The sequence below is a fragment of the Emys orbicularis genome, chromosome 18 (genome assembly GCF_028017835.1).
Source record: "Emys orbicularis isolate rEmyOrb1 chromosome 18, rEmyOrb1.hap1, whole genome shotgun sequence".
Classification (NCBI taxonomy): domain Eukaryota; kingdom Metazoa; phylum Chordata; order Testudines; family Emydidae; genus Emys; species Emys orbicularis.
This window is the reverse complement of record NC_088700.1, coordinates 7,786,050-7,858,138: the sequence shown is the minus strand read 5'-3', so window position 1 is coordinate 7,858,138 and position 72,089 is coordinate 7,786,050. Positions and strand designations below refer to the sequence as shown.

General features: G+C 44.1%; 1 protein-coding gene across 3 annotated transcripts; it reads left to right on the top strand.

The window, feature by feature from the left end:
• The first annotated feature begins 11,768 nt into the window (after positions 1–11,768).
• On the top strand, positions 11,769–60,754 carry OLFM1 (olfactomedin 1). Of its 3 annotated transcripts, none has more exons than XM_065418810.1 (6): positions 11,769–11,864; positions 31,910–32,059; positions 37,698–37,853; positions 40,884–41,103; positions 53,614–53,720; positions 60,080–60,754. In XM_065418810.1, the coding sequence occupies exons 1-6, from the start codon at positions 11,769–11,771 to the stop codon at positions 60,752–60,754; spliced, it is 1,404 nt and encodes a 467-aa protein (XP_065274882.1). The 3 variants fall into 3 exon arrangements, with proteins under 3 accessions (XP_065274882.1, XP_065274881.1, XP_065274879.1); XM_065418809.1 differs by lacking the exon at positions 11,769–11,864 and adding an exon at positions 28,457–28,606; XM_065418807.1 differs by lacking the exon at positions 11,769–11,864 and adding an exon at positions 28,457–28,612.
• Positions 60,755–72,089: the final 11,335 nt, after the last annotated feature.

Here is a 72,089-nt window from a genome sequence, read left to right as displayed (position 1 = left end):
CACAGAATCGGCTGCTATGGGTTTTTTAATGCACTAATTAAATGGCCCCATTGTACGTTCGCTCTATCTGTTACCCTTATTGTTTGCAAGTCCTGTCCTCGTTTTCCGTGTTCCAGATTTGAAAGACGGGAACAACAGGAAAACAAAAGTTGTTTTTGCAGAATATTCTGCAGGAACTATTTGTACCTTGAGTCCAACTATGAATGCTGCTGAAACATGTCAAAATGCATTAGCTGACAAGTTGTTAATCCAGGCAGCCACAGACCAAAGCAAAGACAGGGGGGGCAGGTGTCCGGAATTTCTGAAGATCAGAATTAAGGCATTTCTCATGTAAAGCGGCTGGCTCAAAGAATCAGTCCAGTTTCTCTGGTGTGTGTCTATCATGTAGATACAAAATAGTTTGTATCTACATGACACACACACACACACACACACACACACACACACACACACACACACACACTTGTTTTTCAAGGAAAAAGAGCCCATAAATGATTGCAACCCTGGAGCAGCACTAACATATACACTGGCAACGTATGTGGGTTTTATTGCTCCATGCCAATTTACTTTACTATTCATGAAAAAAAAAATGTTGGTGCTGTTACCTTAGCAACTGCCGCATCCTATTTTGGTGATGTTCTGCCCGAGGTACAGGAAGTCTTTTCTTAAAAAAAGCATGCACTTATTTATTGATTTCTTTTTCCTTTTTCCTTGACAATGTGCTAAAAGTTGATAATGTCTCATCAGTGGCACATGTACACATTCTGGTAATGAAACAGCAGGAAATGCAATTATTAATTATTCATGTTTATTATTTGTATTACCATAGCCCCAGGAGCTCTAGTCAAGAATCTGGACCCTGTGGTGCTAGGCGCTGTACAAAGACAGAACAACAAGATGGTCATTACACCGAAGAGCTTACAATCTAAGTGTAAGATAAATGATAACAGGTGGAAACAGAGAGCTAGGGGAGTGCCAGGAAACACAGACAATATTGGTCAGCGTGATAGGTGGTGGGCTCACTGCTAAGCTGCTGGGAATAATAGCCCATGAATAGTGCTGGGTGATACTCCTGGAATCACCACGTTTTGCTTGCTTTCAGGTCATTACCATACCAATACACAAACGAAAAGAACAAACCCCGAGGTGTGGTGTTCTGTGGATTACAATGAAGATCATAAACCACCTTAGTTTCACTCCAGACTTGGCCCAGTGTCATAACAGGTCTGTACGTCCTGGCAGAGAAGATGCTCTGAGTTTTGGGTTTGTCGTGGAATCTGGAGGTTTATGCACTCTGCTCTATTGCCCTCGTGCCTATCACCCTTACTGAAAAGTACTACATTAACGTTCCAAAAAACACTCCCGCTTACAATAGCGATAGGGCAGTGCCCTTGGCTGTTGCTGAAAGATACTATAGTTGTTTCTATATGAGAGGCCTTGACATGAGAACAGTTCTATACCTTTGCAACTGACGGAGCAGCATAATGAATTACTGTTGCAGGAAGACTGTATTGTGGAAACCTTAAACACCTCCACATGTAATGATGGAACGTAGGGAGACTAGGAATCTAAATAGCCCAGAATGAACTCCCTCTGAACTAAAGAAGGGACACAAAAGTCACCAGTGAGAATGATCTTTTTGACCTCAAGAAGATTTCTCCGCTCCTTCAGTGACCTGTGGCCATTGCCCTTATGTCCTCTTGTCTTGTCCCCCTTGCATTGGACGAATGCTTATGAAATACTGGACCAAACCAGAGATCTCTTTTCCTCCCCGCCCAAAGTAGAATGGGTCCTTGCCACTGCTACCTCCACTAGGGATCGATCACCAGGAGTTTCCAAGGTCATGATCTTTGAGCGGGTTGGAGCCTTCATCTTAAAATGACAGCTGGATTGGCAGCAGAGATTGTCATGTTGAATTTAGACTGAACGCTCTTCAGAGCAGGATTCCTTTCTCTACTTGCTGTGGTGCCTTGCCCATTTTGGGGGTATCATGGCCAGTTTTACGCCTTCAACTGTAATTTTAGTTTTTCCCACGTGAGAAGGTTTTTCTAAAGAATAGCTTTGCTTTGGTGTTAATGCTAGTTCTAGTTGTAAGTGACTTGCCAAAGGCCATACAATGAACCAGTGGCAGAGTCGGGAAGAGAGCCTAGGAGATCATTCCACAAACTTCAACAAAATAAGAGTCCTGGACAATCCTTGCTGCTGCCACTGGGAAACTGGGGCTTTACATCTACAGCTATGTCGGACACAATGCTACTACACAGCATCTCAGCTGAAACTGCACATCCAAATAGCCAAGAAATTTGGATCAGGAACTAACTCCAAACTTGACAGCTGTCTGCTATCTCTGTCAATGTCCCATATTCAAACACCACCTTCCACCACCCTTTGGAGAAGTTCAGATCCAAAATTTGTGACTCGAGACCATCTGTAACCCAAAAGAAAAAGAGTGTCTCACTGCACAGGAAATGCAATTAGCATCTACCCCCCAACAGGAAGGGAATCTGCTTTCTCTGTCCTGTCTGTACATAATGGAATACTCAGAGATCTCCTATATGAGTCTACTCCAGGTTAGATCCTCTGCAGTTCTATGAATGTCATCACACACAGAGTGGTATCAAGTCCTACGTTTCCATGGGAGTGCTCAATTATCCTGTCACGGAGCATGAGGAACCCATGACAGCGCTGCTCTTGCCAGGCATCTTTCTCCTGTCTCTTGACACTTTTCAGATAGGAGATCAATAATATGGGTCAGCTTGGAAAGTCAATCGCTCTCTGGACAACCCTTAGCAGACAGCCTAAGAAATGTCAGCATAAATAATAAACCTCCAGAGGGGCTAGTAAGTATCTGGGGTTGCTTAATATATGAGGGTTGTGAGCCGGGGATGAGATGAGTAGGGTTTTTAACTACTATTCTGAGGTGGGTCCAATAATCAATCTCCTTGGCTTTTTGTTCATCAGTGCCCCTGTGGTGCAACCAGCAATATCTTACAGTGTAGTTCAGATGTATTCCCATACCAGTCAGAAATATTTTTCAGCATACAAGATGGTTCTTGCTGTTTTATGAATAGGACAGAACTTCTTTTGGGGGGGGGTGGAGGTGGACGGCTTAGGGAAATAACAAGTGACTATATAGAACCTTTTATCTTTTGGTTGCTTGTTTGAATCCAACCCAAGCCCAGAGAGAGTGAAAGTTGGTGTCATCCAAGGAATGGTGTCCCTAGCCTCTGTTTGTCAGAGGGTGGAGATGGATGGCAGGAGAGAGATCACTTGATCATTACCTGTTAGGTTCACTCCCTCTGGGGCACCTGGCATTGGTCTCTGTCGGAAGACAGGATACTGGGCTGGATGGACCTTTGGTCTGACCCAGTATGGCTGTTCTTATGTGCATCTCATGGATGTTTTGCAAATTGCTTTGTTAGCCTCTATTTCATCCAACTCACAAGTCAAAGAGTTGTGATTGGTCAGATGGTATTTTTCTTGTTTCCCTGATCTTACAATTGGGTGGATCTTGGTGCAAATCCTTGTGGGAGGTGAATTTAAAATTTGCTCTGTGCGAGTGTTCCAATGTGCGAGCTTAAAATTTGGCCTCCCTGGACATTCATGAGGGTAAAACGTGACTGCATGATCTTTGGGGAAAAGTGAACACAAAAGGGGTGGGAACACAGCAGAAGTGAATTTGCATAAAAACATATACAAATGGCCACGGAAAGGTTTTTGCATTTTTTGTTCAGCTCTGTAGGTAGCAAAGCCTTGGAGAGGTGGTTATCACCATGCCTGGAATATTCTTACTCTCAATGGGAGAAGAGAACCAAAATATGCTAGTTAGCAGCAGCCACTTGGCTGCGTGGAGAGGCTGTTGGAGAGGCATAATAGGTAGCTACAGGAGACTGCAGGACCAGCTTTGAGGGAACCAGTCAGTCTGTTCCTTGAGAGGAAAATGGAGGGTTTTATTTGTTTTGTCTAAAACACAAGTAGCAAAGGGGAAAACTAGGCCACATGAATTAACAGCAGCCATGTGACCAACTGGAGAAATACCCATACCAGTAGATGTCACTACTGTCACTCCTTTAAGAGGAGCAAGATTGTTTCATATATGCTGCAGCTTACATTCAATATGCAGGAGTACTGAATGGGTCAGGCACTGGTAATGCGGTAGAGAGCTTTTTACCTATTAGATGCTATTTGGAATCCAGCCCAGCATGGGCCCTCACTTGAAAGAAATAAAATTAGAGGGGCCCTGGGGCTGCTCTTACTTATGCCACAGAACTGCCAGGTCAGGACTGAAAGATGTTTCCCTCTTGCGGCTGTTTGGTGGCCGATGTGAAATGAATTGGGTGCTCTAGTTCCCAGCGGAAGGGGGTAGCACCATCATAATTGATACTAATTGATGACTGATCAGAGATGCTAAGGAATTATTGAAACCTGAGCTACCCCCTTGTTCATCAAGACACTCAAGTAAAAGGTGAGGAAGCTGCCACCACTGTCAGCTTTGTAGGTGAATAAAAGATCTTTGTGTCTAGGGTTGGGCAGTTGATCCAGGACCTTTCATGAGCACTAATCCAACAAAGCAAAGTCCTCAATGGCCAGTAGGCCTAGCCTGCCAATGCTGTGAATTCCTGAATAATAAAGCGGCACATGCCCAGAGCCAATGGGCCACTTCATTTCCAAAGGATGCTTAAAAATGGTTCATGGCCAACCTTTTAAAAAATGGAATAGGTAACGAGTAAAAAAATATGTGAACATTGATGTACTTGCTGAAACGTCTTCTGATTCCAGCAAGACCGTTTGCATGCTGGCCTACAGACACCACCATTGGCACCTATGTTAGTTAAGTCTCTACAGATTGCCGAAGTATATAGACACTAAATTACCATCCCACTCCTTCAGGTGGTTCCTCCTAAACATGATTCATTCCTATGAGAAGGGTTTGGCAAGGGGATGCTGTGGGAAGGCAGCAATGCCTCTGTCCCGGTTGTACTTTTTCAGTGAAGCCATCAGTGCCCGGACCTGTCCGTCTGGCACCCTTCACCAGCAATACAATTGCTTTAAAGAGGCGGCGTGGTCTAGTGGATAGGGCATCAGATTGATTCATAGATTTGGAAACCGGAAGGGACCAGTATGATCATCTAGTCTGACCTCCTGCATAGCACAGACCTGAGAATTTAACCAACGGCATCAAACCCAGCATTTCCGGGTGAACTAGAGCATAGCTTTCAAAAAGACATCCAGTTGTGATTGAACAACTTCAAATGGTGGAGAATCCACCACCTCCCTGGCTAAGTTATTCCAATGGTTAATTATCCTCCCTGTTAAAAAAGGGTGCTTTATTCCTAGTCTGAATTTGTCTCCCAGCCACTGGATGCCTTGATGCCTTTGCTTGCTAGACTAAACAGCCTTTTGCTATTAGACATCATCTCCCCATGACGGTACTTACGTCTGTGATCAAGCAACTTCTTAACTTTCCCTTTTGTTAAACTAAATAGATGGAGCTTCTTTAGTCTCTCACTCTAAGACAGGTTCTCCAGACCGTCAGTCGCTCTTGCAGCAGTTTTCTAAACCCTTTCCAATGTGTCAACATTCTTTTTAAAGTGTGGACACCACAGCGTGGGAGTTGGTAGACCAAAGTGCTATTCCCAGCTGTGTCACGGATCTACTGTGTCACTTCCCCTCTCTGCACCTCTTTCCCTTTCCCCACTTCATCTGTTTTGTATATTTAGCTCGTGAACTCTTGGGGGGCAGGGACTGTTTCTTACTTTGGGTGCGTATTGGACCTGGGACAATGGAACCTGGAGCTCAGTTAGGGATTCCAACTGCTACTGTTTTACAAATAATAATAATAATAATAACAATAATAGAAAAAAGCAAACCAGATTATGGACCAGATTCTCCTCTCACTTATCCCAGTGTAAATCCGGAGTAATTCCACTGAGGTCAGTGGAGTTACACAGATATAAAATGTTAAAAAAGAATCAGCTCCATACGTGCCCCATCACTAACTTTTAAAATGTGTCTTTGCTTTGTGCATGACCCAAAGTCTCCTTTGTTGTTTGTGCAAATACAAACGTACCCAGCACAGAACATTGTGCTCATCTGCTGTTCTGAGATGCCAAAATTGGGGCCACACAGCATGGCTCCCAGCAATGTGAAGGGCAGGGTGACACTGCTGTCCTCATGTTGTGCCGCCTACATGTGGCAGGCTCACTTATTGCTTTGCTGATGCTTGCTTTAGGGTTGTGTGTTTTCCAGCTGTGAAGTGAGAATTTGACTTGCTACCCAAAACTCGTAAGTCGCAGCAGCTGTGCTGCAGCTCTCTGTAGAAGGGTCAATAGGAATTAGACAGTTTCTGAAAGAGCTTTAGACGGTGCATATTGGTGCAGTTCCGGTGACAATACTGCAGCTACATGAATAGCTGCTGAGGATCAGGCGCTGTGTGTTGAGGGTGGATGGTCTAGCCGTTAGGGCCCTAGATTCGGCATTAGGAAACCTCAGTTCAAATCCCTGCGGCACCACAAACTTCCAGTGTGACTTTGGGCACATCACTTGGCCTGTCTAGATTGACTCCCCCTGTTGTGAGGATTGTTATGCAGTGCTTGGATCCTATGGTGGTAGGAGTCAGACAAAGACCTTAGAGAGGGATAGTCCTTTCATTAGCTTTTATTGTTCATTCTAATATGAAGTGTCTCCAATAAAGGGCCTATCATCACTGCCCTTGGGGTATTACCTCACTGCTCAGTGGTATGGGCTACCAAATTCACGGCCATGAAAAATGTGTCACGGACCGTGAAATCTGGTCTTTTGTGTGCTTTTACCCTATGCTATATAGATTTCACAGGGGAGACCAGCGTTTCTCGGATTGGAGGTCCTGACCCAAAAGGGAGTTGCGGGGGGTCACAAGGTTATTTTAGGGGAGTCACAGTATTGCCACCCTTACTTCTGCGCTGCCTTCAGAGCTGGGTGGATGGAGAGCAGTGGCTGCTGGCCGGGCACCCAGCTCTGAAGGCAGCGCCCTGCCAGCAGAAGCTCAGAAGTAAGGGTGGCAATACCATACCAGGCCATCCTTCCTTCTGCACTACTGCTGGTGGCGGCGCTGCCTTCAGAGGTGGGCTCCCAGCCAGCAGACACTGCTTTCCAGCTGCCCAGCTCTGAAGGCAGCGCTGCCGCCAGCAGCAGCACAGAAGTAAGGGTGGCAGTACCTCAACCTCCCCACAATAACCTAGCAACCCCCCAACAACTCCTTTTTTGGGTCAGGACCTCTACAATTACAACCCTGTGAAATTTCAGATTTAAATAGCTGACATCATGATATTTATGATTTTTAAAATCCTATGACCATGAAATTGACCAAAATGGACGGTGAATTTGGTAGGGCCCTAGCTATCAGGCGATTACTCCCTGCATTCATACTGAATCATATCTCTTCTGCCTTTGTGTTTTCTTCCATCCAACCATGCAGATGGTTATCAGTCCCCACTCTGCATGCACATGCTGTTCAGCCAACCGACCCATCTTTCCTCCAGTCAATCCAAGCATGTCCATTGCTCTTCTTTGATCTCTAATTCATCTACACCTTTCAAGGAAAGCCTTGTCCAGAACCAAACACAATACTCCTGTTGAAATGACCTCTGTTTTTTGTGACATGAAGCCTACGTACAAACAAGCCCAAAATTGCATGGGCCATTATTCCTGCCACAATGCATTGACAACTTTTGTCCCATTTGCTTACCGCTGTCACTGAGAAATCTTCCCAAATGTTCTCCCTTCCACTGAATTGCCTGTGCTTTGTACTACTTTAGGAACAGGAATTGTCATACATCAGATCAGTGGTCTATAGACTTTGGTATCCTGTCTCTGACAGTAATCAGTATCAGAACCTTCTGAGGAAGGTAGAAACCTCATGTAATGAACATCAAGGGCTAAAATGCCCAGGAGGGAAGTTTCTTACTAAACCCAGGAAGCTGCTGGGTGATATATGTCAAAACATGCATCATAATAATATATAAATTGGGCATTAACTTTTCCACCTGTAAAATGGTAATAATAATACTGATTTAATTCACCAGGGTAACATAAGATTTTTAATGTTATCTCGGCATTGCTCCCCTCAGTGTTGCAAGGCCTAAGTGATTTAAATGGCTAAATCCCATTAAAAGTGACTTAGGTACTTAGACCCTGCATACCATTCACTTTCAGAGACTTAGGCGGCTTAAGTCAATTTTGAAAATGAGACTTAATGAAGACGCCCTAAGCCAACGGGAGAGAGCTCTCCTGTTGGCGTAGTTAATCCACCTCCCCTGGGGACAGTAGCTAGGTTGATGGAACAATTCTTCTATCAACCTAGTGCTGTCCACACCGAGGCTGAGGTTGGCTGAAATATATTGCTCAGGGGGGAGGATTTTTCACAGCCCCTGAGTGATAGCTGGGTCGATCTCTTTTTTTAGTGTGTACCTGGCCTTAGGCTATCTCTACACTGTTACAGGGACACAACTATGGCACTGCTGCAGTGCCTCCGTATCGCTGTAGTGTGGACCCTTGATACAGTGAAGGGAAGGGTTTTTCCACTGCTGTAATTAATCCACGTCTACAAGAGGCAGTAGCTAAGTCAAGCGAAGAATTTTTCCATTGACTTTCTGGTGTTTACACTGGGATTTAGGTCTGCTAACTATGTCCTTTAGGGGTGTGAATTTTTCATGTCCCCTGAGCAAGACAACTACGTTAACCTAAGTTTTAGGTGTAGACCAGCCCTTAGGGTTTGCAATGCTGAGCAGAGCTACTTCTCAATACCTTTAAAAATCTGAGCCTTAATAATGAATACCTGTAAAGTCCTTTGCAATTCCTGGGTATTAGGCACTCTGTAAGTGTGTGTCTGAAGCAACAAAGAAAGGTCTCTCCCTTCCTATGTAGACAAAGTGTGTATGCATATATGTGTGTGTGTGTGTGTGTGTGTGTGTGTGTATGTGTTTCTATCTTGCTGTGTAGAAAGAAGAGTATTTTCACCAATTTTATATTGGTCTCAATACTTTGGATCTAAGAATTTTATATATATTGTTTCTAGGGCTGTCGCAGTTACCTCACGTGATTAATTAAAAAATTAATCGTGATTAATTGCACTTTTAATCGCACTGTTAAACAACAGAATACCAATTGAAATGTATTAAATATTTGTGGATGTTTTTCTATATTTTCAAATATATTGATTTCAATTGCAACACAGAATGCAAAGGGTACAGTGCTCCCTTTATATTATTATTTTTATTACAAATATTTGCACTGTAAAAATGATAAACAAAAGAAATAGTATTTTTCAATTCACCTTATACAAGTACTGTAGTGCAATCTCTTTATCATGAAAGTACAGCTTACAACTGTAGATTTTTGTTTGTTTGTTACATAACTGCACTCAAAACAAAACAATGTAAAACTTTACAGCCTACAAGTCCACTCAGTCCTACTTCTTGTTCAGCGATTCACTCAGACAAACAAGTTTGTATACATTTGCAGGAGATAATGCTGCCCACTTCTTGTTTACAATGTCACCTGACAGTGAGAACAGGCGTTCGCATGGCACTTTTGTAGCCAGCATTGCAAGTTATTTACGTGCCAGATGTGCTAAACATTCGTATGCCCCTTCATGCTTCGACCACCATTCCAGAGGACATGCTTCCATGCTGATGATGCTTGTTTAAAAAAATGCATTAATTAAATTTGTGACTGAACTCCTTGGGGGAGAATTGCATGTCTCCTGCTCTGTTTTACCCGTATTCTGCCACTTATTTCATGTCTCGGATGATGACTCAGCACATGTTCATTTTAAGAACACTTTCACTGCAGATCTGACAAAACGCAAAGAAGGTACCAATGTGAGATTTCTAAGGATAGCTACAGCACTCGACCCAAGGTTTAAGAATCTGAAGTGCCTTCCAAAATCTGAGAGGGACGAGGTGTGGAACATGCTTTCAGAAGAGTTAAAAGAGCAACACTCCGATGCGGAAACTACAGAACCCGAACCAGTGAAAAAGAAAATCAACCTTCTGTGAGTGGCATCTGACTCAGAGGATGAAAATGAACATGCATCAGTCAGCGCCGCTTTGGATCATTATTGAGAAGAACACGTCATTGGCATGGATGCATGTCCTCTGGACTGGTGGTTGAAGCATGAAGGGACATGAATCTTTAGCGCATCTGGCACATAAATTTCTTGCGATGCCGGCTACAACAGTGCCATGCAAACGCCTTTTCTCACTTTCAGATGACATTGTAAACAAGAAGTGGGCAGCATTATCTCCTGGAAATGTACACAAACTTGTTTGAGCGATTGGCTGAACAAGAAATGGGACTGAGTGGACTTGTAGGCTCTAACGTTTTACATTGTTTTATTTTTGAATGCATTTATTTTTTGTACATGATTCTACATTTGTAAATTCAACTTTCATGATTAAGAGATTGTACTCCAGTCCTTGTATTAAGTGAACTGAAAAATACTATTTCTTTTGCTTTCTACAATGCAAATAGTTGTAATAAAAATAATAATATAAAGTGAGCACTGTACACTTTGTATTCTGTGTAGTAATGGAAATCAATATATTTGAAAATGTAGAAAATATCCCAAACTATTTAAATAAATGGTATTCTATTATTATTTAACAGTGCGATTAATTATGAGATTATTTTTTTTAATCACTTGATTAATTGCAATTAATTTTTTTAACCGCTTGATAGCCCTAATTGTTTCCCTTTTTGGGTGGTTTTGGCATTGCCATGACCTAGATCAGAGACATTCCTCCACTCCCACCCTCTCCAAAATCAATCAATCAATTTTTTATTTGTTTGTAATCTCTGACACCAATGGAAAGTGCATGGGGTATGGCAATATACTCGTGTTGAAGTTTAAATGAATTCAGGTCCCTCATATGCTTGCAATCCTGAGTCTCCTGAACGGGAAAAGAATGAGGGGGGTGTGTAGAAGGGTGCTGCTGTTAAATCCCCCCCTCCTCCCAAGGAAAATCCTCTTTGCCTTTAAAATACAGCAGCTGGCTCCTATTTGCATCTCTTCCTTTCTCTTGCTTCCATGCACTGGAGTTTCTCACTTCGAAGCCTGCTGCAACTGGGCCAGGGCTTGCCTTAAATTTTCTGCAGAGGGACCCTCCCACATTCAGCCTCAGTCCCTTTTGTCTGCTTTCCTCAGCCCCCCTTCCCCCAGTACCAAATCTGACCCCTCCTCCTTTTGCATCTGGCTGCATTTTTGATCCTGCTGCTTTACCTCCCCCCCCTCCCCATTCCCTTCTCCGTGTCTAGTTAAATTTCCCCCGCCTTTGTTGATGTCACATCCTGTTTCAAACATCCATCCCTGCTAGTAGCCCCTGCCTTCCAATTCTTTTCCTTTTTTTTTTTTAAATCCCTGTCCTCCCTCCATCAGCCCCCCCTTTCAAGGCAAACTTTTGGCAATTGCAGAGATAATCATTTCGTGCTCCGCTGAATTTCTCCTCGCCAATGGCTTTCGATCAGGGGAGCCATTAAATAATAATAATAATAATAAAACAAACAACAAAAGCCAGAGAGAGCCAGATCAGAGAGAAGAGGAGAAACGGGGCGCTCACTAAATATGCAAAGTGAAGGCTGTGCTAAGCAGATTTCTTGCATTGCCTTCTCGGGGTACTGAGAGAATCATAATTAAAAAAAAAAAAATCTAAGGACTCAAAAGCAAGCAAGGGGAGTCGGTGATCAACGCAGCAAAAGAAAATAACCCAGGAGGAGAGGGGGAAATCTGCATGCCAGGTACCTGGAACTGTGTGCAAGAGATGCAACCTACAAGCAAGCTTCTGGGTCTCTTCTTTCTTCTGCTGATGGGAACAGAACTAACTCAAGTAGGTTTCTCTCTCTCTCGCTCCAAACGCCATTTTCTACTAAAGCTGTAGAGCACAAAAGAAACTAGAGTAGGAAATTGCATCTTTCTGTCAATTTCACTCCCCCCCCATCCCTCCCCCTTCCTTCTTTTTGGAACATGCAGTAGAGGTCATTCATCAAATTCCTCTCCTGCGATGCAGGCAAGCAGTGAGGGGGAGCGCAGGGCATAGGGAGAACCAGGGTGGAGGGATAAAGGTGTATGTGTTTTCTGGGGAAGAGATCGTACTTAAAGGGGGATTTTTTTTTAAGGTTGCCTTTGTGCCTTCAGATCTGCTGTAGATTTTTATTGCAGCCAAATCTGGAATGGGGTAGGGTGGTTGAATTCAACTCTCCCTCCCCAATTAAAAGTTGAAATTCAGGTAAGGTGAAACTGGTGACTCTGTAATGTGACTGCCCTTTGTTTCACTAGGGGAGGAAGGGAATTCATCATCATCTACCACAACATTTCATCACTGGGGGTCTTGAGTGTTATCCTGCTTTTTTAATTCCTTCTTCTTCTTTGAGAAGTCCTCAATTAAAGATGAGGTTGCTACCATCTCAATGCAATTCTCAGCTGGTAAATGGACAGGAATTAGGGGGGTATGTGATAGCCTTAAAAATGCAATAGTATAAGTAGCTTGAAATGCACATTCTGTTATTGGTAAGCTAGGGGTTGGTCAGTCGGTCTGTCTACTTGTGTGAGTTCTATTTTCCCTTGTAAAATATGTAATTTCCACCTGCAATCACTTCTGTTTCATTCCCGCTCACCCCCTCCCCTTTATCTAGATAAACGACTGGTGTGGCGGTCGCTTTCCTGATTTAGGGTGACATTTAAATGTCCCTCAGTGTTTCCATTTGTGGCATGCTTGGGGGCTGTTTCTTTCTTTGATTGCCTTTCTGTACTTCCAAGCCCACTTATTGTTGAGTTGGGGGGGAGGTTGTTGTTTTTTTTTTTTGTGGGAGTGGAAATAAAAGTCCATTCCACTTCTTTGAGAAACAAAGGTGGTTTTGCTTTTTCTTAATCAGGCAAAAAAGGAGCAAAAGTGATCACAAGGGGGATACTCTATGTGGCGCGCGGGGGGGGTGGTGATAATTGTAATGTTGCCTGTAAGCAATAAATAAATAGGAATGGACCCTCCCTTAGAGGCTCTCAGGTATGGAACCAATTAACAGCTGGACTCTCATTCTAGATATTTTATTGGTTTTTTTTATTATTACACACACACATACACTAGCCTCTGAAGTCACTGTCCTGGGTACTGAAATTTAGTGGATAAAGCATGTTTCACCTACAGAATATTTCTGAGCTGCTGCTAATAGGAAGAAATCTCCAAAGCAAAGTCTTAAAATGTTAGGACCAAGGGAGGGGCTTATTAAAAACAATTTAATAATTGTTTTTAATAAGGAATTATAGCTAAAGTGACTGACCAATGAAAATCTGTTGTGTGCATTGAGAGAGTAAATACCCCCAGGGTATATACTCGCTCACATACACCTGCATGCGCCAAACTGGGCAAAGCAGGATGAAACGGACAAGAATTGCCCTGAAACAAACAAGTAGTGCTCCCTGATGAAGCACCTGCCATCCTCCTTTGGCATGACAAACACCAGCGATCTTCTCTGCAAGCTTGTATCTTTCCTCCTCTCCCCCTTCTTGGTTGCCCCCAGGCGAGCATGAGAGTATCTGTTTCATGCGGAATTTGAATTTCTTGGCTGCATCAAACTCTTTCCCCCAGCTGCTTATTGGCTTCTTTCTCTCTTTCAGCACCCACCTTTTCTGCCTTAGCATTTTCCTGCAAGGACACCTTAGCAATTGCATCTCCTTGTGCTGGAGACAGCTGCTGGTGTTGGCTGAGTATCAGATTCTGTTTTGCGGGTGTGTAAGAACTTTTGTCCCAACTTTAGTCTGGGGAAACTAAATCAGCCCACTCCCGTGACAAGCTTTGGGCCAAAATAATCCCTGGCTGACTTCAGTGGAGCTATCCCAGAGCAGTGTTTAGCCCACTGGTTTTAAATCAAGGTACCCTCCTTGCTTTCTTTCACTGTCTACCTTGCGCACCTGGAGCTGGCAACACTGATTTAGGCTCCTTTCTCCGAACCGCCTTCCTGTTCTATGGGAACGGACAGCTCTCCAGTGGAGCTGTGGAATTGTTTGGTTCTGCAGATCCGTTTCGGAGTTTTTGCATCTCATTTCTGTAGCACAGCTGCCAGATGCAATCCCCAAATAGGCCTTTCATCCCTGACGCCACCCAGTTCCGTGCCTCCCACGTTTAATTTGGTGCCAAATTAACATCTCTATCACATGCACTGGAGTCACACTCTCATCCGCATTCCCCTGCCCCCTCCAGAGAGCCCAATGGGGGGTCATGGTTAAGGGAAGATTCATTTCTAATTAGGCAGCTTTCAGTGACAATGCAAAGGCGGTTGTCATCCCCCCGTTCCTCCCTTTAATAACATGAAGCATGCACATCAGCCCCCAAAATACTCCCCATAAGGGGTGCTAGCGCAGACTTTGCAACGGTAAGGTGGTGAGTACATTGCTTTTCTTTCAGGGAACAACTGCTGCTGCTCTGTGTACAGAAGGGTAACCATCTCCCGGTGGGAAGGGAGAGAGTTGTTTCCAACTAATCATATCTGAGCACCCTAAACTAGAGCTGAATTCTCAAGTAATCCCAGTCACAGCTGGCTTCTGAACAGTAGGGTTAGCTGAGCCCTAACCCTGAATTCTCTCCTGGAGCATGCGGGACATTGCAAACGGACGCTGGGGATTAAATCCTAAAAAAGTAGCACGTGCTTGGAATCAAGTCCTGACTAAAAGTTAATAGGAACCCAAGTCAAAATAACAGCAGTTGGCCAAACTTCTGCATCACAGAGTCTTGTCATTGTTATAACTTCAGCTTGCCCTTTGATTCCCCACTTGTAGTTTTATCCCTTTAGACTTGCATGCTATTGTCTTTTTAATTTCAGAGTTATTTCCATATGGAAATATTCAGAATATTAGAGTCCGAGGGTTATGTCCTTAAACTGCATTTCGCATTTTTACAGGTCAGTGATCCAAATCATGAAATGACGAATATTTCAGTTGAATTTGAATGGACTGGATTTTACAGCAGCTACTAAACAGTGCCTCTAGGGTTTAGGCAGGAGGGCAGTCACTGGGACCTGTTGCCATTGGCAGGCAAAACCCCAATTCTTCCATCTACATGCATGCAAGTTTAGCCAAAGTTCTTCTGAGTTCAGAAAGAGTTTTCTTTCTTTGGCAGTTGAAACCCTAGAAAGATAAAGGGTTACATCCTCAGATGACTTCAATAAAGCTATGGCAATTTATACCACCCGAGGATCTGCTTCAAAAGGTTTATTATATGTGGCTATAGATGCAGATTTAAATATAGCCCCTGATTCTTGCACTGGTGTAAATCAGGAGTAACTCCATCTAAACCAATGGAGTTAGATGAATGGAAAACAGGTGTCAGATCACAATCAGGATTACAGACTCTCCCCCACACTATCCCCAATCCTGGTTTGTAATGTATTTAGTCTCTCTTAAAACAGGGCTGTTAACTTCACATTGAAGTACTTATGAAATTGCCATAGCTTTTTCCAGAAGTTTTGAGGGTACATAGAGATGTAAGAAACACTTTGATGTTTATTTTAACCAATAATAATTCAATCCACAGAAGAAATATACATTCCCTGGGGCAGGGAAGTTATTAAATATTTAGGGCTCCCATTTAAGGGTCTAAAGGGAACTTTGCCACTGATTTTCAAAATAGCATATCTGGTTCATTAGTATACTCTTTTCATCCCTGGGTGCCCTGGCAAAAAAGTGTGCACTTCCAATGGATCTGTAAAACCCCATAATTGTGAGTGCAAATGCACTGTCTACCTATCAGTTTGCACCCCTTGCACAATTTTCCAGGTGTCCAAAGCTGGGGGTTCTCTGGTTCATTGACACTGGAGTCAAACAGGAATAACTTCATTCGAGTCAATGAAGTTACACTGCTGGTGCAAAAGTGAGAGGAGAATCAGGCATGCATTTTTGGGATTACACCCGTTGCTTTGCGGTTGAAAATGTGGCTCTTAGATTTTGGAGCCAGAGAGCAGGGAAGGAGGATAGTACTTCTGACTCCCCCTGCACATTGATACCCATGCAGCTCAGTTCTAACTCACTTTAACGCCAGGCCTTAGACTGTGCTAGTTTAGCTGTAGCTGTCGAGGTGATTTTCAAACATTCACACTGATTGCTAGGCTCCTTCATCCCCTATTGTGGAGCCACATTGGTAGAATTAAGCTGCAAATCTGCAGCCTGTAACATGAGGCAGATGCCTCATTTCATAAACCAATTAGTGTCTCGTTTCGCTAACTTCAGCTTTCCCCAATAAAAAAGACAGGTAATTGTCAGCCTTGGGTTATATTTATTACTCAAGTTATCAGTCCTTGTAATCAGTATTAGCATCACTGTGTAAAGTAATACAAAACTAATTACTATCTAACTGAATTAGGTAGATGAGGACTGTAAAACTGCATTGACAATGGAAGAAGCCAATTCTCAGTTATGAGTGATAAGCTGTGGCTTTTGCTTGCTATTATGAAACCATGAACCAAAGGGCCATAGTAATGCTCGAGACAAACACTAACATGGCTGTAGAGATGCAGAGGCGGGGAAGGAAAGGAAAATGTTTCTTTTCCGATTTGTTATTTAATCATTATTAAGCTAAGCTTTTCATGAGGCAAGTGGGGTGCATGAACCATTGTGAAAGGGAAGAAGTTTGCACTTTGTTTTTGCACACAACCTTTCATCTGAGGATCTCAGAGAGATCTGCAAATATCAATGACATTAAGTATCATTACTCTTGAAGGAAGTGGGGGGTTTTACGCACGGGTAAACTGAGCCACAGAGAGGCCATGATGAGTCCCAGGTAGCACAGCAAGTTGGTGACAAAGCTGGGAATAGTGATTTCTAATCTCTTACATGCTTTAACTATTATACCTTCCTTTCCTCTCAGAGCAGAGTCCAGGAGTGCTGACTACCAGTCTCCTGCATCTTCTCACTACTAAACTTCACTCCCCTTTCAGAACCGGAAGTAGAACTCAGGAGTCCTGACTCTCAATCCCTCTTGCTCTACTTAGTAGACAATACTCTAAATCTAGTGAGATCACAAGAGACCTTGTGGGAAGGACAAGAGCAGGGAGATTAAAGCAGGTGCTTTGCCAGACTTCAGTACTAATTATGATAGTATAAAGCAATTGACACACACAACAATGGGATATACTTATTTATTCATATAAAACGACTTTCTGCACAGTAATTCCAAACCGACCTATGGAAATATTTCCCCATCCACACCCCAGTATTGACCTTAAGGAAACATGCTCGTAAAAGATATGCTGATAATTGCTCCTAATACAAACCTCATCTATTGAAATTGTTGCAAAACTCCCATTAACTGTAAGGCTGCTGTACCAGGCTCGCAGACTTCTGACATATATTGGCATTTGCTATGAGATTGTAGGTTTAGTGTCAAGAGCAGCTTTAGCTAAACACAGATTGAGTACAAAGCAAAGATCTGTAAAGGGGGATTATTCTGTTCAAATGTAATACTGAGAGCATGATCCTTCTGCTGCAAAATTCAGGGCCTTCTGCACTGTGTGTAGAGAGTAAAACTCACACGGCACTTACCATGTGCAAGGAATTGTCCCGTGTTCTTAGCTAGAATTTAACATCCTCCTGACTACTGTGCAGCATGCTGTGCCTCGCCCCAGAAGTGGCTGCATTTCAGTGCTGCTCTATGTGTCTAGAGCCAGTCATGCATACCTTATGCAAAACTCCCACTGAAATCAATGGGAGTGTAGTGGGGGTAAGCTCTGCTGAATGAGGCCCGTGGTTTGTGCAGAACATTGGGATCTTTCAGGACAGGGAGGTGCAGTGTAAGTATAAAACCGGAGGCTCTGTTATAGGTGAAAGGAAGCTAGTAACATTTCTATTGCTTCAGTGCAGTCCTGCTCTATTGAGGCGTTCCTAGTGCTATGAAAGCTCTTAGGCCCAGCTCCTCAAAGGTACTGAGGTGTCTAATGCCCATTGATCCCCTAACTACCTTCCGGGGATCTGGGCTCTACTGACTTCAGCTGTGGGACACAAAGACAGCAGAATGAGGCCACGAACTTTGTATTGCTTTCGGTGTTCAAGGACTATGGAGGAAATAATGCTCCTTGCTCCCTGTCAATCCCCCCCCCCCCCCTCAGTTCCTGGAGTCTCTTCTCAGTTTATTCACCTCCCTTGCATTCTAATGGGGCCATGCACAGGGGTCACAGTCAGTTGAAGCAGGAGGGGGTGCTCTCACTGCCACAGCCAAGGAGGAGGGGGAGCTGTAGGGGAGCACTACTCTCCCACTCCTGGATGGAAGTGGGGGAGCTCCCTTCTGCTATTAGCCACTAAGTGGGGCGTTGTGGTCCCTTTCCTGTGACTCCCAGCCCTGGTTATACACCACTATTGAGGGGAGAAGCACGAATGCCCAGACCTGAACATCTCACCCATGGAAGGGTTTGAATCCAGACCAAGGGCCAGAGCTGTACTTTGCAAGCAGTCCCTGTCTGTGTCATAGATGGAACCAAAGCCCCACAGGCAAAGCGCCCCTGAAGCCTGATCTGCATTAGAATGTTGTCCTTTGCATCTGTCTAGACCGTCTGTAGTACACTATTATGCACCCACGTGCCCAGTGCAGTCCAGTCTGTTTAATGTGAACATCGGCTTCCCACCGCATTTTCCCCATTAGCTGGGGTTTCCCAAAGCAGAGGCCGGTCCACCTGACTTCCAGTTCTCAAAGCCTCCTTGTGGACTTTCTGCACCGACAGCTAGACTGATAACAGCTAGTCAGTGTCACTTTAAAAGCAAATGACAACTCCTGTGATAAATGACACTAAGGGACAGATCCTTTTCTCCGTTCCCCAGACCCAGAGGCACTGCTCACAGTGCAAGTAGTGTGCGGGTGCGTTGCCCAAAGACTGGGGGAGAGGCAAGTGGTGTGGAAACACACACAGGCTGTGTGGTCCCTACCGTGCCACAGAACACAGAGCTTGGGATTCCCCAGCTTGCAGGAAGTTGATTGGGGTGGGGAGGGAGGGACACATGGGCGTAATGCTGATGGATCTATTGCTACATGAACCCATCAGACACTGCTCCTCAGAGGGGCATTACTGCAGCCCCGCGGCACCACAGAATGACTTGGCTGCTGCTCAGTGGTCTAGGAGTATAAGGCCTGGGCTACACTAGTGGGGAGGGTTCGAACTAAGATACGCAACTTCAGCTGCGCTATTCGCGTAGCTGAAGTATCTTAGTTCGACTTACCTGGCCATCCTCATGGCGGCGAGTCGACCGCTGCAGCTCCCCCGTTGACTCCGCTTACTCCTCCTGCCGAGGTGGAGTACGGGCGTCGATTCGGGGATCGATTTATCGCGTCTAGATGAGGCGCGATAAATCGATCCCTGATACATCGAACACTACCTGCCGATCTGGCGGGTAGTATAGACGTACCCTAAGATTCATTCTCCCAGCCTCAGTAGGCTACCCGGACACCCAGCCTGATTACTCTGGGCTGTGCTGTTTGGACAGGATTTGCCTTATGGGGCAAGTTCTTCCCGGTGCACGAGGCCTATATGCACCTCGTAAGCCTCATTTTGAGGAACTGAGTGAGACTTAAATGGTGCATATGTCTCATGCTGGCCCTTTGCACAGCGGTGAATTTCACCTAAGGGTTGTGTGGAGCAGGCAGGAGGAATCATTCTCAGGTTTCTCCCTTCCAAAGGAGCATTGATGTGTGATGTCACAGAGCTTTTCCAGAGCACAGCTGCCACCCATTGCCATCCTGGTTTTGGTGCTCATCCAAGAACTCTACAAAACATACCTCAAAGAGATGTTTAGTTCAAACAAGGGAGTCCTGTGGCCTGTGTTATACAGGAGGTGAGACTAGATGATCACAATGGTCCTTACAATCTGTGAATCTATAGGGCATTATCACTGCTGACCTCAACCCCGCCTCCATATCTGCCCCTGCATTTATGTGCATGCACTTGTTTGTGAACGCAAGGAAGCATGAAAATAGTATGTGAAAATAACAGTTGCGCTTGCCAGTCAGGCAGTTGCTGAATTGGCACATTACTCTGCCATTGACATAAATACATGTTAGGCTCTGGATGTGTAACTGACACAGCTTGGGACACTGAGAACCTTCCCTGATAAAAGGATGAGCCTGTATCTCTTAAGCTAAAGAACAGAGCTAAAAATCCCTCTGAATCAATAGGAGTCTTTCTACTGCGGTCAACAGGACTTGGCTAGGACCCCAAGTCTCCACCTGGTAGCGGTGGCAACTTCATAATCTCTTACGTGGGTGGACCATCCATTAGAGGGAGACAAAGATCTATTTTAGTAGCGTGTCATGCATAAATACAGACACAAATTTATTGACCACATTTGAGAATGCTGGCCTCTCAGGTCAATTGCAGTCGGCTGGGTTCATTTTACATTATGCATGCACAACAACTTTTTCATCAGTGAAATTTTCCATTAAGCAGTTTGCTATTAAGTGGAATCCATTCTATACCATATATTTTTATATCTTTCTTGCCTCATCCTTTATTATTAAGGATATATGCATGCAAATGAGATCTTTTGTTCCCTAATGGTTCATCTTTCCCTGCTGCTTGTTATCTCATTACAGCAGTAATTCACTCATTGAGACATCAGAATTGGCTGCTCTGGAAATGATTGATGTCATGGAGACATCAGGTGTAGAATACACAACGGGAACAGATAAACTCAGAGACATAAGGAGCCTCTATTCAAGCCAGATAACCTGTGTGATAAACAAGGAAGCAGTCAGAAGAGAGGTGATCTGAGATATCGAGGCAAACCTGAGACTAAGAGAGGTTTTGTCAAAAATTCGAAGAGGTGCCAGTTTCTCTTCAAGGGCCAGATCCTGCTTTGCACTGGAAAGCTTCCCTAAGGATTCTGTCAGGTTGAAAACAACGGGCCTGATTCTTCTTGCACTTACACCACTGTATCTCCATTGACTTCAGTGGCATTACTCCTGATTTACTTTAGTGTAAGTGAATGTCGGTTCAGGCCCAATGTATTTAAACATATGTCCTTGATGTCCTCGTGGCTTTTTTTTACTATCACCTTTTAGACCATAACAGTTGAAAGAACCTGCCGCTAATGTCCACTTGAGCAGTAACAATGAGGGTTTCATTTTTGCATTTCACTTAGCTTGGGCAAGGTCAATACACTGGTCATTTTCACTTCCTGGGGCTCAGGCCTTAGCATAAAGCTGCAGTGTTGGGGTTTCTAACCTTGCGTGCCAATATTTAAATCGGAACCAAAAAAAAAAAACAAATAAAAAACCTCGTCTCACTTAATAATTGCCATTTAAAAATAGAATAGAGACATTACCATTGATCATGGATTTTGCAAAGCCTCCATTTGGGGCTGGAATTGGTGCATCTGTGTGTGCCCCTTTCCGCTACATCCAGGTGGGACTGACTGTTTGGAGAAAGTGCTGTGGCGATTTGTTGAGCTATAAATAATGGAATTAGGGTCTGATAAGGAGGCTCCAATCCAGGGATCTGGAAAGACAGTAAATGCATCAAGTCATTGAATTGTCCGTGATGATTTCAGAGAGTCATTGTTCTCTGGATGTCCATGCATAACTCCCCTTATGTTAACGGGCTCTTGAAAGAAGAGACTAGATACTCTGGAGCATATGGAAGCAAAGGAGCCTAAAAATTCAAATGGGTTTATTCTTCCCTTGATTATCCTATGCATGGCCACTTCCTCAGCTGTTGTAAATCAATGTAAGCAGTACAGCGATGCTGATTTACACCAGCTGAGGATCTGGCCCATAATTTTCATAAAGGGAAGATGGTTAGAATAGGGATCTAGGAGAGGGAATAGATTGGGAGCCCAGACTATGGGAGTCTGTGTCTTTAAGCACCTCAGGTCCCCGTGCCTCATTTGCTCTATCTGTGAAATAAGTCTAATAAGTCCTACCTCACAGAAGCCCTGATCCTGCGCCATTAAAGTAGAGCTTTGCCATTGGCTTCCACAAGAGTAGGGTCAAGCCCAAAGGTGTTACAAAACTTAACATTTGGAAAGCATTTTTCAATCCTTGGAGGAATGGTTCTGTATAGTACTATTACCACTACTGAATACCAATCAAAGTACCTATGTGTACTGAAGGGGAATGAACCTTTATACATGCCTGGTGGAATAAAAGCTACAAAATGCATTTTTGTTATAGTTTTTAAATAATAAAGTATGTTAAAAATGCTATGTGGGTAGAAGGTGAAGGCCTAAAAAGATGATAATTTCTTTATGCTTCTGAACTAATTCTTCTTCTATATATTTGTTGAAGACTAGCATGAGAGGTGTGCTTTAGGTCATACCCTGCTTTCCAAATGAGCATTGAAATGATATAAATACTGCACTGGTAGGTGTCGTATGGGATCAGGCGCTCAGATACTGTGGTGATGAGCACAGTATAAGAATCTGAACAGACTAGAATAGAACAGAAGGATGTGATTTCCTTTAAGAGCTCTCTGCAGATGGAGTTTTACCTTAGACATAAGCATTCACTGCTACCATCCTGGTAAGAATGCTGGGACAGATTTTGATCTCAGTGACACCAATGTAAATCTGAGTTGTTCCAATGAAGCCACACGTTTACATCTAATTATTTGTTGGATATTTTCACCGAAGGAAAAATATTCTACCATCCACCAGTACTTATGGCAGCCTTCCATGGGAATTAATGAATCATGGGAATTCAGTATAGGAAATATCAGTAGGATTGGACACTAGGGTTTCGGATAATTCCCCCTCCCTCCCTTAGTAAAGGTCTTCTAATGGCAGCGGCCCCGCAACATGAGCAACCCTGTCATGACAAGCCATGGTGTGCACATGCAGGGCCATATCCTCATTTTAATTCAGTTCGTACTTGGGCAAAGTGCCATCAAAGTCAATTAGAGAAATTAGGTGGGTGAGGTACTGTCTTGTATTGGACCAGCTTCCGTTGGCGAGAGACAAGCTTTTGAGCTTACACAGAGCTCTTCTTCTGAAGAAGAATGTATTTTACCTCGTCCAACTTGTCTCTCCAATATCCTGGGAGTAACGTGGCTACAACAACACTGCGCGCATCACATCGATTACGGTTTTGCCTCCGTTGAGGACTGAGTGACAAATGAGCAATGAGCTCGGGATTTGGTGCGGTGAAAGAGGTCAAGAGTGACAGAGAAACTTTAGTTAGTTTCAGGCTTGCCAGGGTTATTGGGTCTGACCCAAAGCATAGTGGGAATTTTTTCATTGGATACGGCCCATCATGAACGACAATGACACGCTTCTACCTTGAGAGGGTCCTACTAGCTGTGGGAAGAGAATCATGTTTAAACTCTTTCAATCTGCAGCCATTGGGTGTATCCAGAGATACACCCAATCGTGCTCCAATCCCACAGAAAGCTCCCACTGCCGTCAAAGGGAGAGGCGGCAGGCCTGGAGTCCACAATTTCACACGGCCTCGCCTCTCTCCTCTTAGGGGGGTCTTGTGAAGCGTCCGCTTGGCTTTGCTCTGCTTCTTAAAACTCCCCTGATCTCATTGAAGGGCAAGTCCTGCTTCTGCTCCCCTGCCCACAGCAAGAGTGGTGGGGATCCCGGAAGGATCCAAAGTTAGGGCTAGGGTTATGGTTATAGGTGGTGGGATTGTGCACGTGTGTAGACCAGCTCTGTGAGGGATGCTTCTGCAAACATGGCTCAGGGCAAGGTAGAGGCACCCCACTGTCTGTACCTCTTTTGAGACTTTGATCCAGCACCAGTGAAGTCAATGTGAGTTTTTCCAGTCATCTAATAGGAGCAGGTTGCAGGCAGGGTAGAGGTTACTACCATGAAATAGATCCTTCTAGCAGTCTGGGGGAGGAATCTAAATGCACACTCAATGGGGTTCTCTTGGGCAAAGCCCCTATATTCAACCCTGGCTGATCCCCATCACTGGAGGTTTTTAAGAACCGGTTGGACGAACACCTGTCAGGAATGGTCTAGTCCAGAGGTTGGCAATCTTTGGCAACCTGGGATTGCGAACTGTGGCCAGTGGGAGCTGCGATCGGCCGAACTTGCGGACGCGGCAGGTAAACAAACTGGCCCGGCCCGCCAGGTGCTTACCCTGGCGAGCGCGTACCAAAGGTTGCAGACCCCTGGTCTAGTCTCACTTGGTCCTGCCTCAGTGCAGTGGGCTGGATTAGATGACTTCTCAAGGTCCCTTCCAGCCCAACATTTCTAGGATTCTATGCATATGGGACAGGTTATCCCATTATGGGAAGGATGGAAATATGGTCCGGTGATTAGGACACTAGTCTGCAACTCAGAAGATCTGCCTCGGTTCCCTGCTCTGTGTGACGTTAGCCTGTGTGCCTCAGTTCCCCATCTTTGAAACCGTGATAACGGCACTGCCATACCTCACAGGATATATCCATTAAAGATTGTGAGGTGCTCAGATACGACAGTAACGGGGCGCTGATAAGAATGGTAGATAGTGAATTTGTGAACGATTAGTTAGCTAAAAAGTTACGTAGCAGCAAGTTATTTCTACTTCCAGAAACAGATCCTTGTTTTCACCAGTGTAAATCTGACCTGTGAGATACCAAAAATTTGGATGACATCACCAAACTTTCTCTGTTGGTCTATATTTCATTGCCAATGTCTGCTCTTACACTGACAAAGGCAGACTGGGAGTTGTCTCTTAACAAATCCATTTCAGAGCTATTTAGAAATTCCCTAGGGGGGCCAAGGAGTTATCAAAGAGGACTGGGAGTAGGATGATTCATTGCGCCACTGTATTTATTATCACTGATGATCCACTGTATTATAAAGCATCTTTTCGAAGGGGTACCTGCAATACCAATCTACGCTAGAAGGTGGCACTCGAATCCAACAATTGCAGAGGCTCTCTGGCAGCAGAGTTGCATAATATACATGTCAGTCACTGTTTTGCAATTGCACTTCAGCAAGAAATTAGACCTTTTTGCAAATACAAAGTTAAACACCTTTAAATCCCCTCCACACACAAACAAAGGTGAAAACCAGTGTTGCAGTAATAAAACGTATGCATTGCAGATCCTTGAAAGAAGTTACAGACAATTGCATATAACTCTCCATCTTACCTTAATTGTTTTGCTGTTTCAAATCTTGAGAGGAGGAAAGAGTTTGTATTATTATTATTATTATTATTTTAAATGCTGTGATTACTTCTTGTTCCTCTTGAAATCTCAGGAAGCAGTGGGATAAGCCTCTGATTCCCCCGAGGCCGCCTTTATTACTGTGGAGCAAGAGATGTGATTTTTATTCTTTAGGGAATCCTGCACATGACCAGAGGATTAATTTTGTAATCTCTCTTCTGCATGTGGTATTTAAATGTTAACCTAGAAAAAGATAAGATGGACTCGTGAATTTCGATCAGAGGAACGCTTCCTTTCTGAAGTCATTGGGAAAGTTATATAAGCCCCTTAAGGAATTTTTTTTAATCTTGAATGAGAACTGTTTCCTTATGGAGAAGCCACTTTCAGTGAAAATGTTTTGACAAAGCCATCAGCACAGTTTGCAATGAAATGGCCATGCGGCTTCCTACTTACAGTTTGGTTCACTGCAGCGCAAGCAATTGCAATATGAGATTTTTCTGAAAAAGAAACCAAGAAGCCAGATCCTCTGTTGGTGTAAACCAGTGGAGTTCCACTGACTTCAGTGATTTGCACCAGATGAGGATCTGGCCCGATGTGTATAATATGATTTAACCTGCCAACTTTTGGCTGATCAGGGTTTTTTGACGGAGGCTGCAAAATCTCCTTTAAACAGAAACTTAGGTGCAGCTCAGCTATGTAAAAACTGATGCCTCTTCATCATTTAGGTCTGAAGTCTCAGAGGTCACATCTGAGGGCATGTAGTGATCCACTCATTTGTTCTAGATCATACAACCCCAGACTAATGGGACAGATGTGATCTGAAATGCATGACCTTCGACCACTCCCCAGCTGTTACAGAAAGCTGAGGGGGGAGGCTGAGGTGCTTGTGTGCTTACCTTTTGTTCACCCATTGGTCTGTTGTATCTAGTGGTCCGTCTCATCTTATATTTAGACTGTCATCTCTTTGGGGCAGTGACGGTCTTTTTGTGACGTATTTGTGCAATGACTAACACAATCCTTGATGGGGGAGCTACTGTAACACAACTAATAATGATGATTAAAACTGAGGTACCTTACTCACCACCCATGGGAGACATCAGATTTGCTGGGGCTAAGGTAGAGAGGGAAGTTCATTTCCTCAGTGCTTGAGAACATCTCTCCCAAACTTAAGACAATGAAACAGACATGTTCAGAATGTAGCAAGCTCCCCATTCAGACATGGAGGATCGTCTCTCTCCAGTTGATGCCCCTAATTTGCCACCCCATGAATCACAGCTCCTCCTTGGAAGATGCTTGTTCTCCATCACATCTTCCACCTTCTGCCATCCTGCTGTCTTGACCATTCTATAGAGAATCAGGGAGGGCTCTTTGAAGTCTGCCTCTGCCAGATTGTTCTCCATTGGGGTGAGGTTGGGCTTCCTTTGGAACTGGAGCAACTAAAGGTTAAGGAAGGAGAAGTCTACCTGGTGTGAATAAGATTTTGATTCCGCTGCCTCGTTGCAGGCAGGGCTATTAATGAGGCAAGGAAATATGAGGGACTTTTCTATTTAATTTGTTTTCATTTGCCAGCCAGGGCAGGTGGAGGAAGAGCCACCATCTTAGGATGGGAGTGCTGAGGATCAGAGGCAATCTAAACCTATGTCTACACTGCGATAAAAAACTTGGGGCAGCAAGTCTCAGGCTCCAGCCCAAGCCCAAATGTCCACAATGCTATTTTACAGCCTCGCAGCCCAAGACGAGTGAGGCGGGCCAGCTGTGGCTGTGCCACGGGTCTTTTATCGCAGTGCAGATAGACCCTAAGTGACAGTGGCTCAGAACATCATGCAACAGCTGGGTCAGAGGAGAGAGAAAGTGACAAGAATAACAAAGCCGCAGATCCCCCACTTTGACTGTATGGCCATCGCATGTAAGGCTGGGTCAATGGAAAACACACCGTCTTGCAGAAAAGTAGGTAGCTATGAGTGGCATTAGCCTCTCTTAAGGGGGATGGAGGATGGGGAAGAGCTCCAGTTAAAATGAGAGCAGATGGAGTGCCGTGCGAACAGGACAGTTAATACCTGGGGAAGGTAACCAGAGTGTCTGAAGAAGAGCTCTGGGAAGCTGGAAAGCTTGTCCTTTCCGCTAGCTGAAGTTGGTCCAATGGTTTTCAAACGTTTTAGGCTGCGTACCCCTTTCCAAATAACGTAATCTACCCCATGCCCCCATCTGAGATAGGGTCAGAATATACCAATGAAAACAGGGAAAAAGATGGTCTGTATGGGGTAACACGATGTGTTGTCTGCTGGGACAGGATTATTCTCGTATGCCCCTAGCGTACAGGTACCCCAGTTTGATATAGCCTCACCCACCTCGTCCCTCTCATATCCTGGGCCCAACATGCTACAACAATAGTGCAGACGATTATTGTCTGGCTTCAGAACTGTACAAGGAAAAATATGGTGCAGGTAGGCAGAGAGCCCACTGCTCGGATTATAATCCAGTTCCTCATCCTCCTCATTTTCTTTCCAACTAATTGTTTGGGTTCTTTCTAATATTTGTGAATGCAGCGCTGGGGGGTAGCCCTGCTTCTCTCTCTCGCCAACAGAGGCTGGTAAAAGAGAGGTTTGTGCCACACTTTAGCTCCCTGGCAGCTCCCCTGACTAACCAACCCTTCCTGGGGTTCACCGACGCCTCAGACCCCGGCCTGGGTGTGGTGCTGATGCAAACTGATACTCAAGGGGGAGAGACACCCCCTTGTGTACTTGCCCACCTGGCCTCTGTGATATTTAAGTCCAAAAAGGCTGTGGCTGAATGTGCGAACGGCGGCCAGGGGGCGCTAAAGAGAAGCAAAAGGAGAGGGAAACTAAAAAAAAAATCCCCCCCCCCCCTTCTCCAGCAGTTTGACATCAGAGCGCGTTTTATTTCCCCACTAGCCGCTGGTCTCCTCCCCCCGCCCCAATCCATTTCATCCCGCCCCAGCGTCAGTTTCAGGCATGTGCATTGCACGTCCCAGGGAGACGCGGGGTTTTGGAGAACGGGCTCCTTCCACATTGACAAAAAGCCCCCCAGCACCCCTCCCTCTCCCCTCCCCGCCTCCTCCCCCCTCCCCACCAAAATCCCCCTTGCAATCCACCCCGAGCGACTCCTCCGGCCGGCTGGCCGCTGCGATCCGCCCCCCGGCTGGTTCGCAAAGCTGCGCGCCCCGGGAAGGTGGCTGGGTGGGTGTCCGGGAGCCAGGCAGAGGAGACACCCCGGCGGGAGCGAGCCGAGATGTCTAGGAAGCGCTCGGCCGGCGGGGCGGTGCAGCGGGGGGCGGTGAGCCGCGGGCAGCCCCGAGCCGGTTCGGAATGAAGGGTGGCTGGAGCCGAGCCCCGCCGAGATGTCGGTGCCTTTACTCAAGATTGGAGTCGTCCTGAGCACCATGGCCATGATCACCAACTGGATGTCGCAGACGCTGCCGTCCCTGGTGGGGCTGAACACCACCAAGTTAACCGCAGCCTCGGGGGGCACCTTGGACAGGAGCACGGGGGTAAGTGTCAGGGGGCTGGTGTGCTGGGCATGTCTGTGCACTTTGTGTGTGTGTGTCGGAGGGGCTGGTGTGCAGAGAATGTGCTCTTTGTATGTGTGTGCCGGGGGCTGGTGTGCAGGGCACGTCTGTGCACTTTGTATGTGTGTCGGAGGGGCTGGTGTGCAGGGCACGTCTGTGCATTTTGTGTGTGTGTCGGAGGGGCTGGTGTGCAGAGAATGTGCTCTTTATGTGTGTGTGCCGGGGGCTGGTGTGCAGGGCACGTCTGTGCACTTTGTGTGTGTGTCGGGGGGCTGGTGTGCAGGGCACGTCTGTGCACTTTGTGTGTGTGTCGGAGGGGCTGGTGTGCAGAGAATGTGCTCTTTGTGTGTGTGTGCCGGGGGCTGGTGTGCAGGGCACGTCTGTGCACTTTGTGTGTGTGTCGGGGGGCTGGTGTGCAGGGCACGTCTGTGCACTTTGTGTGTGTGTTGGGGGGCTGGTGTGCAAGGCTGTCTGTGCACTTCATGTGTGTGTTGGGGGGCTGGTGTGTTCCCTGGTGGGGCTGAACACCACCAAGTTAACCGCAGCCTCGGGGGGCACCTTGGACAGGAGCACGGGGGTAAGTGTCGGGGGGCTGGTGTGCTGGGCACGTCTATGCACTTTGTGTGTGTGTCGGAGGGGCTGGTGTGCAGGGCACATCTAGGCACCTTGTGTGTGTGTCAGGGTGGGGGGTGAGGCCTGGAAGCACAGATCCTTAATTTGCAGGAGGGGCGCAAAGTTTGCTCTGGATCGGGGCTAGATGCTGCTGGCCCTTGTCTCCTGTGCCAGGCGCGTGTTCTGTTAGCCGAGCTGAGGGTAGCGCGGCTGATCACTGTCATGGTTGGTTTGGCTGGCTTGGCTTTGTTTTGTAAAGTCGAAAGGTCTGGCCTGATCGTCCGAGTCCAGGGAAGCGAAGTGGGTGGCAGAGGCCAGTCATTGGGGTGGGGAGGGAAGGGAATAGCTCCGCTCCCAGCTTTGGTTGGCTGTGTCCTGCACCTGTGCCGGGAAACTGACTGGGAGAGGGTGCGTGTGTGTGTTTAAATGCTGTCCTTAGAGGTTTCCCAAGGGCAGCTCTCTCATCTTGTAGAGCCTCGGGAATGGGCCGGGTGGAAAATCCCAGGGGTTTCTTTTTAGGGGGGCGGTGGCTGTGTGTTGGGGGGGGTGGGGAGGAGATGAAGATGTTTTGCAGTTGTGCTGGCAGAGGATTTGGTCTTAGAAAATCTAATTGTGCCATAGTGACTTGTCCCATTCCCTTCCCCCACCCCCTCCTCCTCTCTCTCTCTTTCATGTGACTGGGTGTTTCTGGGTTAATCCAGGAATCTTTTGGTTTCTCATTAAATAGGTTGTCAAGATGGAGCTATTGGGAATTGAGCTACAGCCTTCATTTGCATAGCAGTGGGGCGAGATTGCCATAGTTAGAAGAAGGGCATGGTAAAGGCACATTCCCAGCATGACGGATTGCTTGGAAGGAAAGGCACAGAGCTTGTGCGTCCTGCCACTCCTCTCCTTGCAAAGCTGCCTTTGTGTGTTGGCAGCGCAGCTAAGGTGCCCCTCTTCGACCGCTGTCCTGTTACATAACAACCTGTTAGCTAGGCGTCTGGAGAGCGTCCTGCGAGTGGAAAGTGGGTGTCTTGGGGAGGGGTTGGGAGTGGGGCTGGCTTCCCCTTTGCATTTCCCTGACTGAAAAAATTTCAAAAGTTCCTGTGTCATGACATTTCGCCATTTCCATATAGCTTGCTGTCAGGTGTAAGACCCACAAGAACGGATGCACTCAGATGCCTGGAATCAATAGTCATTATCGGGATGGAAAATGCATCAGGGAAGTTGCAAGTGCATTTTAGTCATGCCTTATGGTGCCCCTTGTCTTTTCTGAAAGGATACTGTAAACTGGATTCTTATCTATTGGAAATGGCTGAGTATAACAATCCTTCTTTCTTCCCTTAGCAGGAAAGAATTGACACCTCTCACCTCCAGGCTGTATGCTTCTGTCTTAAAAAAATTAGCATTTTGCAGCCTCACTGTTTCAAGATGAAGAGTATTTGATATAGTGTCTCTGTTAATTGTGAGTGGATTTGGCAGTTTGTTCCCTGTTACAAGAATGTGATGTGACCCAAAATCATTTTAGCTGGAGTCTGTCTGTCTATCTATCCCCATACACACCGTCCGTTGGTCTATCTGTCTATCTATCTATCTATCTATCTATCTATCTATCTATCTATCTATCTATCTATCTATCTATCTATCTATCTATCTATCTATCTATCTATGTGGCTGTTTGCAAGGTTATTTCTGGCATATTTAAGCACTAAACCAGCATCTTTCCTTCTAGCTGGTGAAATACTGGTCTCTTCAAAATGATCAGAGACGGTGATTAAATAATGTATTTTGCAAAATGTTGTGTGATTAAAGGGAAATGAAGGTCAGAGATTCTGCAGGAGCTGGGGAATGTGTTTAGCTTCATTGCTGGGCTCCCTTTCCACATATGCATTATGGAAGCCCAGATCATAGTGCTGATTACATCTTCAAGGTTGTATTCCTCGTTAGCTGGCGTGCTGTCTCACAGCTATTCTGGGCTCTCTCTCCTCCTTGGGTTAACAGAACAGTTTAAGAAATATTGCAGTGCTCCTGAAAATCTCCTGGGACACTTTGAATAGCGGAGTGGGGAAAACCAGTAAAAATGCTGGTTGCCTTTTCCTCATAAGAGCTAATTCCTGTTTCAGGACCTTGGAGAGCTCTGTAGATTCCCATTGATTGCTGCTCAGTTCCTGGAGTCAGGAGAACACTGACTAGTACATCAGGATGCACTTCATTCTCTGTGTGTCAAGGAGAAATTGAGTGTGTGTCTTAATAATAGCATGGCATCAAGTTTCACACAGGCTGGGTGTGCATCAGGACTCACTTGAACTAATGATGCCAACCGACCCTACTACCCTTTGATTTTCCATCCCACATATCCCCAATCTTCCCCATTGTGTCCATATTATCTGCTTCAACTCTTGCTCTCCTTTTCATGCCATCAAACTCTTTGTTTACCTGTCCCCAATCCATACTTTTGCATTAAAAATGCATCCTATCCTTCATATTTACTGGGCCCTTGGAGGAACCTTTCCTTTATTTATTCCATGGTTCCATTATGTTTCTGTGGTGTTGCTCTATTGCTGCTTTTAAAAAAAAATGTTTTTGGTTGCACTGAATACTTCCCATACATCCATTTCCCTACACTCTCGCTATCCCTCTAAGTGTCCCCCGTCTTACTTAACCCCACCCCCTTTTCCATGTGTCAATTAGGTGTTGCCTACCAACCCAGAGGAAAGCTGGCAGGTCTACAGTTCTGCCCAAGACAGCGAGGGACGGTGTATATGCACAGTGGTGGCTCCCCAACAGACGATGTGCTCACGTGATGCCAGGACAAAGCAGCTGAGGCAGCTCTTAGAAAAGGTAATGGGATGAACCATCCTGTGGGAAAGGGGGAGGATGGTCTGGTAGTTAAGGCAGGTGGGATTCAAGAGATCTGGCTGCAATTCGTGGTTCTGCTATGGACTCCTTGAGCAATTCCTTCTGTGCCTCATTTCCCCATCTGTAAAATGGGGATGATGATAATACCTGCCTACCTCACAAGGTGTGAGGATCAATTCATTCATGTTTGTAAGGTGCTTTGATGTTATGGCTATGAAGTATAAGTATCTAGATAGAGGGAGGTTTGTGAAAGCCTTTGTGAAATGTAATAAGATCAAAGATACATGATATTGCCCTATGTAATTCAGTAGGGGGAAAAATTCTGCAGTTGACTCTAATCACATTGGTTTTTATTGAATTAACACTTAAATATTTTCAAAGGGTGAGTCTCGAAAAGACAAGAGAGAAGCCCAATTAAAAATGAAGCCCGGGCTCTTTTAGCTGTATTGATATTAAAAAGGTTGGATAAAACAGCATGAGCCATCGACATCAAATAACACGGTCGTGAGGGCTTGTGGTTTTCTTCCTAACATTGACATTCACGTGGTTCGTTTTTAATAGTCTGCTGTCTGGAGAGATCAGAAGACACATCCCTGATATCAGGAAATTCTCTGGATAATGGATCCCATTGAAGAAACACCGTTTCTTGTGAAATAGTGCCATTCTTTTCTAAATCTAAGTAGACTCTTGTATTGGGGCATGTCATTATCCCTCGTGTCTAAATACTGTACTATGCCAGCATCTGAAGTATGTGACACAATAATTTTTATCCTGATACCTGGAGAAAATTGACGTGTTAGTCACTCAAACCATTCATAAACCTGCACTTAATGTGTTTTACTATGCTCTGAGTACTATAAACTGAGACATGAGGCATTTCTCCTTTGTTTGTAACATAAGCTTCTGGCTTTTGTTTGCTCACATAATAAAGAGAACATGCCCAACAGAACAGGGGCAGCACTAGTATCAAAGACCCATTGGCTTTGTATAACTACTCACCTGAATAAGACAAGCAGGTTTTGACCCAAAGTCCTATTCAAATGTAAACAGTGGGTGTGGGGTGAAAGACCTAAAATGTGATCGTTTCCAATGCAGAGGGTGCTGAAATATAAATGTTCATTGTTTTTCTTAGACAGCAAGCTGCTCTTGGGATGCCAGGGTATAAAGTAAGGGAAGAATGATGTGCAAAGTCAGATGTTCATGTGTGTGTTAGCCTATCTATCTCTACACATACACCATCCTGTAAGAGAACCCAGAAATAAAGGGGTGAGTGTTAGCGGTTGCCATAGAATCATAGACTTTAAGGTCAGAAGGGACCATTATGATCGTCTAGTCTGACCTCCTGCACAACGCAGGCCACAGAATCTCATCCACTTCTGTATCAAACCCCTAAGCTATGTCTGAGCTATTGAAGTCCTCAAATCATGGTTTAAAGACTTCAAGATGCAGAGAATCCTCCAGCAAGTGACCCGTGCCCCACGTTGCAGAGGAAGGCGAAAAACCCCCAGGGCCTCTGCCAATCTGCCCTGGAGGAAAATTCCTTCCCGACCCCAAATATGGTGATCAGCTAAACCCTGAGCATGTGAGCAAGACTCACCAGCCAGACACCCAGGAAAGAATTCTCTGTAGTAACTCAGATCCCACCCCATCTAACATCCCATCACAGGCCATTGGGCATATTTACCGCTAATAGTCAAAAATCAATTAATTGCCAAAATTAGGCTATCCCATCATACCATCCCCTCCATAAACTTATCAAGCTTAGTCTTGAAGCCAGATATGTCTTTTGCCCCCACTGCTCCCCTTGGAAGGCTGTTCCAGAACTTCACTCCTCTGATGGTTAGAAACCTTTGTCTAATTTCAAGTCTAAACTTCCTGATGGCCTCTGATCTGGATCTCCATTGAAACAAAATCCTTTGAGTAAAATGTAACTGCAGACACTTTTGGAAAACCTCCAAGCTCACAAGAAAGATCTGTTGCTGGCTGCGAGCATTCCTGCCCCTTTCAAGAATCTGACATCTTAACTCCCCTAGTTTTGTGATGAGAACTAGCCTCACATTTTTTTTCACCACAAATAGCAGACGAAACATAACATGTCAAAGATGTAATTGTGTTTGGATTTTCCAAGGAGGAAAGCAACCATAACCTATTATTCACCTTTGGGGATAATAAAATGTTCCCATAACTGGTCTGAGCAAAGCTGCATTTTTTGAGTGAGTAATTCTTTTCTTTTTTTCTTTTTGAAAAGTAGAAGAAATTTCTTCCTTAGAAATTGATGCTATAGGCTGTGCATAGAGGTTTTGGGAGTTAAGCAAAAGATCAGGTTCAAAGTTGTAAAAAGCCAATCTATTCTAAAACACATTGACACCAATGTATGAAAATTAAGTTGGGGGGCCAGTGAGTACCCCCATCTCATTCTGCTTCAAAGGACATTGACATCACTTGGCACCTCATGTTTTTTAACCCCCTTTTAAGGCAAAGTTACAATAAAACTTGAAAAAAATCTGGGTGTGCCCCCCATGCTACCACAGTGTAGCTCTCTATCGCCCTCTAGTGGTGAGACCACAGATGGAGGAATTACGAGTCCTACTGCCTTCAAGTGAATGGACTGGTCCTTTGCCTCAAGTAGTGGAGGCACATGCATTTAGCTCCAGATGGCCCAGGCAGGGGTATTGCTCATAGACACTACCCCCAAAGGATAGCACCCACAGACTGGGATGGTCAGGATCTAGGAGATATTATCTAGCAGATGTGGTTTGCTAGAGTCACCAGGCCAAATTCTGCTCCCAGTTACACAGGTATAAATCCAGAGTAACTCCATCAGTGTCAAAGAAGCTGGCATAACTGGAAGCAGAATTTAAATCCCATCTTATTAATTTTTTGCTTCCCTAAGGTAAAATCAACTATTTTCCCCCTTGGCAACCGTTAGCTTGTCTGTGCCATTAGATTGCTGCAAAATGAGGTTTTATGAGCACTCGGAATATGTGAAAAAATACTCTTAACTAAGGTTCTTCAGGGGTTGTAAGTGATTGGAAGAAACTGAGGGAAATTTAAGACAGAGAATGTATTTCGGCCTCAAGTCCAGGAAAACACTTACGCACCTGCTTGACCTTAAGTCCATGAGCAGTCTCATTTAAGTTTAATCATGTGCGTAAGTGCTTTGCTGGATCAAGACCTTAAAATGCTAATGAGAATAAAAGATGTAGATCTTTAAATGATGAATTTGACATTATAGTCAAAGATCAGGAATAATAGTAATTGATATTTTAAAATGGCCACCATAGGTTGCTACTTAATTAAAAAAAAACCCTTATTAGCAATGAATGGAATGGATTTGAACTTTACACCAACCATGTCACTGAAAATAACTTGTTTCACTGTATGTCCTCCCGTAAGCACCCTTCCTTATTTGCCGTCAGTTAATTCGTGCACAGTTGGGCTTTTTATCGGGAGTGAGCACTGGCAGAATTAATTGACCCAGTTTTGGGCAACTTCAAACTTAATCCCCATTTCCATTGGCAGATGTACAAAGCGATCCCACTAGGCAGAGGCAGGTTTTCTCAGGGAAGGACTGGCTGGGTCAACACGATAAAAATGTCGTACAAGTCCAGGCTGTAACAGACATGCCACCCAGCGCAGGCAAAGCTCCTTAGATTCCTCCCCATCCATTGCAGGCAAATTACTGCCTTACTGTTGACCACCTCTTTTTCTCCTCCTCCCCATTCAGTGCAGTCTACCTAAAGGCCTTATTCTCGGCAGTGGCCTAGGTGGGGCTGGGACAGTTGTTGCTGGGTGTGGATGGGTGGTACTGCTGGAATTAGGTACTGAAAATTCTTTCTTCTCATCACAGTCCCCTGATCAGAGCTGAGAGAAATTTACTAGCCATGAAACCATTTGCACTGGTTGGACAATGAGCTTCTCCACCTTAGCATGTCACAAGCCATTAGACCTTGATGCATGGGTTCCCCTTAATTATTTGGATGTTACTTTTCATATTGTCCTTGTCATCAGATGTTAATTATGGGCAACCTCGATCATTTCACAAAACTTAGAGAAAAGCTGGCACTTGTCCCGTGTCTGGTTCCAGCAAAGTCCAAGAGGCCCGTGCTTCTGCTACCACACACATTTCCCACAGACATGTTCAAGAGGAGTTAGACTGGCTCAGTGAAGCTCCCTGGAGGAAATACTGAATGCCAGTCATCTCTTCCCCATCCCCCAAGTCCAATATTATTATACTTAGCTTCACTGAGCATTGAATGTGGAAACAGGAGCTAATTGTGGTGGCATGGAACTCACCACAAAATCATACCATCATACCAGAGAGCTTCTTGGAATTTGCTTGCAGAAGAAGTTATGGGCAAGGTACAAAGAGTATTTCCTTAAGATTTGGGTTCTGATAAGAATTGCGTTAATTTCAGTGGAAGGTGAACCAGGCTCTCAGTCCCTAGTTTAGCAAAGCATTTAAGCACAGGCTTCACTTTAAGAACTGGAGTATTCCAAACTGAAATCAATAGGCTTCTAATAATAGTTGTTATTATTATTGTATTGCATTGCATTGGATTTATTTGTATTGTGGTAACATCTCAGGAGTCCCAGGACTCCATTGTGTTAGGAACTGCACAAATACAGAACAAAAAGATTGTCTCTGCCCCAAGGAGCTTACAGTCTATTTGCAGGCTTCATTGCTTTCCTGAATTGGGGTCATAGTTAACATCCTGTAATGGCAGAAATATTGGGGTGGGGGGGAATGGAATTTAGCGAATCAATTGACGGCCACCCTTCAAAATCAGGTCAGTGTTCTCACAACACTTCTCAAGATGGAGATAAATGTTTTAAAACATTTGAAAACTGAGTTCTCTGGTGGTATCTAGCACTGATTCCAACCTTAAAAGTTATTGAGATAGTGGCCACTAAAATCAGAGGTCTCAAGTTGGTCAGCCAGAAATGACAACCACCATAATCAGAGGCTACATTTGGAAATATTAGCCTTTAATCGTGAATGCTTGTATTATTTGCCAGTTTATACGGCATTGCCTACCTCTGAATGTATTCTTTGTGGCTGGTGACATACAACTAGTAATAAAGAAAAGACCACGTTGTTTGAATAGTGAGGTTTTGCTAGCTGGGTCTAAAGCTTTCACTTAGGCAATCAGTGAATGTCTCCTTCTGTACATGAAGCAGTGATAATTCATACCTGAACAGAAGTATTACTCTTAGTCAAATATTCTTCTGTTTAACTAATAGTCTTTCCACCTGCAAAGGCAGGCATTGTACGCTGGCTCAGCCAATCAGAGAGACCATTAAGACTCATACATTTTATCTACAAGGATTGACTACAATCTTTATTTGCATTCATGATTGTTGGATTATTTTCTGGAGCATGGCAGAATAAATGTTTATGAAACCAATTTGCTCTGTTTTGAAGCACATGGTCATAATACCATCAGATGCTGCTGATTAACTAGTAAATAATGTATCAGCTGATTCCTCTTTAGCTTTGTTGACTGAGTGGGAAAAGGTCAACGTTTTGTATTATGAGGCAAATGATGCTGCCTAGCTCCTATGAAAGCTTCCTCCTTTGACTGTGTTGCCTCTTTTTATTTTGTATTTCTTTGGACAGGTGCAGAATATGTCTCAGTCAATAGAGGTATTGGACAGGCGAACTCAAAGAGACTTACAATATGTAGAGAAGATGGAGAACCAGATGAAGGGGTTGGAATCGAAATTCAAGCAAGTGGAAGAGAGTCACAAACAACACCTGGCAAGACAGTTTAAGGTATGTACATCCTCCAGCCTGTTAATGAGGCTGCAGTTTCTCTTCCTCTGCCCCAATATACTGTGGGCCAAATGATCAGAGAAGACAAAAACAATTCTCCAAACTTCTATGTAGATAAACCTACCGTGTGGCACCACCCTAGGGTTCTATTCCCACTGCATTCTGGGTCTTACTCAGCAAACATTGACATCCACAAAAGTTTTGCCTGAATAGAATCATATCTTGAATGCACTGAATTTCCAGGAAGGAATTTTCAAGCATGCATTGAGAATAGGTCTCCTAATGTACACTCTTACTTTGTAAAGATAAGGCCAAATGACCAGAGTGATATGGCAACAATAAGGAGGTAAAAATGCCGGTAAAGTGTATAGGTTGCTTATTTTTCAGTAATTAGCCCAAAGTCCTCATGTTAAGTAACCTCAGTAAACAGGTAGGCAATTCCTATATTTGAGCATTAGTGTCCTCACTGAGTGAAACAGATCACTCATGGACCAAGGAGCGGGCAAGGATCTGGGGTGACATCCTGGTGCCACTGAAGTCAATAGGAATTTTGCTGCTGACTTCAATGGGGTCAGGATTCCACTACTGTATTTCACTGGGTTTGGGGAAAGATCCCATCCAGACTGACATCATGGACCCATTTATTCTCTTCTGAAACAGCCCATGAGTTGGAGCATTGCTACCATTTACGTAGCAAATGGAATACAATACTACAGTGGCACCAGAGAATTTCCCCTTCACATTCTTTGAGAAATATTTTGATTACATTTTCTTGAAACATTTCCCCACATTTTTTAACAACTAGAGAGCTGGTTGAAACTTTTTAATTTCAAGATTTAACTGATGTTTTCAATTTTGAAATACCAACATTTTGAATTAAAAAAAATGGGAAAGAATATTTGTGAAAATTGTCAATTTCACCCTCATTTTTCAACCAGCTCTGATCCTCAAGTTCAGTTCTTCAGCTTAGATCTAAGGTTAGGACCTGCTAGACTGAGACAACTTTCAGCTCTAACAATGTGATCTTAATCCCCCCCCCCCCACACACACACACACGCACACCATGGTGATACATTCATTAGAGAGTGCAAATAAAAACGTATAAAACATCGGAGGGGAATTTATTATTTGAAATAGAGGAGCATGGAAAACAAATAATGTTTCACTACATGGGCTAGTTTCCAATCTCATTCATGCCAGTATAAATCCAGAGTAATTCCACAAGACACTCAGATACCATGGTCCTAGGCATTGTATAAGAATCTGAAATGGAACTGTCACTGGTGCTATTCTGGATTTACATTGGTTTAACTGAGATCCGAATACGGCCTATTATTAGGCTTGGTAGAATAAGATTTTTATTTTTTTTAAATAATTTTGACAAATAATATAAATGTTCACTTTTAATCTCCCCCCCCAGTTTTTATCAATTTAAATTTTCACAGTTGCTCAAAATTATAAGCATTTTTTTCTGATTTTTATCGATTTAAATTTTCACAGTTGAGGGAAAGTATGAGGGGTCAGACAATGGGGGCACAAAGATAATCATTATTTAATGACAGTAGACACCGAGAATCAAAAAGTTAAAGCTCTATAACTGTTAAAACACCAATTGTCACCATCATATATTGAAATGTACAAAATGAATACCTTTAACCCAAACTGTAGTGAGTTCTCAAGTTGAATTTTTCTTACTTTCCCTATCTGTAAATTTCAATTATTACTGATGGAAATATTTTTCCCTCGGTTTGTGTGTGTATGGTGAAATCGACGTTTATCAACATTTATCGATAAAAATCTAATCCTTCCAAGCCTACCTATTATGAATACTATCCAATGCTTCATTACATGGTAAGTGCGTGCATATTTACATGTGCATTGTTGTCTAAGGGATCTCAGCATCTTCAACAAAATGTTGTGTACTATGCCTTTAAAGACAGCCTTTCTTTTCATTAAAAAAACAGTTTGGCGAAATAATGGCTGTGTTTCTGGAGAACCAAATTAAAAATGATATTTTTAGCATGATTAAATAGCATTAAAGAATTGTTCATATCAATTGCTGCACAGCCAGAGGGCCGTCTCCAGCTTTTTTGCCGCCCCAAGCGGCGAAGCAGAAAAAAAAAAAAAAGATCGGCGGCACTTTGGTGGCAGCTCAATCGCGCCGCTTCATTCTTCTGCAGCAATTCAGCGGCGGGTCCTTCGCTCCCAGGGACTGAGGGATCCGCCGCCGAAGACCTGGACGTCCTGCCCCTTTCCATTGGCCGCCCCAAGCACCTGCTTCCTTCGCTGGTGCCTGGAGCCAGGCATGATTTTAAATCACAGTCACAGCATTTTGTTTGTGCCAACGCCGGCGTTAAAATGTGAGTGGTTTGGAGTTGCGTTTGGGTTTTTTCTTATCATAAGACTATTTGTTTATGAATGGATGTTTGTGGAAGGCAGGTTAGTGAGCTAGCTCCTCAACAGTATTTCATTTTCTTGCTTACAGGGCTAACTTAAAAGAAAGTTTTTTCAATGCTGCAGTGACTGAAGAAGCAGTTCACTCCCATGTAACCATGAAAAGAGGGTCACAGAGCATTTTGCACCATGCATTTCTTTCTTTCTTTATTATTTTCCAAATTAGTACCATATCTCACTAAGGAACCTTGAACCACAACTGAGATCTTCCTTTGCATGCAATTGTAGATGCATTTCATGAATAGTTTGAAACCCTTGTCAATGCATATATATACATAATTTTTTTAAAGAAAAAAAAAAACAACAGAACTCTTTGTGTATGTGATCTGAAGCATGTAACCGTAAGATGTTGCATTCTAAAAATGACAAATAAAGGCCTTTCCCAAATATTTTGGTGTTCTGCAGACTGTTTAATATACTCTTTCTAATACATCATTTGGACCAAAAAAATAATAATGATAAGAATAATTGTGGGGATAAGAACATTGCACTCACGTAGGAAGCAGCCAGATCAAGGCAGAGTGTTGCAGATTTTTGCACGCATAGCACTGAACCAAGCTTATTTTAACCTTGCAGGCAATAAAAGCGAAAATGGAGGAACTTAGGCCTTTGATACCAGTGTTGGAAGAGTACAAAGCCGATGCAAAATTGGTATTGCAGTTTAAAGAGGAGGTCCAGAATCTGACGTCAGTTCTAAACGAACTCCAGGAGGAGATTGGCGCCTATGACTACGAAGAGCTTCAGAACAGAGTGTCAAATCTTGAAGAAAGGCTCCGTGCATGCATGCAAAAATTAGGTAGGCTCAGAACAATATGGTGGCACTGGCAAAACACCAGCAATGTAAAGTACATATCACATCTGGAGGTAGCGGTGCTGACCTGGACATCTCCTTGTGCCTTCACTGCACTGGCTATAAGAAATGAGCTCACAAAGCAGGGTCCGATCCTGTAAACACATATGCACACGAGTAACTTTACTACCATGAGTAGCTACTCACCTGAGTAAAGTTACTTGTGGCGCAAGTGCATGCAGGATCATATCCTTAGTTGGACATGAGACTTTGCAAAGTTAGCAGTGAAATATGGTAAATAGGCTATTTTAAATACTGCTTATGCCATGCAAACACTGGGTCTCCATTTAAATTATGTATCAATGTCCAATCTTTCTGCTAGCTAGAATTGGGACATACCATTTTAAATAATATGTATGTGGGGCATGACTTTTTACCAGAAAAGAGCACACCCTCACCAGTATTTGCTCATGTTTGTGTGTGGGCTGCAGCTCTATAAAGAATATAACACTCCACCCCACCCCACCCCAATCCATCACTTCCTTTCAGTGAAAGAGTAGAACCCTATCAATCCGGCCAAGTAAATAGAAGCTGTAAAGCACAGGCAGCCAGATTCTGATCTCATTGCAGCTGTTATCAATTGGCCATAACCCCACTGAAGTCAGTAGATTTCTTCTGGAGAATACACCACTGTAACTCAAATCAGAATCTGGCCCGAGATAGAGGGTGAAAATGTTGGCCCTTTGAGAAAAAGAGGGGATTCTGCATTCTGTGTACTTGTTGCAAGACATTTTCCCAACATTTGTTGACCTAGCTCCCTCCTGATTTAATTTCCACTTACATTATTGACTTGCTTGTTAAGCAATTTAAGTCATCTGAACACATTAACCGATCCACCAGTCTATTTCGGTAGCACATTTGAAATTATACTCTCATGTGACTTCAGTAAAGATCAGCTGCCTTCTCATCACTGTATATTTTTGGCAAGGTACCATTTTATTTTTCTACTGTCTATGCTACTGGGATTGTTTCTGTTTGTTTTTAGACCTTTCCACCTTTGTTAGGAAGCTTCCTCCCTTTAGAAATTGATTGCTGTTATTATTTTAGCCTGTTATCTGTTACCTTGTAACCCACCTGTCAGCTAAAAGCCCACAGAGGAAAATGAATTCATTTAGAACATTATATATGCACAGACAAATTTCTATGGGAGCTGTGGGTAAAATTTGCAAAAGTGTTTAAGTGACTCAAGTCGTTAACACAGTCTCTAGAGTATAAGTCTAATTAAACGTCAAAGGGACTTAGGCTCTTCCGTGCCTAACTCATTTTGAAAATGAAGCTTGGGCTCGTAAGTTACGGACGCGCTTTTGAAAATGCCACCATCTCTGTCTGTTGGGGAAGGGAAAAGCCCATGTCCGAAGGAAACTTAACGAGATTGGCCAGGTCCTCAGCCCTCAGCTTAGTCTAAAGGAATGAAGCTAGGCAGATTTACACAACTGAGGATCAGGTCTCTTGATTTAAAAATAAAAGAACTTGGAAAAGCGTCTTTCTCCCCCTCTCCCTGCTGAAGAGATGCATGCAAGGCATGCCGCTGCTGCGCCTTGTTATTTACCATGTACAATCTTGCAGTGGTTTTTGGATTGTAAAGAAAAATTCTCCACCTCTGTGCTATAAAGGTGAAATTCACAGCACAAAGGTCTATGCCCCATTTAAGACCTGAAAGTATGGCTTCAGTGGCAAATCAGTGGTGCATAGACCTCGTACTGGGCCCTCTGAGTTTCATTCTAAATGTTTGAAAGGAAGATGGAACCTGGTTATTATTATTTATTATTATTATTATGGTAGTACCTACAGGCTTCAGATGGGATTGAGCCCAGTCCCTGCCCCCAAGAATTTACAATCTGGACAGGCAAGAGTGGGGTAGAGCATGAGGAAGGAAGTATCATTATCCCCATTTTATAGATGCGGAACTGAGAGACAGAAAGATTAAGTGATTTGTCCAAAGTTTCCTAGTAAGTCTGTGGCAGAGCCTGGAATTAAACGCACGTCTCCAGAGGCCCAGTCAAGTGCCTTAGTCACAAGAGACTTCTGTTGTGAGGAAGCAGCTGTCTTTACTTCTTCTCTTTTGACAGAAGAGATGGGGTTTCACATGAGGTAACAAATGGAGAGCAGTGATCTATTTTCTGTCCCACCGTAGAGAGCGTCTCTTCAAATCTACCATTTTTAGTTGTCTCTTATGTTCCCATCCTGTCTCTTGAGAAATAAGAGACTCTTTCTGTTTTCCACTGCCAGCTCTCTGCTGACCTTTAGTCACTTTAACTCTGGGAACCGAAGAGAGGGCATAGTAGGAAAAACTAACATTCTAGAGCAGAAAGAAAAACATCAGAGCTGTACCTGAAAGTGGAGCAGTATTGTGCTGTCAATATTTTAACCAAGGGCTTCTGTAAAGATGCACCCAGAACATGTGATAAATACCACATGGACCAAAGGTGTGTGTGATTTCAAGGAGAAGAATGGAGGAACTGGGGAATCTAATTTGAGCTAAGCAAATAATTTGCAGTGAATAATTATTTAAACAACACAGTCCTCTTTGTCTATTGGCAAAAATTCCTTGGATCCAGTCGTTACCCTAATGTGTGTGTTTGTTCAAGTTTCATTAGCTAAATAACTTACCTAATTTTTGTTTCTTCTGTAGCTTGACCACAAATGCTCAACTGAGGAATTCAGTTGCTTAGTTGGGATTGGTCAGAGGTGTCACATCAGATTGTTCCTCTTCTTTGACAGCATGACCATGTGTAATCCTGTATGCAAGCACTTCTTAGCAGGAATGCTTGCGTGCATGAATGTAAAATTCAGTTTGCATGAAAACTCACCCGTGTAACTTTGAAATGAATTGTTTTATTAGGAGCAACGTTGTCATACCTTGATGCTCAATGTTAGTCTCCTAAATCCCTATTTGGGAACCTAAATGCAAATGGACTGAGCATCACAAATACTGAGCGTATACAAATCCCATTGGAGTCGATTGTACTTATAGGAACTCAACATCTTTGATTGTCAGGCCGCTTGTATTTAGGTGCCTGATAGGGTTTTAGAAACCTAATTTTAAATACTCAAGGTCGGCTTCCTCAAGTGGTGTGAATCAGCACAGCGTCACTGACTTTTGTGGAGCTATGCTGTTATACACCAGCTAAGGATTTGGGCCCCAAGTTTGCAAATGTTAGCCTGCCGTTTTAGCCAGTTGCTTGAAAAGAAAAAGGACATGGGGAGGAGAGGAAAGGGGGCCTTGGACATGGCTGAGGTGAGCCCGTTGAAAAATACAAGTGCGTATTTGCAGACTGCTGTATTCACAGCTCTCCTCCAGGAGGACGTCTGTGGCACTTGGCAGACAAATGTGAAGCGCATTTGCGGGAAGCATTTGCACCTTTTTCCTGAGAACCGCCCTGGGCGCACGGAGACTGCAACAGCATGTGTGTACTGCTCCTTTGAAGGAGGAGGTGGGAGAGAGCCATTGCTGAAAATGCCTGCTCCGGGGATATGATGCAACAGGGCCCAGAGAGAAGGGACCAGCTCATTTCAGTGGAGCTGTGGGGACTGACACCAGCTGAGGATGTGGCCCAAGGTGACTCCATCAGGTGCAGGGAGCCCATGTTGACCTTCCCTTGAGTTTAGTGGCAGAACTTTAACAAGTGGCTCCAGATCCATCCCAGTATATCACTGATCTCGGGTTCTCTGAGGGGGAGAATCTGGGTCTTTTGAAAATAAGCCTCTTCGCATGCTGCGAATTCTGCCTCCTATCTCACTATTGCCACCTGTTTAGGACCAGACTGTGAGGCACTCACTCAAATTGAGTAGCACCCGACTCCACATGTAACCCCACCCCACTGATACCACTGGAACTATTTACTGAGTAAGGTACTACTCAACATGAGTAAGAACCTGGCAGCCTGGCCCTCAGTGGAGTTTATTAATACTCAGCTCCTGGGGTAACAAAGAATTCCTTTGTGCACAGCCCCAGTCTCTGTCCAAGTGTTGGGGTCCCATTCTCCGCTAGGTTACATCAGTTTTACGCCACTGGGACTCCATTGATTTCAATTGTGATAGGCTGCTGCAAAACTGGAGCAGCTCAGCAGGGGAGTGGGTCCTTTGATTTCAAGCCCTGAACATGCAGGATTTCTAGTACATTTCGGAGCTGGGTTCAATCAAACCCATTGTATTCCCCCTGGAATGCTGCTGAGTAGGAATGCATTTTGAAAGCTAAAGGAATGGTTGTCAGAGATGCTGGCAGCTGTAGTTCACTTCATTTCAGCACCTCTCAAAATCAGGCTATTGCAACACCGGCAGGTATTTTGCTGCTGGGGAGCTAGTGCTGTAAAATGAGCACTAAGGTGGGTGTTAAGAATGGCAGGTCCTTCCCACAGTCTACACCAATTATCCCCCCACTGGCTCAGCTCCACGTTGGGTAATTGCATTCTCCCTACATGTGCTCAGATCCTCTGCTGCTGAAAATCTTTGTCGTCCCAAAGCTAACTCTCTGGCCTGGCACTCTTCACTATCTAGCCCAAACTGTTGTCGAGTGGTGTTGTGTGTTGTTTAACATGTTCCATCTCAGAGGTAGTTGCACTGCAGTGATGGATGAAGTGATTCTTCTACATAGGTTATAAATGTTTTCGGGATCTGCAACAGGGTAAAACATTTGGGAAAGGGTTAAGGGCTCTCTGCCAGTTACGTGGGCTGTTTTAGGAGGAGATGAGACAGGCAAGGGGGAAAGATTATCTGTTGGTCTGGGGAATTGATTTATTTTGGTGTCATCTCCTGAATTTTGTGCTTGAATGATAAATGGGCTCAGAGGCAAGCACCTGAAACCGACTTAGGCATGGCCTTGATTCCTTCCTGGGCTGATGAGATAGCCCAGTAATTTACAGAGCACTTTGGGATAAAAAATCCCATGTAGACCAGCCCAGCTGGGCAAATCATGCAGGCAACCTTCTGGAACTAGGTACTGTATATTTTAAATAGGTTTGCGTTGGCCATGCTCACCCTCTTCGTTTTTTGCTTTCTGTCGCCATTCATGGATCAGAGTGTTACTGGCTCAGATATTTGCAGGGAGTGAATTCTACAGCAAGCGTTTGTGGGACTAGATTTTGCAATTTGTGCTTGCAAGTATTTGCCCTGGAAATACTTCTATGCTTGCCCTGTCATGTAGTTTAAGGGGTAAACTGCAGCTAACCAACATGGATTAAATTCTGAAGGTTCCTTGCTATTTCAGAGTATATAAAACGTGAACGTAGAATTAATTGATTAAATTCATAGCAAAAAATTCAAGGAAATTTTGATCTGCTCACCGATATTCCACCAGCACAAAATGAACCCAAATGTGCTGACTAAGTTAGTTATTAGTTATTTGCTCAGCTCTATAACTGGGGGGGAAAAATTGTATTGGAGACGTGCAAAGGAACCTCAGTGAAGGATCAGTGCTCTATTGTGGTAGGCACTATACAGACAATAACAAAGAAAACAGTCTCTGTCCAAGCCATGTTCACAGTCTAGAGGGTATTTACAGTATTACTAACTTAAAAAGCTACTAAATACCTGGCCCACATTGGCCTGGCCAGCTTGAAGGTGCTAGACTCGTGACAGAGACATCTCACAGTGTCTGAGGGCCTCTTCCCAGTTCCTTGGTATTTTTCCTCCGGTAACCCCCATTGCTTTGAGCTCCACACTGCTGCAGAACGATTTGTTTTAGACAACGTCCCTCTCCCCCTATGCTTTTTTATTTCTCCTAAGCTTTACTGAAGAATCAATACTGAGAACATTGCCTGACCCTGGGTGTGTGTGTGTGTGTGTGTCTATCCAAAGGCAGGTTCCGTTTGTTGTTCCGTTCACATTTTTTAAAGATCGCTATTTATATGGCGATGTGAAGGTTTCTATTCAGGCGCCGAAGAGAACTCTTGCAGAAGTAGCGAGAATATCACTCAGAATTGCTCCTTGAATTAGAGAACAAGTTTAAGATAGCAGCTGCTCTCTGCAGGTTTGGAATTCTCTCCCTTTCAAGCTTCCCCTTGATTCTTAAAGCGCTCCCTTTACAGGGATTAAGAAAAATGTGCACACCCTAATATGAAATGGGGCTCGGCACAGAATAGGGAGCTGATCCCTAAAACAAAACAACAGCAACAAAACTCTGCCCCACAATAGTACAATTTAGGGACTGGAGGAGTGTGTTCTCCCCTCCCCTCACTACACACGCATTCATCCATCCCAGCTGCATTTCGATTAGCAGTCAGATTAGAGGTCTCCCAGCCAGAAGACAAAGGCAAGATCAGTGCTGAGCTTTCTAGTTGCTAAAGAAAAATCTGTTTCCACCCTTAGAACTGTCCTTGCAAAGGAAGAGAGTCGATCCCGATGCCCCCAGTGTTACAATAGGGGTGTGTAAAATCACACTGGACTAGATGCGTCTCCAGTGAGTGCAAATGGAGGTGCATTGCTGGATTAACAAATTCAGGGTGAAAGTCTGACGGCCTTGGGATGGATTGGGTAGTGGGGACGAAGACAAAGGGGGCTTCTCCCTATGCTTCCACACAGGCGCTGCAGCCTGGGAATCCGCTCCCTGGCTCAAAGGGGCATAACCCTTCCCCCGCTGCCACCTCCATGCCCTGAGCTGCCTGCTAGCATCTGGTTGAGTTCATATTATTCCTTTAAAAGCAGGATGTAAAGAGCAGATGTAAAGAGCTCGCAGTTCGGAGTGCTTGTAACCCACACACCTCCAGGGTGTGGTGCTCTGTCCCATTTAGTGGCACCAAGACCACTTAGCTAAGGCTTCAGAGTAGCAGCCGTGTTAGTCTGTATCCGCAAAAATAACAGGAGTACTTGTGGCACCTTAGAGACTAACAAATTTAGCTAAGGCTGTAGCAGACTCATTAATTTCTAAGGGCCGTGAGGCTTTTAGCTTGTGCAGTAGAGGCTCATACACTAAGCTCCAGAGGTCCCAGGTTCAATCCTGCCTGCTGGCGACCGGGGTCTGTCGGCGTAACACGCTCACTCAGGCCACACCAGCAGAGTGCCTGCGGCGATTGCTCCACCCCCCCAGTAGAGCCCTGCCACTGTCCTGCTGCAGGATACAAATAATTTCCCTTGACTTCCATGGGACTCCCTCTGCCCGGGGGGGGGAGAATCTATCCCCAGCAATGAAGCAAGGCCCGAACTTGGCCTGGCGTGCTGGCTACTCACAATAACTGTTGAGTCCAAAATCAAACCAGCCCTTTGCCATGAATCTAAAGATCCTATGGCTTTAAAATGGCTGCTCGGCCACCACACCTCACGCACTGGCTGTGCAAAAAGAGGTGTTTTAACCCCTATTACAAGCCTAGTGAAGAGATGACAGTCGTAGCTGGAACCCATGTTAGATGGCTGAGGTATGCCCTCGCCTCCCTCGAGGGTGATTTAGTGAAGGCAAGCTCAAAACAAGGGATCATGTGGAACCCCAGTGAACTGAGCCTTGAAAATCTCAGCCTTAAACCATATTTGCTGAGCCAGCCTGGTGTTTGGCATGAGTCTGACTGCCATTCTCTAGCCCTGTGCAGTCGGGCTCTACAGGACCCCAAATAAATCTGACACGGTATTTGGGGAAATGTAGGGCTGGAAGGGACCTCAAGAGGTCACCTAGTCCATCCCCCCAGGCTGAGGCTGGACTAAGTATGCTTAGACCATGCCTGATAGATGTTTGTCTCATCTGTCCTTAAAAACCTCCAGTGACTGGAATTTCATAGCAGTTGTGCAGTCGTGTTTGATTTTTCAAGCTCCTCCCTTTTCCCCCCCTGCATCCGGGAATAATTTGTGGAGACAACATAAAGCAAACCCAAGTCATCTTATGTTAGTCTCACCACCCAGTGACTTGAAATACCCTCCAAATGTCTGAACTTGCATAACTTAAGCACCATAAATGGTTCCCTGAAGCACTAAAAGAGTCAGAGGAAAAACAAGCAGAAACACCGAGCTATTGGGGGGTTATTCGGGTTTACCCAAATATTGGGATATTCAGTATGAAAAACATGAGTGTGAGTATAAAGAAGTATAAAGATCGTGACTGAGCCCTGCACATATTATTATTAATTATTTCTATTGTGGTAGCACGCAGGAGCCCTGGGTAGGACTCCATTGCGCTAGGTGCTGTATGAACACAGAACAAAGCGGCGGCCCACATATCCCTGCTATTCGTATTTTCTGAGCCCAGAAGGGCTGAGTTTGCTATGTAGGCAAATACTCAGCACCTAAGAGTTTGAAAGGGTTGCTCTTTGTTGTTCAAGAGTGAGCCCTCGGGTGTGATTAAGGAGCATAATTTAGGAGTTCCAGAAAGAAGGCAGTCAATGAGGAGTTAAAAATTAAAAGGCTCTATGACAGGCAGTATTGTTTAATGGTTAAATGAGGGGCTGCAGAGTCAGGAATTTTGGATTTTAGTCCCAGCTCCGCCGCTGACTCATTGCACGGTATCTCCTTGAATAAATCAGATAATTTCTTTATGCCTCAACTTCCCAAGATGTAAAACGGGACGACAATCAAGAACCTTAAATAGGGTGACCAGATGTCCCGATTTTATAGGGACAGTCCCCATATTTGGAGCTTTTTCTTATATAGGCTCCTATTCCTCCCCTCCCCACCCACACCCCCTGTCCGGATTTTTCACCCTTGCTATCTGGTCACCCTAACCTTAAATCACCAGGGCCTTTTGAGGCATAACTCATTAATGTATGCAAAGCAGTTTGAGATCCGAGGCTGTATATGTGCAAATTATTTATAATAGACGGGCTATACAAGGATCCTATCCTGTGAGATGCTGAGCTGGATTCACATTGAGGAGTCTCCATGCCTAGCAGAACGAATTCAGCACCTCGTAGAGTTTTTCACAACACGCAGTTCCTCACAGCTTATATCCAGCAATCACTAAGCACATGGCATGAAAAAGACGGTTGTGTAATGTCTGTAGTTGCTTCTTGGCTGGAATGAACAAATGCCACTAGAAATTCCCAGTGCAGTGCAAAGATTGTAGCTGCCCATCCAGAACAATAACACCCAATGACTGATGTTGTCTTACCTGAGATGGAACTCAGGTGGCTAAATCGATAATGCATCTGACTTTTAATATGAGAGTCCAGGATACAAGTCTTGTTCAAGTGGTAGGTTCTTAATCTACATGATAAATTTATGAATGGGATTGTATGATGGGGTTACCTGTGATAGCAGGGCCTGGTCTCAAAGACCCAGGAACTTCCTTCCAGTCCTATGTTTCTAAATCCTGGCAGTGTAGCTCCAACTTTTTAGATTTTGCCCACTGGCACCTGCGGCTCACGACAGATTTAAACCATGAAAGAGACTTCTAGCCTGGAATACGATCAGCCCTCGTTTTCCACTGGGAAACGGTTATAAATGTGTCTCCAGCTAAATGCAAAGTGAGCTGTAGCCTAACTACTTGCAAACAACACCAGCTTTAAAAAAAAAATCAATGGGCTTTATACAAGTATTCTTTCCAGGAAAATAGAGGGATAGTGAATAAATTGACAGCAATGTAGTGGTATGAGAATGGCAGGGAGCATTTGGAAGCTCAGTAGACAGAGGCTGGTCCTGTGCAGGAAAATTTGCAAGAAATTACCCGCATATTCTTTTAACTCTTTGTATTCTTTCACCAATACCTCATCTGTGGCTGAGAGGGATTTAGGCTGAATTCAGTCCATGTCAAGAAGCGTTCATCGTTCAACCTACATTCTGGGCTGCATGGACGCTCGGCTTTTTGGCTGTGCTCTCCTACATTTCCATCCCATCTCTGTTTGGGGGTGAGATCATGCAGAATAGCCCTGGTAGTTACTTTAGAACATATCAGACGTATGGTGGTAGGCTGAAGATGTGCTGCAACGCATGGAAGCAAAGAACCATATCTGAAGTGAGAGATTTTACTCTGGGAAGTCATGACTGGCTAAAGAATGGTATTGTTATTGGTGGGGGTCAGGGGCACACACTAGGATGGTGGTATTTTTTTATTGTCTAAGGCTTTGTCTTCATTGATACAATGAGGGGTTTTGTTGTTTGCTTGTTTGTTTTGACAGCAAGCTAAGAAACACCAATAGCTATGTCCCCGTAAAATCTTAACTTGGGACAAAGCACTTGTAGTGTTTACTGCCAGGTAGCTAGGCGAGGTCAGTGCTACATCACCCACCCAGGGCGACTTACCCTAGTTTACCTTGTAACAGGAAAGTGCATTGCCTCCAGTGTCGTTTACAGTGGGAGAGCTGACATGGCTTCCAGGGACCTTTTGCCTTCCTGATTCTGGGCTGTGTTGGGGACTCTGGTGTAACTTAGACAGCCCTAGAGGCCTAAGTTACCACAGCCTCGCTGGGCTGGCCGATGGGCTACAGGGCGGCCAGAATTTCCACAGAGCTGCATGATGTGTCTGTGTCCCCGTCCCTGATGCATTCCTCCCACCTTCAGCCACACCCGCAGCATGTCCCTCATGCCAGGGCTTGGGAGGGGGGCCTCAGAAGGCCATTTTACGGCTCTCTTTCACAGCGTCTCTCAGCCACATACAGGGCTTTTAGGGAAAATTTAGGGGGCTTTTTCACTGCTCTGGTGCTTTTGTCCAGTGTAAAGGGGCTGGAGTAGAGGTAACAATCTCACCCACTACTGAATAGCTAAGAAGCCGTCCAGTTGGCTAATTAGAACAGACCAAGTGGAAACTCAAAGAATAGATATCCCAGAAATCTTAGGCATGTACTTAATAACAGCTTAAAACCAAGGGCCTGATTTGAACTGCTGTAAACCAGCACAGCTTCATTGACTTCAGTGGAGCTACAGCCAACTTACACCTGAGGGATCTGGCCCCTGATTTCCAGTTTTGGCTAAAGAAACCATATTCGCTGCAGTTCAGTTCAAGCATCAAAATCCATTGACAATAGCATACGCGCCACTTTACTACTGAGACCTTCTCCTTGACTGAAGTGTCACAGGTTTAAAAACCTAAAGATCAGAGCCAGCGAACACCTTCCCAAGTTTAGTTTGCATTGTTATCCATATTCGTCTACCCTTATGTCAGCTTATAAAGGACATGGTTCCAGAAGAGCTGCTTTGCAGAACTGGTGCGAGGGTTTTAAATGACTGCTCCTGTAGCAACAGTACGTTCAGTCTCAGTCTGCAGATTCTTCTGCTGCAGCTTACTTTGACTTTCCCCTTGTCGTTCTTTAGTGCGTATATGCAAGTGTTTCAACAGCCTGGGATGGCAGCGTTACTGAAACTTGTGGGTATTATTGTAAATATGAAATCACCGTATGGCTATATTTTAGACCCTAAAAATGAAGCGCGGAAGACATTTATTGGTGTGAATCCTGAGAAAGAGACAAGATTATATTTTACTAGGTGGAACCATGGAAGAGATAGATTGATACAGAGAATTGAAGGAGCAAGGAGAATGGATGAGTGGTTAAGACATCAGAGCCAGATTTTTAAAGGTATTTAGTCACAGATAGGTGCCTTTTCAAAAGGGTGTAGGCATGTAACTTCCCTTGAATTCGGTGGGTTTGAAGTCAATGGGAGTTAAGAGTCCAGGTGCTTTGGAAAATCCTATCCAAATCCTGAGGCATCTAAATACCTTTTAAAAATCTGGCCCTTAGACTTTAGTTCCAATGCGCATGTGTTCAAATCCCAGTTCTGGTAAGCTCACTAGCTTGGGCAGTGGTTATATCACTAGACTAGTGATTGGGAGATCTGGCCACAATTCCTGGCTCTGCCACAGACTCACTGCATGACCGTGGGCAGATCACTAAGGCCAGATTTTCGGAGATGCTGACCATCCAAAACTCCAGGTAAAGCCAGTGGCAGGGGTGCCGTGCCTCTAAAACTCATGCCCTTAATTGTGTTGTGTTTCAATTGTGTAGCAAGAATTCCCTACCTCACAGGGCGTTGTGTGTGAGGAAAAGACATTACTGTTTGTGAGGTGCTTAGATACTATGGTGCTGAGCACCAGAGAAGATGACAGATAGGTACAGGTAGATAGTTTTTCTGGGAAGATAAGTATATTTATATATAATGCCCCACCTTTTTAACCTGTCAGAGGAATGTCTGGAGACTCAGAATGAGCAGCACCAGGTCTGTTACAGCAAAACTGAACAGTCACTATTCAGGCTAATTTCTCAGCCTGACGCTGGCTAACTCTTCTCCTCATTTGCTGTTCTGCGACATTCGCAGCACGTTTGTTTTCGGGAAAGTTCATTTTCTTAGGGGCACTGTGATAAGGACAATTGTTATTAAGCGGAATGAAACAAACAAAAGCATCCGACAGCTGTTCGCAATCTAATTGCCCTTAATTAAACTAGCTCCCTATCAACTGGAGAGAGGCAATGTCACAGCAACGCGGGCGAGTCTTAATGCCCGTGTCACTCCTCAGAGCTGCTAGGTTCTGAATGTCTCAGGTCTGCCACACACGTTGAAGCCTATTCACTCATTCGTCGCATTGCTCACCGACTTTCCGCTTTTTTACAGCTTGTGGGAAGCTGACAGGAATAAGTGACCCAGTCACAATAAAAACCTCTGGATCAAGGTTTGGATCATGGATGACAGATCCTTTAGCTCCAGAAGGTGAAAACAAGGTAAGATTACAATGTTCCCCTCCCCCCGTCCCACACACAGAATGTCCCATGTTACTCAGAGCTCTTTGCAGCAAAGCACTGAGACTCTGAATGGAGGTCCACCACCACATCTCCAGTCCAATGCCCACTGAAGACAGTGGAAAGACTTGATGCGTCTGAGCTTTATTGACCCTGTCTGCACTGCATGCATATCCACACAGCACTTATTAACCTCATAAGGTCCTGCTCAGCAGGTGCTGAGCTACGTGTCAAACCTGGAATGGATTCTCAAAAGGCTCTTCTTTGATTGGCCCAAAGGCAAGGGAGTTGGAGAGATTGACCACAAGTCATTACAACCCCCACACATTGTAACGCTTCTTGAAGCTTTGCCTCTTGGTTGGTTTTTTGTTTTTGTTGTTGTTGTTTTTTTTTTTGAGAGGGGGAGGTTTACTTATTTATTTTATTCCTGACATTTTTTTATGTTAATTTTACTGGTCACGGAAAAGTTCCAGACTCACAGCCACTGGAGTTCTCTCTTTATCCATTGGTAATGATGGGTCAAGTTTCCCCCCCACCCACCACAGGCTGCCTCACCTCTGGCATGCAGGCACTGCCCCCGTGGAGGAGAGGATAGTACCATCTCCATGGGTCAGTCCATCCTCAACCTGCCAACCAAGTTTCCTGTTATGGCTGATTACAATTGAGTTCTTAATGGAGAGGACATGAGTGCACTAGGAACTGGACCGAGACCCATCAAACTCATTCTAGGCAGGCTACTCAACATCTGTAATTATTTTTATTAACTTATAAAGCACATTGCTAGGGGGCTCAGTAAAACAGTGGCCTTATTTCCGGCTGGATACCTAAATGCAAATTCCAAGTACGTTTCACGTGCAAAACGTGCTCTAGTTGCTTCTCATGATCAGCTGTGAGTTAAAATCCATTTGCTGTTTATTGGTCTGATGAGTACACATTTCTGTTTAGCCAGCTAATGGCAACAGCCCGCTCTCTATAAAATTAATGTTCCCTTAGATTTTTTTTTAAAGGCTTCCCTGTCTGAAGCTTCCTTGTTTTCTAAAGCATAATGAACAGGTATGTGTCCTCTACAAAGCAGATGAGAGGGAGACTCCAATATTTGGCTTGTGGTTCAAGTCTAGATTTATTTTTCATGCTTTGACAAAATTCACACAGGTGTAGATGACGGCTCAAGGTGCAGGTCCGTATAGAATCAGGCTGACAGTTATTAGCCAACAGGAAGGGACATCGAAGTCCCATTCATTTCTATAACACTGCTGCTCATCTCTCAGATAAAGTCATCTGACCAAGCTACATCTCCCCTCCTCCTCCTTCCTCCACCTTCATTGATGTGTAGAATTAATTTGCTGCATCAAGAGAGGTTTTTGTTTTGCTCTGTTTTGGTCTTTTCAATTCAGACTGTGCGGCTCTGCTCACAAGGAGGTACGAAGCCAAGAACTCGCTGAAAATCAATCTAGGTTTCCAATGAGTGATAGAATGGAAAATATCGGAAGGCATTTGCTGAGGACAGAATAGGATGCAAAACAAACAAACAAACAAGCTTGGCTAAATGGAAATTCACTATTGTTTAATGCAGCCTTAGTCAAAAGAAGGGGAGCAGCAGCACCGTCAAGGCAGGGTGGGAGGGCAAATTAATTTAATAGCTTACCCTTTGTTTGGGTTCTCTGGCTGAGATGGAGGAAGCCTACTAGGAAGAAGATACCTACTGATGATTCCAAAGTCAATTTCAGTTCAGGGACGCTTCTTAGCTCTGAACATGCGCATTAAACCAAGGGCACTATGCAGAGGGAAAGACAGTCTGTCCCGTCCTCTCTCCAACTTAATCTGTTGAGTTTATTAAAAAGAAGAAGGGGTGTCATGATTATAGTGTATAAATATCTTCACAGAGAGCCAATATTGGATACTAAAGGGCTCTTTACTGTAGCAGAGGGAGGCATAACAAGAACTATTGGCTGAAGGCTAAAGCCAGACAAAGTCAAACTGGAAATAAGGCAGAGGGATTTTTAACAGTGAGGGTGATTAACCAAGAGGAGTGGTGGATTCTGCATCTCTTCATGTTTTCAGATCAAGCTGGGATGCCTTTCTGGAAGAGATGCTTTAATGAACAAACAAGTTATTGAGTTCAGTACAGGGGTAACTGGGTGAAATGTACTGGCCTGTGATATATAGGAGGTCAGACTAGATGACCTAATAATCCCTTCTGGCCTTAAACTCTATGCATCTGTGAAACGCCCCAGTTTCTTGCCTGCCCCTTAGTGGCCTTGCCCAAGAGACTCTGAGTCAACCGCAAGATCCAAAATCCCGATGAAAGGGGTTTAATTTTAGTCCCAGGTATCCCTCTTACAGGCATCAGTGGTACAAACCTTAAGAAATGATGAGAGATTATGTCAAGAAAACCCAAGCCTCTGTTGCCATATAATGAAAAATGTCAAAGTGAAGCTAAAATGCTTATTTTCAAGGCTGGGACACAGTGATCTGGTGACAAACTTTCATTACAAGTTTATTGCTGTTGTACCTTCTAACTGATGCAGATTTAATCACTTTCTCTGATGGAGGTTGGTGCAGCAGAGTGACTCTATCTCGTTGCTCATTATTCTTCTGCTGTGTGCTGTTTGGTTCTCAAAGCAGACCTATTGTATTCTGCCGTCAGTCCGGGCCTTGCGTATCCATAAGCTTACAGGGATTTTTAAAGTACATAATCAATTAAGTTGTCTGGCTGGCTTGTTAATTTAAGTGCTTATGGTCAGCTGTTCAGTAACAGGATTGGCTGCACAGGATCCGTCTGATATGACTTCTGACAATAATTAAACCAAACTTTATGCTCATCATCATTAAAAATGTAATTTATGGAGCAGAACCAGAACCCTGTACCCATATCACTTCTCTTTTCACTCTCAATAAGACACAGGATTATTCTGCTTGGGCTGAATTTTGGAGTATTTACTCAGTCCGTTGATGTTAGTGCAGCTACTCCAGATTTACACTGGTGCAAGAGGAGAATCCGGCCCATTACATCTTCAAAACAAACTCTAATTGGCTGATTGCATTATAAGGGCCTTCCGTGGTTCCTAGCATCTTCAGAAAGCTATTTGTCTATTGTTATTATTAATTATTTGTATTATCTTATCATCTAGGAGCCCTCTCTTTAATAGCTGTCACACATAATTTCTTTTCTCCAGTAGATGATATTTTTAGGTAGGAAGGGAGCAACAAGGTTTTGTAAGGACTGTAGCTCTAAGTTCAGAAGTACATGTATTATTTACAATAGATTTTATTTGAAACATACACATCTCTGAATTTCATGGGTTAAGTGGCAAAGTTTGAAGTCGATGGTGGGTGGTGACCAAAGTGTTGATCACCTCCGAGTTACATCACAACACACAATACATTTGGTGGGTGTTCTTCTGTTCAGGTCCCTAAATGAGTCATTTGTTCATGTCATAATATCACTGAAGACAATTGGCCATGATTGTGAGTCTCTCCGGAGAAGTCCGGCAACGCAAGGGCAGGCGGCTGTTGAAGGCTGGGATTGATGTGTGCTGGCAGAGTTGTGTGTGGAAGAAGCTAGCTCAAAGCCAGATTGCACTATGCCTGGCTCGAGACAATGCTATCAATCTCTTGTTTTCTGAAGCAAGGAATCTCATCAGATTCAGCCACCCTAAAATGTTAGCATCATAGCAAGGTTTTCTGCTCTTATGGTTTTAAAAATACCCACCGAGTTTGGCATGTATTACTTTTTAATGCCAAATAATGAAACAGGAGCAGCAGAGCAATACGATGGCTCAGTTTTGATTTTTGTAAAGCATTGCCATTTCCTGGGTAAATTCAGTTTAAGGTAAAATGTTCTTTAACCCCAAATTGGAACCCCTAATTCAATAAACTCCACCTTTGAAGGGGGAAACTCCACCTCCCTTCTCCCAAGATGTCCTGTCTCTACCATCTTGCCGAGGGCTCAGTATCTTGTTCCATCTGGGACCTTCTGACGCCCATCTCAGGCCTATCAAAGGAGGGGCATGGAACACTGCAGTTGTGTGTACAGCCTTCATCCATGTTTGCAGAATGTTTCAAACCTGGGCTGTGTTTGAAGTTCAGTGCAGATGTTTTGCAGAGCTCTAAAGTTAATTTGCCATTCTAAGATAAACAACCAAACACAATGTGTGGAAGTTTATAGCCATATGAGAGCAGATGACTTCATAGGACTCTGGCAATGATGGCATGATGGGGTTCTGATCCGTGGATGTTTTATGCATTTGCAGTTACATCTATTGTATCTTTGGTTACACAAAGCAGTGCAGCTTCTTCTGGAAGTAGCATAATTATCTTTTACATCTTTGATCAAAACAAGGGCTGTGTGAAATTGACAAATACTTCCCAGGACATTTTTCGAGGATAGCAAATCAAACTACTAGAGATAGGCTCGAACCAGGGGTTTCAATCCAAACCCTTTCAAAATTTCAGATGACGATGGAGATTAGATTAAAATCTCTGGGCTTGATTCCACCCCTTACAGTTCTGATTCCAGGGCAGATCCAGAACCAAAAGGTATCTGTTTTCCAGTTTAGATTGAGTCAAAATCTCATGAGATCAGTCAGTGCTCTTCAGTTTAAGCCTGAACTCCTGGGGTGAAATCCTCGCCCTAGAAGTTCTGTTGTTGACTTCCCTGGGGCCAGAATCTCAAACTAAAATCTGAATCCCAAACCCTACTCTAATCCAGATATGGGTTTTAACACTATCTCCTTGGCAAGTTCTTCAGAAAAGAACTAGATAAATTCATGGAGAATAGGTCCATCAATGATAATTAGCCAGGATGGGCAGAGATGGTGTCCCTAGCCTCTGTTTGCCAGAAGCTGGGAATGGGTGACAGGGGATGGAGCACTTGATGATTATCTGTTCTGTTCATTCCCTCTGGGGCACCTGGCATTGGCCACTGTTGGAAGACAGGATACTGGGCTAGATGGACCTTTGGTCTGACCCAGGATGGCCGTTCTTATGTTCTTATGCACATCTGTGGTTAACATGAATTTTCCCATTGATACCTAAGTGCTCAATCTTCCTGCACAGAACTCGATGGAGGTTTTGCAAGGACCATACAGACAAAAGTTGTATTTGTTTAAGACGTGCAAATACATCTCCTAAAAGTCATCTCTACTCCTATTTCATATATTATCTCTCCTCCAACTCAGACAATTTCTGATCTAGAAAACAGCTGTCTTATTGTTAGGCAGCTGCATACAAAATGTCATCAGTAGGACAGATTTTTTTTTCTCCTCGCTAACTGTATTGCTTTGTAATTTGCTTCAGTCTTGGTTGCAAATGACTAAAGCATTTTGTAAGGAGTCTAGACAGTGTCCTTAGTGAACTGGCATTTAAGTAATAATCTAAAATATCTCCACCATCAACCAATAATCTAACAATAGTGAGATTTTGATGTCTTTATCTATTGTGTTGTAGCAGCCTCGCTTTGAGCTTTTGATGCAGGAGAGCATGATTTTTAAACGGATAAGGACTTTCCAATGAATTTCCATGACACTGAGCGATTGCATTCATATTCTTGTGTATGCCAAATTAATGGAGTTCCACACAGCAGATGATATAATTTAATACATGCTGCCCTGATGAGGCCTACAGGAAGCAAAAAAGAGGCATCAACATAATATACTGTTTTTATGCAGGCAGACTGAGATGTTAATTGCCCTTTCAAAGGACAAAGACAACCACCCGGTACTTCAAGGCAACAGTTTAAACTACAGAGCTGCTGGAAAGATGTTAGCATCCCCATCTTGGAAAGCTTTTGTGCGCTAGTTAATTCAATCAGTTGCTTTTTAGATTGTGGACCTATTTTTTTGATCATTGGTAACATCCTCCAAATACATCATTTTCAAGCAAGTTGCCAATTACAACCTCTCCTCCTAGCAATTTGCTCTGGATTTCTGGTGATCCTTGGTGTCTGCCCAAGAGAAAACCTACTGTTAATAACTGCAGGCCTCCATGTCATTCTCTGAATAAGCAGGGTCTTGGAGTGTGTGTTCCGGTGATGAGCTAGAGGGCAACACTTCTAGAACCAGTGAGGCCAGAAACAGTCTGTCCATTCCTTGTGGGTATAATGAGACACCGTGGGAAAAGAGTGACAGGCTTTTCTCCTCAAAGTGAGGTTTCCTTAGTTTAGTCTTCAGATCGTTCCCTTTTAACATCTAGTTTAATTTCTAAGGTAACTTATGATGCCGTCGCCCTACATATCTTCCAGAACTGTGTGTGTGTGGGGGGGAATCTCTCTCTCTATTGATCATTTGTTATGGTGGTTCTCTGCTGTCTTCTAACATGAAGTGTTTCCATTGTTTGCCTAGGTCTGGTACATGGATAGCTACCACAACAACCGCTTTGTCCGAGAGTACAAAAGCATGTCGGATTTCATGAATACAGACAATTTCACCTCTCACCGTCTCCCTCACCCCTGGTCTGGCACCGGCCAAGTGGTCTACAATGGCTCGATCTATTTCAACAAATACCAAAGCCACATAATCATCAGGTTTGACTTGAAAACAGAGAGCATCCTCAAGACTCGCAGCCTGGATTATGCTGGCTACAACAACATGTACCACTACGCCTGGGGTGGCCATTCTGACATTGACCTCATGGTGGATGAAAACGGCTTGTGGGCTGTCTATGCTACCAATCAAAACGCAGGGAACATTGTTATTAGCAAGCTGGACCCCAACACCCTGCAGAGCCTGCAGACCTGGAACACCAGCTACCCGAAACGCAGCGCCGGCGAGGCCTTTATCATCTGCGGTACGCTCTACGTCACCAACGGGTACTCAGGAGGAACCAAGGTGCACTATGCTTACCAGACCAATGCCTCCACTTACGAGTACATTGATATCCCATTCCAAAACAAATACTCACACATTTCCATGTTAGACTACAACCCGAAGGACCGAGCCCTCTACGCTTGGAACAACGGGCATCAGATACTTTACAACGTCACCCTCTTCCACGTCATCAGGTCTGATGAATTGTAGTCCACTTTTGTCTAGAAACTAATTAAAAAAAAAAATACTAATATCAAGGAAACACACTTATTAAAAAACAGCTGCCAAAATAAAGAACAACTTGACAGAGGATTATACAGCATATACCTGACATCAGCATTACCTCTACATTTCTAGAAGTCCAAGCCTGTGTTCTATAGACTTAAGAATAATCATATACTTGCAGCTGGAACTGCACTTAAAGAAACACTGAAGTTTTTGTTTTGCTTTTGGTTCCAATAGCAAATCTCCAGTACATGCTAAAGAAGTAAGGCAATGACTGTTGGAAATTATCACTGGAGAGTCTCTCTCTCTCTCTCTCTCTCTCTCATGTGAGTTGCATGGACATTTTCCTACATCACGGTCAGCCATGATGGATGTGTGATTTGTATTTCTAAGTGGAAAAGATGACCCTCTCCAGGGGGTGTTTGGTTAAGACTAACACTGGTTAGTTTTACTTGCATTCCATTGCAGCTACTGTCTCTCAACTGTGTTTTTGTCTCTTAGATTAACTGTGCTGAGACCCAAAGTAGCTCATGGATCTGTGTCTTAGTAACTATTAAACACGATGGTTTAAGTATGTATTATGAACAAGTTGTTGTACCCATATTGTTTGAACTTATGTATTCAGCAAATATACTGTATCATGTATGTCTGTTATTTACCAGAGGTGGCAAAACTTTGTATGTCTAGTTTATGCAATGAATGTTGTAAATGCAATGATGTAGTTTGGATTAATAAATGATGGTTTCGTTTCTTAAAAAATGACAATGAATCAGTGTTCACCCCTTATACACAGGTAATCAATTTCATGTTGCTAATTTTAAAAAATATTCTCTTACTGTTATAATATCTACACAGCATTATGATTGATGGAAATAGCTTCTGTGGATATTCTGTGGCATCAGATTCCCATATGAAGTCTTAGGAGGATGGACTTGTGAAGGAAATTAATTTTTTTAAAGAGGAAAACTTTGTACTATCCACAGTTATCTAAGGAACAATAAAAATATTAGGAGACTTCCCTGTTTTGTTTATTGTGTACTGGCTCTGTGTATGTAGGGTTGGAACATTAGTAAATTATAGAGTTACTAATTCTCAATTATATCTCTGTGCAACCATCTTGTGTTGGGGATGACTAAAAGGGAAAAATGGCCTACTGTGTACAACAGCTGGCACCGGGCAGCAACTTCGGGAATTTCAGAGGACTGTCTGCTTTCCAGTGTGCATCATTCAAAGAATCAGGTGGATGCTGTCTCAGTTGCAGGACTTATGCATATGTTTAGATTATAGTGTATGCATCACTGCCCATGAGCTCTGCCTGATGTGTACCTGCCTTTCACTCAGCCCCTGGGATTTGGGCAGTGAAAAGCAGGCTGAGTATCTTCTGCTTTAAGGAGTTAAATTCCTCACTTCATTCATATAAACAGTCTCTGCTACCAAAGGAAGCAAAGCCTTGATGCTGTATTGATTCACTGCCAGCAAAGACGGCCTCTTTTGCTCCCAGCAGGACCGAGTCTTTCCTGTTCTACATCCTGACTAAACCTTTGGCTTTCAGAACAGCATTTGACATGTGGCCTCTCTCCACCATATTCATCAGAGGTGAAGACACCGAGCCTTGGACTTGAAGATGGAAACTACAGTGTTTTCATACCCTGGTAATAATTTGAGAACATTTTAGAATGATGAAACTGTCCTCCTGCTTGAAAAGCACCAAACCCCAATGTTCGTAATGGCTCACCATTGCCTCTGATCATCCTCCACCCAGTGTCAGAGACACTAGGTTCAAGTCAGCGTAAGACTGTCTCGTCTTGTCTTTGCCCATTGTGAAGAGCTCATGGGGCTGAGGAATGTCATGGCATACCAGCCCTTGCCTTCAAATAATCCCAGGGTGTCCGACAGCTGAATCTGCTAATGCTCTGTGGGCCCTAACGCCTTGTGCTGCCAATATGCACCCCCTAACTACCTGTAAAACCATGATCCGTGGACACCCTGCCTCCCTGACCACCAAGGACACTTCCCCTGTTGATGATCCATCACCATTACCAGATTCACTCTCCTGCCCTCTGTCGACTGATCACTGCTCAGCTGATCCAACACACCAGGTGAAACTCAGGTGCCCCATCGCTATTTTCTCCCCAAGGTCACGTCCCAGTTGCCTCTGACCATCAGCAATAATGTTAAGGCTTATTGCAATGTACTGGAGATTAGTGCAGGAGAGGGACAAATCGCAGATGATCCAACACTGGCGTCTGAGATCCCTTTATTGAATCCATATAGGGCAGGCTGAGAGAGTGTTCTTGTAACAATTAAAGAACCAGTCTTGCATTTCTTACACATGTGAGGAGCCCCATTGAATTCAGTCCCCAGCCTGCCCTTACACAGACTGTAAGAATGCTTCCTTTCATTATCATAAACTAAGCTTACATTCTTTCAAAAAGAGAGAGATGCAGATAAACATGTCTTGTAGCACCAGCAATCAGGCTTCTCAGCTAAGGCTGATGAGTGCAGATATGTTGCTTTCTCCTAAATAAGGCTTCTAGCAGAGAATTCCATAAAGGGATTTCCATGTTAGGCAGTACTGACCACTTCAGAAGTAACAAGGGCTCATCAATCGTAGGAAATTGAACATAATGAGAGGTGCAATCATAGCAAATTGAACATACAGGATTCGTCCTCTTGACCCTAATGCATAATCCCTGCTCAATGTTTCAGCAGAAGATGAAGGGGGGAAAATGAAGCATGAACAGAACACTGTTTCCTCACAAATGGATGGCATCATGGCCCAAGAATGGTTCTTCACAACTAGATTTCTGAGCCAGTTGTGTAAATCTTGGAATCCCACCTGGGTGATGACTTACTGAAATGAGAGCGCATATCGGGAACGGGGACTGCTTTCTGGGGATTTGATTATATATCACGCAGCACATTTCTAATGCGCTGAATTGCTACATTTATGGGGCTCATAGATTTATAGCAACGGTTTTCCTTCCTAGAAGCTAAAAAAGGGAAGAAAGAACCATGATATAGTTGGCAACAGTATCGATTTTCAATGTGCAGTAAAAAATCTGTTAAGCAGGGAGCCTTTAAAGCACCTGCATTGTATCCACTTAACAAGTGTATTCCGTGAGCAGGGACTCATTTAGGAAGAGCTCAGCTGTTCTTTGAAAGATTTAGGGCCGGATCCAAAACCCATTGAGATCAATGGAAAGACTCCTATCAACTTCAACAGGCTTTGGAGCAGGTCCTCACTGCATAAAGAACACGAGTTGCCCAGCTATTTATGTGTATCGCGACAGATCTTTCTTTGCCTCTCTCATTCCCTTTATAGATCTGAATTCTAGTTGTTACCATAGGTTTATTATAGAATATTTCTCCAGCATTACTCAAGCACCACACATAATACGCTGGATTGCCTCTGCGTAGACACTATATTTAAATTCCTTTTTCTAGTCCAATTCATTTAATACAAACCTGAACCAACCTAGTGTCCTTGAACATTACAAAGGCCGAACAGCTTTCCCCATAACATGTGCCAAAGTTAATGAGGTGAGAAAAGTGGTCAAACTGACTGCACCTTTGTCCTATTAGCCTGTTGTGCGTATTCTATAAACGGACACCATATGGTAATATATTTTTGGTGTGCATTATTTTTCAAGTGGATGAGCCATTCTGAGGCAAATGTGTCCCAGAAGGATTAATTTCTATCACAATTGACTTATTTGGCGCATGAAGTACACTGGGCCAAACACACTGCTGGCATTTCCCCAAGGAAGTCAATGAATTGCAGTAATGAAAAATTTGGCCCTGTGTGTGTGTGTGTGTGTGTGTGTGTGTGTGTGTGTGTGTGTGTGTGAAGTTAATATTTTAGAAGGTATTGCTTTAAAAGGACTTTGCTAAATATTTGTGTGGGTTTCAGAGACTGCATTGTGTTAAGTGGACTCCAGAGCCTAGATTCTGCATTCACTTACAAGAGCAATATTTAGTCCCAGGTGACGGTTTATAGCTGAGCAATAAATTCAACTGCCTTAAATTTGCCTATATTTCAAGTCAGCACTTAGCCTACCATTGTCATTTGATTCATTTGACCCATTGAGCTCCAGCTGGTTCATCTGTAGTTCTGGATGTGTTGGGTGCCAGTTAATGGAAAGATGAGCGAGCCATTCACATGCTCATCAGATGATTCTACAGAGGAAAGAGAAATAACCTCAGCAAGACTCTGATCGCTTTCATGCTTGGGCTTCACCAAGCCATGGTGCTTTCCTGCCTTTAGTAGATTCATTGGCTTCCACTGCACTGTACCAAGTTACCTCCCTCTCTTCTATGGGGTCACAATGATCAGATATACAAGGGACCAGGAGTATCTATCACTCCTCCTCCCACTCAGGGAAAGCTCTCACTGGCATCCCTCTTTCAATAGGTTTTGAGTGCACTGTGCCCTTGTCTACTTCAAAGCTGCAGAGAGAAGAACATGTGTAGCCATTTTTTTTTAGAATGGTCCAAAGCTCATAAACCAAGCAGGGGAGATCAGCTCTGACTGTTCTCTGCATGCAATACCCCTTTCATCTCTACTCTTCTCCTCTTCTCCCTTACTTCTCATCTCCCACTGCTTTCTGTGCTGCATCTTCCTTCTGCCCAAATCTCCCTGCCCAATTCTGTGTCTCTTTTCTCTACTTCTACTCTTTCTCCTCACCCTTTTATTTTTCCCCTCTCTCCCTTGATTTCTTTTGCCCCATTCCTTTTCTACATTTTCCCCTTTGAGTCTTCCTCCCTACCTTTCACTCACTCCCTTCCCTCTTTTCACTTTGTTCACCCTCCGAGCTCTTACCTTCCTCTCCCTCTCTCCAGTTTAATTCTCTTTTTCTCACACATCATCCTTGCTTAGACGGCGTGATCCAGCCAGACTCAAGCGTCCCATCATCCCAAGAGAGGATGTAGGCACAAAGCAAGAGATTGGCTTGAACCGACCACCAAAATTGGAGGTGTTTGTTAAATTATGCCTGTGGCTTGGTGCAGATTTCAAGCAGCCTCTGTCTTTATAATGGGCTGAACCAAAATCCTGTATTGGAGCACTTTGAAATCCAGAAGTAAACTTTTGTGATTAAGGCTCATTTGATTCTAAACTCCCTATCTGTGTGCACAAATGGTTGGTTTTGTATCCATAGGGGAGCATGACCACTTTTGAGGGCTCAGTCATAGGCTGGCATACATATCTGGAGGCCAAGGCTGATAATGTGACACACAAGTTGCAAAGTCCATGCTCAATGCATGATGGCTAGTGAAATGCATGTGTCTCCTCAGGAATGTGTTCCACACTAAGATATGGAGAATGATTCCATACCCTCAGGTTGGGCAGCAGTTACTTGACTTCAACAAAGTTCATGCAGGCATCTGGCCCTGACCCAGAGGTCTGTTTCTTGGTAACACAAAGATTGATGCCTAGCATCATCATTACATTAAAAGCTAAAAAAAATATATCATTTTTCTTTCCCACTACTTGCATGACCTACATTAGTTCTGCAAGCAGTGAACTCAGAGCCCATATGGAGACAGATATCATAAAAAAAAAAAAAAAAAAAAGAATCCTGGCCCCTTAATTAGCTCCTCATTATCTGAAAGCTCCATACTGAAGTATAAAGATGTTGCAAAGCAATTTGTGGAGTTTCCAATTAAAACTTTTAGAACTGTTGAGCTTTTTAATACTTTATGTTTACAAATTACCTTGGAACTAGACCAATGCACACATTTCCTTCACTGGGGAAATATGGCTGTGGATCCTAGAATTATTAATATAAAATCCCCACTTTTAATAAAGTCATAAAGTATGTCAATATGGCTGCTCTTTTTATAGCTGATACCATAGATATGAGTCTCTTTTGAGTGAGTGCCGAAGAGTAGGAATTATTAAGAGGGTAATTATAGGCTGATTTCATAATAAATCTACTTTTACAACATAGTAAAAACAAATATACACATCCCTTTTTACATTATGTCACTTTGGGTCTGATCCTGCATGATGCTATTAGGTGCTGAGTGTTTTCAGTTCCCACTAAAGACCATGGGAATTAAGAGTGTTCCACATTTCCCGGGAGCTGAATAGCTCATTGCAGATTCAGGCCTTTTATGAATAAATTATGGTCAGCTGGGCATGGATTATATTCGCTGTATTGTGCAAGCTGAAAGCTGGGGGAGTAGAGCAAATAGATACTAAAAAGGAAAATGGATTCCCTCTACGAAGCAATGAAACTCGCACACATCTCACTAATACTTCTCTGAAATTTCTGCCACTGGTTCTAACACCGGCCTGATAGTGAAGGGGAGAAAAAATTCATCTGTGGATAATGTTCTCTTATTGAAAGTGCTTCAAGCAAAGCGGCATACTAGAGCTGTGTGAAAGTCTAGGTAACAAAATTCTGAGTAACTGTCATGGGGTTGCTGGCCCCTGAAAGGAGCGTCAGGGCCCACTTTATCCCTGACTGGCTTCGTTCAAGAGATCAAGCCCATCTTGGCATACCTGTTAAGTAATTACCTGCCTAGGTGGCTGCTTGGCAGCTGAATTGATCAATGAGCACCTGGCCCTATTAAAAGGCTACCAGAGCTTAGTTAGGGAGGTGCTTCTAGACACACTAGGAGAAAGAAAAACTCATAGGCCCCAGAAAGAAGAAGAAGGCGGCTGCGGTTTCCTGATCCAAGGAGAGAATGACTGCTAATAGCCCAGCCTCAGGAAAAGTGCTGTGTTGCTCCTGAATACAAGGAGGGTAAGCCTGCCTGAATTATCACCCAGGGCCAGGGGGAAGCTCTGGGATTCCTGAACTGGGCAGGAGAGGCCTGCTGGCAGTGACACCTGGGCTCCCAGAAGAAGAGGGGGCTAAAGAGTTTGTACCTTGAATAAGAGTTAATGAATAAGCCTCATGCAGGGGGATCTTGATTTAAGGAGTCGGGCGTGGGAGTAAATCATTGCAAGTTTAAAACCCCTCACTCTCTCTTTCAGCTATTTTCACCCACTCAGCTAAGTCCAAATTGCAGAAACATACACTGAGGAGCCCGTGGATAGTTAAGCTTAAAGTAAGCTCCCCTCTGTTAACTTATATCTTCTTCAGGCTCCTTGGTGTTTACGTTGCACCAACTTTGACTCTTGGAGACATCACAGGGGAGTGAGTGCAGAGCTGTCTGGGAGTTTAACTTGCCTGTCACTTCTGCTGTATCAACCTGGACTCCTATTGCCAGCATGCGCCTCCAATGCTTCAAAGCAACTCACCAGCCCTTTACCCTGCTCCCACCCAGGTCTTTGGTGGAAATTCAACTCTCCACCAAGCTAGCCTGGTCTCCCACAAGTTTTCTTGCTGTCTGCAACAGGGGTCAGGTCTCAAACAGTCAACAGATTCCATCACACTTGCTGGGGCCTCCCCTGTCAAAGAAAGGAAAGGAGGCTATTGGCAGAATTCCCCATATAATTAGTACAGCATTGCTCTCAGCACAGGCAGTGCAATCTGGTTCTCCCAGGGACTGTAAATAAAGGAGCTTTCAAGGACACCCATACATTAGGAAAACATGTATGCTGGTGCCAGATCAGAAATCAGCTTGGCTCCTCTTCCAGGCAGCTGGAAAATTCTGGTCCCTGGTGAAAGCAACAGCAACAAACAGAGCTTCAGTGTGTTGCCAGAACTTAGTGGATGGCTACTGCTCACTTTCTTTTGGCTGAGGGACTGGTAACAGCATAGACGTTCTTTCAAGACAGGAGTCAAAGGAACGTGTAGGTTCTGTAATAGGACAGGCTTTCGCTCTTGGCGTGCCGCTGGTGGGGTTCCGTCTTGTCGTTAGTCTGGAAATTGAGATCCTTCAATGGAAAGTCCCACAGGAGGGAAAATTACTAAGTGCTTGGCAAAAATCTTAATTCGTAGGTGAATGTTGCTACAGTGGCTTTAGATATGGGTGAGCTGGTGGTGGGATTAAGTCACATACCTAAAGCCTCTCCGGGATTGATCCCATTTGGAGTCCATGGGAATCTTGGCATTGGATCCGGTTTCTAGTCAATCAGTGGCACAGCAGAAGTTGGAACAGAGGATTCACAATCCCCTGCACTATGCACTGAACTGCTTCCTCCCCCTGAAAAGTGGTCCCAGAGCCAGACTTGATAAGCACCTTGTTATTAGAGGCCATTGCAGAATCACAGGAAGGGGGGTATTGCTTAGGGGAGAAAAATGATGGAAGCAGCTTTGGTACGTAGCAGGGATGGAGAGTGATCTGTGGAATACATGACAAACAGTAGCTCTTGGATGCTGCGTGCGTTAGGCTTCTGTTCTCAGGCTGTGCCGAGGACTTTTGATGATGTGATACTTATGTTCTCTTGGATGTTGTAAAACCACGAGCTGATCTGTATTGAACATGTCATTTATATTCCCACACTGTTTTTAAGTGAATCTGTCAAATAAAAGTTGAAGCAAAGGAGAGACTATGAATGATTCACTGCGCTATCATCCATGGCTGATTACGGCAAAGCAGCTTGATGCTTTCATTATCCTCATGGGGAGGGGAACTTGGTACTTCCACCAAGTAGACAGGGTCCAGAGTTACAAAGGTAGCAGTCAGATACATTGGATGGGAGTATTTAGAGCCAGTGTTTTGGTTCAGAGCCATCTCTATCCACTTTGACACCTGACTTCTCCATCGGCTTTGATGGATACGTGTCTGTCTCCTCACCTTGGCAGTACATGCTGTGCAATCAGCATCCTCTTAGCTCCTGGCTGAAACTCCCATGTCAATAGTAGCACCCTCCCTTTGAGATCTCCCTCTCTTTTCTTAAAGGCACTGTAACCTACATACTGACTAATTTATCCCTTACATGCATACATTCCTATTTCCGAGCATCCCGGTGCTGGGTTTCCAGATGAGAGTGCCCACCTTGGAAATCTGCTCTCCACCGATTCATCCGTGTATGCACCCAGACTATAGGTCTTTTCCCAAATAGGTACATCTAGACCTTGAAGATGAACAAGTGACCTTGGGGAAAGAGAACATAAATCTGCCATCTCTGGCAATTTAGCATTCATCAGTTGCATTACGCTACGGCACTTGTCACCTTTAATGAATGTTAAAGTCTTCCTATCACTAGATCATGCAGTTCATTTCACTTAGGGCAGTCTCCTTTTTCTATCAAATTGGCTATGGTATGCGATAATAAAAAAGAGAAACTATGGCTGTAAAGGGTCATTCAGAGGAGCTGACATTAACTCAAGGAGGTCTCTTCTTGAAGGAGACATTCAATTAAAGTTTTATTGCAATTTGGCAACACAAAGCCATGAGTGTGAATCTCAATAGCTGGGTTGGGATTTTCGATTACAAGCTGAGTAGTAATTTTCTGGAGATCCTGACCTCTAACAAAGGGTGTGCAGTCGTGCTCAGGCTAGGAAAATCCTTCTCTGGCACAATGCGTTTTTTTAAAATGGGAATCACGACTTTGAAGTATGAGTTTGCCTTCCCTGATCGTCCTGGCCTTATGACCCAGCCTTAATGGCAATGTGGTATATGGCCCAGTTCCTCAAAGGTATTTAATTGAATTCAATGAGTGTTAGGTAACTAAATAGGCCCAGCTCCTCAAAGGTAAGTTCTTAGAGCACTGAACTGGGAGTCAAGATTTCTGGATTCATTTATTTGCTATGTGACCTTTGACAACTCATGCTTATCTCTGGGCTTCACCATACCCATCAGTACAATGGGTGTGATAAATTACTTACCGGCTGTACAGAGGCCATTGTGCGGCTTAGGTAATTAGTGACTTTGAAACCCTAGGATGGAAAATGCCACCGGGCCTATACAGTGAGAAGTCTTTGCCTGTCCATAAGCACATAGTACTATTGTTACTTCAAAGCAAGCCCTGCTGCAAACCAATGAGACAATGCTGCTGTGTCTCAGATTACTGACAGCATCTGATTACTAATTAGTAGACCATGACCCATTATTAATAGTCTACATGTACAATGGTTCTGAAAACAGAGAGCTGAAACCAGGGGTTCCACAGTCAGACACGGTTGCTGTAATGTATTCATTGGCATTAAGTATAATGTAATATTTGCATTACAGTAGAGGCAAGAGGCCCCACTCAGCACCAGGGACCCTACTGAGTTAGGTGCTGTACAAACATAGAGATAGACCTTTTCCCTGTCCCAAAGAGTTCACAATCTAAGAAGAGCAGCTGTGTGCCCTTTTTTCCTCCTCTAATGTATCTTCTAATCCAGTGATATACTCTAATTGAGGCAATGTAATAGCAGTGAATTTCTGGTTTAGGCAGCAAACTTCAGTTACTGGTCATTTCACTGGGTCAAATCTTGTGTCCTTGACCCAGTTTTCACCCAGGCACGTAGGAGAAGCTACATCCTCCTACTTGTCTGCAGGGCGGGGAGTGTAACATTCCCAAACAAGACAAAGCCAGTGTCTTAGATGAGTGTTTTGGCAGAGTGCGAGCACCAGGACTTGAGTCAGTGTCTGCACTTTATTTAAGACATGTCGATCCCTCTGCCTCTTATGTTCTTCAGGCAGATTCTCTTTGCAGGGGGTTAAGAGGTGGCTGGATGCCATGGTGAAACTTCATCTTCCTGGCTAGCATTGATTTGTGGTTACTGATGAAGTAGCATCTACCTTTCTTCGCTGCTGCAATAACTAGAGGTCCGTATTCAGGTGGCAGAAGTGACAGGCTCTGTGGATGTTCCCAGTAACCTGCAGAAATCAGGCGAATCTCATTCCAAGGCCAGATCATTAATACGTTTAACTGACAGCTGTGTTGTCATTTTGAGTTAATGTTCCAGCTTACTTGGACCTGCTTCCAGAGCTGGGCCTCGATCAGAATTCTGGATCCAGAGCCAAATTCTGATTTGTTTTTTTTTTAGTAGCAGAAAAACATGCACCTCTATGCAGGGGATACTGCATGCAGATGTCCACCAGGAACTCAGAGGCTTCTACGATAAGAATAGCCTAGCTTTTTATAGCGCTTTTCGCATTAAAAGATCCCAAAGCACTTCACGAATTATAGCCCGACAGCGCCACTGAAATGGAGCTGCGTGTGGCATTTCCCTTGAGAGAAGAGACAGGATTAGCTTGTAATAAAGGCGACTCTTTCTTGAGGCCACCGAGTGGCTGAGTATCACAGATCCTGTCAAGTGCCCCTCTGGGCCGCTCACCAGATAATTGTGAGGGGATCCTGCCACCAGCTCCTGTGTGTTTTTAAGTCTCTGGGGTCTGAACAGTGCCCTGGTACTGTCTCTGTCTTAGTGACTCCCTCCTGGAGGCTTCATCTAGCACCCCCTTCAGAGAGCTGTGACCACACGGCCCA

What these genes read in the sequence shown, in the direction of transcription:
- OLFM1 (XM_065418807.1), top strand. Translation starts at nt 28,457, where the DNA reads ATGTCGGTGCCTTTACTCAAGATTGGAGTCGTCCTGAGCACCATGGCC. An exon ending in ACAGGAGCACGGGGGTAAGT is followed by an intron (nt 28,613 to 31,909) that starts GTCAGGGGGCTG and finishes TGTGTCAATTAG; the next exon opens with GTGTTGCCTACCAACCCAGA. An exon ending in CTCCAGAAGGTGAAAACAAG is followed by an intron (nt 53,721 to 60,079) that starts GTAAGATTACAA and finishes TTGTTTGCCTAG; the next exon opens with GTCTGGTACATGGATAGCTA.